The 72089-nt window shown below is 40.7% G+C and overlaps 2 protein-coding genes across 2 annotated transcripts; one reads left to right on the top strand and one right to left on the bottom strand.

The window, feature by feature from the left end:
• Window positions 1-2224: 2224 nt before the first annotated feature.
• Window positions 2225-42649, bottom strand: kctd16b (potassium channel tetramerization domain containing 16b). The gene is made up of 2 exons (XM_053648803.1): window positions 41800-42649; window positions 2225-4049 (listed from the first exon to the last, which is right to left on the bottom strand). The coding sequence occupies exons 1-2, from the start codon at window positions 42647-42649 to the stop codon at window positions 3586-3588; spliced, it is 1314 nt and encodes a 437-aa protein (XP_053504778.1). The 3' UTR covers window positions 2225-3585.
• A 10298-nt stretch (window positions 42650-52947) lies between these two features.
• yipf5 (Yip1 domain family, member 5) lies at window positions 52948-57523 on the top strand. The gene is made up of 6 exons (XM_053649392.1): window positions 52948-53034; window positions 53737-53853; window positions 54299-54471; window positions 55306-55451; window positions 55617-55798; window positions 56439-57523. The coding sequence occupies exons 2-6, from the start codon at window positions 53747-53749 to the stop codon at window positions 56599-56601; spliced, it is 771 nt and encodes a 256-aa protein (XP_053505367.1). The 5' UTR covers window positions 52948-53034; window positions 53737-53746; the 3' UTR covers window positions 56602-57523.
• Window positions 57524-72089: the final 14566 nt, after the last annotated feature.

The following is a 72089-nucleotide window of genomic DNA, read 5'->3' on the forward strand; positions in this document are numbered from 1 at the left end:
TTTTCATTCTCACTGTTATTTACATGTGACTATAGAGCTACTATTTTACAGTATTCACAGACAGCAGTAGATTTTGACAGTACAGGTTAATACGGTTATTGTTTATGACAGTATACTGAAGGAATAGAATCATAGTTGTGTTACTGTATTTGTGTTTCTCAGGTCTGCTCCTGGAGCAACCCGTCCTGCACATTCTGCCATTTTCTCTTGTCCAAGCCCGTTTGATTGGACTCATCAGCTGATTAACAACACTGGGTTGAACTGGATGAGTTAAAGAAGGGAAAAAACACTGAAATGTGCGGGGCTGGGGTACTGCAGGACCAGGATTGAGAAACGCTGCATTCGGCAATGTAATAATGACTGTGCTTTTAGATCGTGAGTGTTAACTCCAGTCTCAGGAACCTCAGGCTCTGCACATTTTTGCGAATTCCCCTGCTCGAACACTCCAGACTCATGAGCTAATTATCCAGACCTTTACGAGCTGATTCAGGTGTGTTGGAGCAGTAGAGGAGTGGAATTTAAGAAGCATTACAGTTTATTCATGTTTAAATGATTAATAGTGTGACATTAAACCGTCTTCCATTAAGACATTTATAAGTAGGGTTTTTTTAAGCGTGGTTCTGAGATTAGACTTCACAGATTTCATAAAAAGATTCGAATACAGCCTAGTCCTCATCCCCCCCCTCCCCCCCCACACTCTGTTTCTTTGGTACAGTCCATATCATTGTACAGCCCCACTTCCGAAAAAGTTGGGACAGTATGGAAAATGCCAGTACAATCAAAAAGGAGTGATTTGTAAATGCACTTTGACTTGTATTTAAACAAAAACATGTATAAAGACGAGGTGTTTGATGTTTTATCTAATCAACTGCGTCGTTTTTTGAAGATTTTGAACGTTTATTTTGAAATTGATGCATGCAACACGTTCCAAAATAGTTAGTACAGGGGCAATTTAGGACTGATAGCGGTGTGAGACGTTGAAATAAGAAGGTGATGTGGAACAGGTGAGGCGATCGTCTAATCAGAGTACATAAGGAGCCTCCAGAAAAGGCCGAGTCCTTCAAGAGCAAGGACGGGTCGAGGCTCGCCGATCTGATACAGATGCATCAGAGAATAATCCAACACTCTGAGAAGAACGTTCCCCAAAGACAAATCGGTAGGATTTTGGGCGTTTCACCTTCTACAGCGCACAATATAATTAAAAGATTCCAGGAATCCCCGTACAGTTACACAGCTGAAGAAATGCATAACGTATTAATGGGGAAAATTCCACCTGCTAAACCTAACCAACTGGTGTCTTCACTCAGCGTCCAAACGATTAATAAGTGCTATTAAAAGAAAAGGTGATGGCACACCTTTTTTGGAGTGTGTTGCCATCACCATGTCCTCAGATTTGACACGAGTGTATATTTTCAAAAATAAATAAAATTCACAAAGAAAAACATCAAATAATATGATGATAATATGTTTTCAGCATAGTACAGGGTGAACTGAACGTTCCATACGGTCCCAACTTTTTCAGGATTGGGGTTGTAATTCTTTGTAATATAAATCCAAAAATCCTTGCAACATTATTATAAATAATATTATTTACGTACATATAACTAGCACTGGAATGAACATGAAAATTTACCACTGTGAAATTCATACAACTCAGTATCTGACTTTTTTGTTTTTTAATAATGATGTTAAATGGCTGTAACGCCGCAGTGACAGTGTATAGTGTATAGTGTATAGTGTATAGTGTATATCTAAAAAAACTTTAGGTTAGAGAAACTGCTAGTGCTAGACTATTTTTAAAGGACTTGTGTATGGCCTTCTTTTCTGAAGCTTGGAAAAGTATTTGATTATGAATGTTGAATTATATACTGTACTGTACAGCGATGAAAAGACTAAACACTGAGTTAGACCAGGCTGAAAGGATTCCCTGGGAATCCTGTAAAATCTGCATTGTTGAGTTTTGTATGTCTGATTTTTCGTTTTGTTTGTAATCAGTACTGTCATTTGTCGATATGAATGAAATGTTTCTAAAAGGCTTTTTTTTTTTTTACCTCTAGCAAGTTTAAAATGAGGAAAAAAACATTGGTAAAATGCACATTTTTTTAAACACTCCACATTAAAAAAAGAGCATTGTTAACGTGACACATAATTCTATATGAAATTCATATTCAGATACTTTTGTCAGCTTCCAAGCTCCATGTTCAGGAGTGTAGATCGACTGGATTTTCACCTGGTTTGTTGGTTCCACCTATTGTATAACGTAAAGGGTATGACTAAAATGTAGAGCATAATTTATTATTATTATTTATACTGTTCTCTATTAAACGTTAGTGTCTGAGGAAACTTATTGCTCTTGAAAGAAGTATCCGAGCTGTTACGCATCATCTCGTATCAATAAACACTGAATATCAGATCAATATTCCAGTTAAACTTCGTGGAGTTGAGTTTAAAATGATTTACATAACCAAATAAAGTATGACTGTGTCATAACGCTCTCTCACTGTAAGAATCATCAGTAACCGATTTGGCCAAATAAATGAATGAAGATTTCTGTTATGATGCTATTCCTAATAATAAATAGAAATTCTACACTCATATTTGCATAAGATGTAATCACATTTTCACTTAAATATTTAATTAAGCTCTTTTTATATATTTAAAAATAAATCACTGAATAAATAAAATTAGGTTTCAATTCATATTTATATATAACAGTCATATGTTTGCTCATATATTATATTTAATTTTTGCGATTATTGATCTTACTTGTATATATATTGAATCAATAGGATCTGTTGCCTATAGTCGCTCCTCGATGTTTAATAACATCTAATGTTTATTAATCACACCATCAGGTACAGATGCAGTCTGTGTTTTGTCATCAATGTAACTATGTGTGTGTTTCTGAACTTAAACATGCTTTTGTGCTTCTACGGTGAAAACCATCACACTTTCTGTTTTAAAATCTCAGGTTTGGATCAATGGAGTTCAGGCTGCGGTTTCAATTCATTTTAGAAGAACCTGGTGTAGAGTTTCCACCCTGACTGTGTGCAACCCCTTATATGCCATGACTAAATCGATGCGGAGGCGTTATAAGGGTAACGGATTGGACGCCAACTACGGTTTGGAAAAACCGATAGAAGGAAACATTTATTCCTGTGTGCTTCTCAAAGTGCTGAAATAAAACCTGGCTCTCATGCTCAACAATACGTTGGCTATTTTTAGCAAGGACACAATAGAGACGGTATGAATTATTTATGATTCGGGTTGCACATTCAGTGTCCGACCTCTGGACCACCTGAACGCAACCACCAACGTTGTAAGGTCAAAAACAGACACGTTTGTGCTCATCTGTACAAGCTGACGGACCAAAAAAAAATCGAATCAAATCCAAAAATTGTGCTTTTCTAACGGAACCCATCTGTGCTACGGAAACGTGAGCGCTGAGCAATCCGGAGTGGAATCGGCCGTCACAGAGAAGACACGCAGGTCTGAGGCAGTAGTGAAGAATTTGTGCGTCAGCACAACTCACAGCTTTGTACTCCTCTTTCCAAAGTGGTCCAAATTTCTAACGTTCCTGGTCCCTCAAAGCCGGTACTTGCGCAGAAGGTCAGCCTGCCACATGTACTTGCGCTCCGGGAACTGCTCCGGGATCTTAATCTTGCGGAAGTCCTGGATGCACTTCTCCAGCTCCTCTTCCACGCTCATTTTCTCTTTGGCCGGACGTTTCTTGCTGCCACTCGTGTCCCGTGAGCTTGAAGTAAGAGTGCGAAGGAGATCGCTCTTACGCCGCTGCTCAGATTGCTGCTGCTGCAGTAGCTGACCTCCTGGCCTTTCTTTCTTGGACGGCCGGTCGAGTGTTTGGACGTGTGCTTGTCGGCTGACCGGCCCACGAATGACCGTACCCTGGGGGGAACTGGCTTCTGATTGGCTCTCGGAGCTGGAGGTGGAGAGCTCGTTGAAGGACGTGCCGCTCTCACCCTCGCCTTCACCTTTGTGGCCCTTGCAGCAGCAGTCACAAGGCGGCGAGGACCAGCGTGACGATCCACCTGAAACGGCACAATAAGACGGAATATGAATCACAAGCAACATCATATAATCCTGAAGGAACGCAACGTTATAGAAATAAAAATTGTAGAAATACGTCTATTAGTCAATGTTGCTCATGAAGGACACATTTCTCATAACGTCAAATGATACAGCATTATGGGTAATTTACAATGCATTTAACAGGTAAGTATGATGTAATGACGAGTAGTTTCTAGTACATACAGTGCATATCAAATTTAAACGATGTACGTAGCTGCCAATATGAAAACTAAATGAATCGACGTCACAACGCGGGACTTGTTCCCGATTTAAACCTTTTCACGCGTAAATTAATGCTGAAAGTGTTTCTCATTTTAGAAAAAGGAAAACGGTCGGTCCACGTCCACGAATACTGTGCATCAATAAGGCATCAGTAAAAAAGAGGTAAAAACATACCTGGGGGAAAAAATCAGAAAATAGAAAGGGGAAAATTCTGGAACAGAAACCAGGATAATGGTTTGTTATTTTAAAAAAATAAAATAAAAGTGACTTGGAGATTTATATTTTCTTATATTTCCAGCCATAAATGTGGACACTACGCGTGTAAGGGTTTCCAGGTAATAATGTAGTAACTAGTTTAGGTAACTAATGTGAATGATCTGTTATAGAGCAGTTCTGGTTTATCGGTTCTCATTAACATTTTAGGTGGTGATGAAGAGTCCGTCAGAAACCGATATCGATTTGAAAGACCTTTACCCATCAGTCCCGTTCTGCCTCTGGAAAATGTGTAGCGTGACCGCATTAAAGCACTTTATTACAAGTAGTTAAATTACAGAGTAGAAAATTGTAAATGCAGCTGTTTTATTTCACACTTCAACTGATGTTATTGTTCAGTTGAGGTTATTGTTTTATAAGTGGGGTCTGTGAAGCATACACAAGGGAGCTGTTTTTTTTCTGTTGTTGTTGTTGTTGAAATCACAACCTGCTATTATTAAAGTTCTTATTATTCAAAACTTCAACAAATCGAACACATAACTTCAATTCGAATCTAATAAAAATGTTCTCTGAATGGAAGTTTCCTGAATAAACAGCTTTCTGGCCCATTAGAGACCCAAAATGTTTTTGTTCACGTTTAAAATAATGACCCTAATATTTAAGGAGTTGGGTTCTGTTCAGGGAGTGATGAGGTCTGTGGAATTTATTTTACACGGGTGGCCGTGTTCAGTATTGAATCTATTTGTGATGTCACACTCCACAGTAGTGGTTAATGGCTCGTATGAAAGCCGACACTCAGGACTTGCAGTTTTTCATAATTATGTCTTTTTTAACCCATCCTACTAGGTTTAAATGTTATACTTTTATTGCTGCAGTTGTATACAGTGTTTTACTATCAAGAAAAGCTTTAGCTGTGCTGCTCGTTTTATCTCTGTTCCAGTGTTGTTGTGGAGACGTGTGAATTGTTTGGCCAGCAGGGGGTTCACACCCCTCCCCTCTCCCATCGCCCTGCTCGTACCCCTCCCCTCTCCCCGCTCGCACCCCTCCCCTCTCCCATTGCCCCGCTCGCACCCCTCCCCTCTTCCATCACCCTGCTCACCAGCATCTAAACGCCGAGTCATGATACTCTACATACAGAAACCAAACAGCGTCCAGACTCATCTCATAACAGACTTGTGGCGATAAAATACTGATTGAAAATGTCCGATAAGTCGATTTCCATTCCTCTGTCGGACAGGAACGCCGCTGTACTGTGAGAAAGGGTTAAAGGGGTACTGTCTGTTTGGTGTCGGTTGGTCATGGTTGTATCTTCTGCTATACTGCTCCATTCAACTAAAGTTCATAGCTTGTCATTTCTGACCTCTCTGGATGGTCTCCTCATCCCCGAGTTCGGGGAGTGACATCGAATCAAGATGGCCGCTCACAGCGTCAGCATTAAACACAGCAGCACTTCTTACCTTTTAAATGAGTCACACTGTATTTACACGTGTTAGCGTTAGTTCAATCAGCATACAGACGTGTTCTCTTGTTAAATCTGTAGCACTACTCTACGTACAGTTCACTGTTCTGAGGTAAATATACATCATGCAGCACTGTTAGCTGGATAGCTGCTAACTATGTGGGGTTTTTTCTCCATTCTGTCGCTCGAACATACGGAGGTCGAAAATGACATCATTCAGAGCTCCGAATTCGCGTTTCTGAGCTGAATCGAATGCAGCCTATTAACAAAGTGCAAATGAGAGTGTGTGTAAATTAGGAGCTCCTCTGACTGACTGTCCACGCTATGGATTTACAGGAGCTGAACACTAATGCCACAAAGTGCTCGTGTCCTCACAACAGAAGTTTCTAGTAACTTAGGAATAGAAAAGGAAAATGTTTTACCAGCTCGGTCCAGTTAATCTCTCTCATTAGTTTGTTATAGCTGCTCTGACACCATCTGAGGTGGAATAACGATTTCCAGCCTAATTCACCCTGCACGGTGCTCCTAATGAATCCGATTACACGGGCTGGGTTTGCTGAGAGCCGTCACTAAAGCGTCGTCTTTTTGTGTTTTAGCCTCCATCTGCACTGATCTGCATTATTTCACCACACTGATTCATGTCAGATTTTTAATTATGCGACTTCAGGTCATTTGCATGAATTATGCAAATGCTACTCGAGATGTCATAAATGATTCACACCATGTACGCCCGCTCTTTGTTGGACCCATTAGTCGTCTATATGGATGTTTAAGAACTTAATCGCAGCCATGCAGACTTAATTAAACATAATATAAAAAGGTAATGGGGTGGGTACTGTGTCCACATGTGGAGGATATTTTTGGAAACCACCTGGTTTGTGTGTGTGTGTGTGTGTGTGTGTCCTTTGCCCATAGCACTCTAGACGGTCTTACTGCAGTCTTCAGAACACGAACAGAAGCATCAGGAGTGCTGTATCAGTATCACACTCACACTTTCTCTTGAACTCTTCAAAAAAAAAAAATCATCTTTTTAAAGAGTTAGTCATTGAAATTTAGTTACCGCACGCTTCAACAAACGATTTCAAAACACAGCTGCTAAAGTTCTAACTAGAACCAAAAGAAGGGAACACCATCCCAAACCTCACCCCAGACCTTATGCTTGATTTCCCAGAGTTCTGATCTAAACTCGCTCCGGTGCTTCGGCTCGGAAAAACACGGAGGCTAAGAGCAAGCTCATATTAGCATGGCTCGTCTCAGAAACTGATAAATATATTAATAAGATTTACATGAATTATTTCTGCACCATTAGCGAGGAGAAGCGAGATACTGTACGAGACATATAAGTCAACTGTCTTATTCATCTTTGCTCATGAAACCGCTCTTATCGCATAAATAAAACTGGGCTGAAATCAGTGCAATTACGTTACAAAGTTGTTAAAATAAAGTTGCGAAGGGAATTCTGGTTATGGTCGTCTGTGTGCGTCCGGTGTGTTTGAGTCCAGGTGGATGCTGGCTGAGTTTCCACCTGAGAATTCGGAGTTATCTGATCGTCCCATCGCATTTTTCCGTGTTGGAGGTCGGGTTGTACAACAGATTGCAGAATTAAATCCCTACACTGGCTACAGAATTGCCTTTAAACGTTCTCCTTCTCATCTAGATGGATTAGAACAAACACACCTGTCAGGTAAACTGCAGAACTATGAGTCTAAACACTCACGCATGAAGAAGCGAACCTTAGCTTTTATTAAAAGTCTGAGATGGAAGCTGCGGTCACAGAGCCTCAGAAGTGCCCTGATATTAGATGCTTTTAAATCCAGACTGATGACCTTTCTGTTCTGAACAAGCTTACAGTTAAACCTGTCATTTTTATGTCTCATGGACAGTGTTGCACTTTAAATCCATTGCATTTTGATCTTTTTCTCATCTCATTTGGCTGCTTTCTTAAATACCGTTATTTACGGATGCACATGCGGGTATTTATTTAGACAGCAGACAAACAAAGCAAGAAAAGACAAAACAGGAATCATACTTGTAGTGACACAAGAGCTGAGGGAAAAAACGTGGCACCGAACGCAAACGGCCAAATCACAGCCGAAACCAGCGCCGATGTTTTACCAATTTTTTATTCCATATAGTTCACATGAAGTTTTAGATTTAATTAAAAAACGTTCAATTATATTTATTTTTGTTAATGTTTTATTTGCCTTCTGTACAAAGTGTGCTATAGAAATACATTTTGCTTTTTATCTCCTACTCCATCACTCACTTTCAGTAAGCGCTTTATCCGGGTCAAGGTGGCGGCGGATCAGGAGTCTATCCCGGGAATATCGGGCATGATCCGGAATACACCCTGAACGGGACACCAGTCCATCTCCCTTTCACCTCTCCTAATTCTGCTTACGAATTCTAGCGTGACTGCTTTTTAAAGATTTAGCTCTGTTTAAGGACCGATGAGGAATAACTTCATGAGATTAGATTAGTGTGCCGTTCAGCACATTCTTATTTACAGTACATTAAACTTTACTGAGACTCATGAGACACAAATTCCATCTGCTAAATAGAACAACAAAACAAATGTGTAGTGATAAAAAGAAAAACAGTAGACTCGCACGACAATTAGGGTTTCATAACCTCAATTAACTCATAACTCATAACCTTCCTTCCTTCGAGTTAAACAGGAAGTAGAGACCCTTCAACATCACCATAATAAGGAATAAACTCATTGTTCACTTTTTACAGGAGTCTTCAGGGTCTGGAATTAATTTGTGTCGTTCAATATGAAAATGTTTGATCAGTGAGAGAGAACTTCATAGCCGGTCACGTAAACAATAATAGATTTTGGCATAATGAGCTAAACTGCTGTCTGAACTGCATGATCAGGGTTCGCCAAATCAATCCTGACGAATATATTTGAAAAAACATTCGGCATGGAGAATAATCTGTGCAATGTATGTCTAAGAAGTCACATTTTAGCTTAAGTGTTAAAGTTAGAATGAATATTTTGATGTGTGTGCGTGAAACACCGTTAAATTCAGTCCAAACGGGAAGGAAGACGTTAAAGATAAACCATTTCAGACAATTGACCTTGCTGTGACCTTAGGATCAGCTTTAAAATCTAATCGATTCATCTGCCGGTCACGGTGATGACTCTATAGAAATCCTATAAACATTCAACCGCTCGCTCTTTGGATATCTCTCTAACAAGAATCTCTCGATGGATGCATGAATGGACAAGCTGAAAACACCTAATGACCGAGGCATAATGATAAATAAATAAATAACTACAACCCGTGACTACAAAGTCAACATATATAGACAGTTAGTCATATTTAAAGCTTGGCATACTAATGAAATGATGATTTTCAATTAATAAATTCAGTTAATTTCACAATAAATAAATGATTAAATATATATTGGGAAAAATATGCAGGCAGGTGATCCTCCGTGGCGACCCTGAGCAGATGAAAGAGGAATAATGAATAAATAATGATAAAAATAAAAGGTTTTGTTATTTATTCATTTCTGTCATACATTCATAGTTTTTTTTGCTGTTTATTTTATTTCAAGTACAGATAAAATTTGACATCAAATTAAAACCTCCAACAACAACAACAACAACAACAACAACAACAACCCTGTTTCGTATTTGTTCAAAGGAAATTCTGAGATAAATGATGAGTTTTTACTTTTCCATACATTTCTGGCTTCCCCAGAGTACATCCTGGTGTGTAAATTTATCTATTAATAAATTTGAGAATTTTAGGAGGAAATTATCCTATCGTGCATTACAATGTCTCTGTTTAAATGAGTAGAATTCTGTTAGAAAATGTTTCAATTAAAATCCCTAATATAACTAATAAGGGATACAAGTATTAGTAATGAGGTTCACCAATCTGTGAAAAACTGCGCCTACATTTGTGGAACAATTTCAGAATAATGTTCCTCGACCTAAAATTGCGAAGACTGTGAATATCTCATCATCATCTACAGTACATAATATCATCAAAAGATTCTGAGAATCTGGAGAAATCTCTGTGCGTAAGGGACGAGGGTGAAAATCAATACTGCACGCCCGTGATCTTCGGGCCCTCAGGTGGCACTGCGTTGAAAACGGGCCTGATTCTGTAATGGAAATCACTGCATGGGCTCAGAAACACCTCCAGAACTCATCGTCTGTCAACACGGTTCGCCGTGCCGTCCAGAAAATGATCCAAAAACGCCGCCGTCTTCTCTGGGCCAAAGCTCATTTAAAATGGACTGAGGCAGAAAAACTGGAAAACTGTTCTGTGGTCAGACGAATCCAAATGTGAAATTCTTTTTGGAAACCGTGGATGCCATGTCCTCTAAACTGAAGAGGACTAAAGAGGAGAGGGACATTCCGGCTTTTTATCAGCGCTCAGTTCAAAACCCTGCGTCTCTGATGGTATGGCGGTGCATTAGTGCCCATTGAATGGGCAGCTTGCACATCTGGAAAGGCGTCATCAATGCTGAAAGGTGTGTACAGGTTTTAGAGCAACATCTGCTTCCATCCAGATTCCATCCCATCTTTACTTCTGAGACTCCGCCTCTCTAAGATCCTCTTTTTATACCCAGTAATGTTACTGACCTGTTGCCAACTAACCGAATTAGTTGCAAAATGTTCCACCAGCTGTTTCTTTTTCACTAACACTTACTTTTCCAGCCTTTTGTTGCACCATCCCAACTTTTTTGAGACGTGTTGCGGCCATCGAAAAATGAAAATGAAAATGAAAATGAAAAGGGTAATTAAATTAATTACCCTTTTCATTTTCCTTAAAACGTTACATTTCCTCAGTTTAAACATTTGATGTGTTTTCTATGTTCTATTCTGAATAACATACGGATTTATGAGATTTGCGAATCATTGCATTCTGTTTTTATTTACATTTTACATTGCATTCTTTTTTAAATAAAATATATATTGGGGTTGTAGATAAAGCTGAAAAGAAACAAACCCATTAAAAAAACACTTATGTCTGGGATGTTGAGATGTTTTCGGGAAACACTTCGAAGACTTTCCCGCTTTCCCAGTCAGTAATGCCAGAGTGCCATTTATCTGTTGTTTTCCTCCGCGTATCCAGTCTAGCGCACTACTCCACGTCTTCCACGTGATCTCGCTCTACTGACTGCCAGCTCACTCCTGGAGTGAGACTGATCTTCAAAGTCAAATCCTCAAAATGACTGCAGCAGTGCCAAATGCGCGTTCCCGCCGTCTCACAGAATATAGGTTAGCGGAATTTACTGTATATATTGCCTAGTGGTGTGTTAATGGGATTGTTGTGCGCATACATCAGTTGAAAAGTGGACCGTCACCGCTTTATGTAAGGAATAAACGCTGTTTTACGAACAGTATCCACGGCAGAGTGATGCGGTACGGCGAAGCGACCCGTTCTTCTGATAACCGTCACACTTCTGATATTTTACTCTCAGATGACACTTGTGAATTATTAGTGAAATACATGAATAGCCCACAAACAGAAAGAGCTCCAGTAACTGTTTATAACACGTTATTATTTCCTTTCTGGAAATATTCTGTTTTTATTGCTTAAACAGAAGCCCTAAAGCAGTGCTTTTCAAAGTGGGGGCCGCCAGGGGGCGCCCGGGGGGCCTCAACAATTTGGTGTGAAAAATAAATTCTCACTCTCAGACAACCACACACACACACACACACACACACAATCAATTCCTAATGTAATGTAATGTAAAGATGTAAGATGTAATTATTAATAAAAAAAGGGGGATATATTCAGAAGTCTGTATTTTTAATGTGTTTTAAAGACAAGGGGGGGCCTCAGTCAAATGTTAATGCCATTTGAGGGGCCTTGCCCTGGAAAGGTTTGGGAACCCCTGCCCTAAAACACCAGGGTCTATATACAGATAGAAGAGCTTGCAATTCTCAGACACTTCCAATATTTTCGGAATGATAAGCTTCCGGTAAATGCTTGTAGAACTGCTGTAATATAGAATCAGAATAAATGCTTGTCACGTGCCACTTTGACTGGCAATTGTTCATGAAGGTGAACGTTATTTAAAAAGACAAAACAACAGATTACGGATTCCTTACTGAAAGACTTTACACGTGTGCCACGTCTGTGAGTAATACACGGTGCACTGAATGGATTTTTACAGGTTATGTGAGTAATGAGAATTCTTAACTCTTGTGATTTGTGAGCCACAGAATGAAGAACCTTTCTCTTTTTTTGGTGATGTCAGCTAAAATTCAATTAGTGAAGGAGATTTTGGAGATTTTTAGTTATTGCGCGACTGTGGTTCCTCTTGTTCCTACTGAGCATGGTGCCATTCTCCACGCTTAGCTGAAGCAAGACTGACTTTACTGCTGTGCCATATGCCAGCCTTCACGGAGCCCTGCTGTGTGTCTCTCTGTCGTGAAGCTGTCTTGATTAGGCTTATCTATTTTACCGCCATGAAACAGGAACCACATTTTGTGGTTGTGTCTTTGTCTATAGCCTTATGGTTCTGGAAAAATTCAATACATAAAAAGACATGGGTGCAATTAATGTCTCCGATGCTGATTTAAAGTCTGTCTCATAAATATGTATGGATCGTTTTGCATCCGCAATGTAATATGTTTGTACAGTTGGGAGATATTTATTCTACTCTGTCTTTGCATCATTAAACCCATTGTGTACCATTTGCTGCAATGTATATTTGAAAAATTCATTTAAATAGAAACAAGCCATTTTTAAATGCGGAACAAACACAATTATTGATCGATCTTCTGCCTTCCTTGTTGCTTTTCTGACAACCAACAAACATATCGCATTTCTGGCCCGACTTCTTTATTTAACCAGCCATGACCAACAAACGATCCCCACTCTGAAAAGTGTGTATTCAGATTTGTTGGTGAGTGGGTTAGCACAGAGCTTTTTTTATTCTCCTTCCTCTATTTTTTTTTTTTTTTTTTTTTTTTTTAAAAAGCCTTTTCTTGAAAATGTAGCAGGAACCACTGAGAAATCATTTCATAGTTCCCCAGGGACTCATTAAAACTGAAAAACAAGAATCCAAAACTTTCACACGCATGCTCCAAGACAGGCTTCAAAATACACAAGCAAAATGCTAATTTTTATAGGTTTTATTATCATTTTTAAAAAAAAAAGAAAAAGTTTTTATAAGTATCAAGTCTCAGCAATAGGTTGTTTTTAAAAAACGGATTTCTACAATTATAGATCGAGTGCATTGCAATTAAGAAGTTAATATCGCATCTAATTTTTATTGGGAATGTCTGCATACATTTGCATTCTTTGTCCTCATTTACGTCTCTAAAGAGGAGAAGAAGTTTTAGGCAAGACTGTTGAGAGCTGGAATATAATGGGCTCCATTTAAAATAAATAAAAATGAATTTAAAAAATGCAATTACAGTCAGAGAAATCGAACGGCCGTCACATGCTCGTGCCTGCGAGCAGCAGTTACTGCTTTGCACAACCAGATTCTGTAGCTTTCCCTAACCCAACATGTTACCGTTTCAATAGATATGGCATTTTTAAAAATTAATTATTTATAGTGTCAAAAAACAACATGTAAAATGTATAAACTCAAGTCATTTCTTACTGAAATATACTTTATTAGAGGCTCTTTTTTTAGCGAGAGAGAGAGAGCGTGAGTCTCTGCTTTCTAAAAATATAACCCCTATAATAAGAAAAGACTTGTGAATATTTGCTCTGTAAGACACAGACATTCTTGGAAACACTATTATTGGCACCGATATATCTGCTGCATTTCTGTCTGGACTGGAACACAGTATGCGGTAGGTCATTTAGTACAACATACTCTGGCTCTCCTGGACTGAGCCGACGTTCAGAATTTCACACAAAGTGGCAGGCTTTCACTGCTCAGTATCTGGCTTTTTCAGGCTCACCTTATTTCACGTGTCATGATCTGGTGGGTAAAATCTTCAGCCATCCTTTGCAATCAAGCCGTACTCTTATCAAATCATTCATTTAATCATCATCTTTAGTCATGCTGATCGGGGTCACAGAGGGAATCCTGCGTGTGAGGGAGGAGAATTCACCTGTGATGAGAAGCCAGGGCAGCGCGCACTCACACAGTCACACCTTAGTGTAGACAATACATCTGTTGGCTTGTTTTGGGGAGGTGGGAGGACACTGGAGAACCCAGAGGAAACCCACATGGACACTCAGAGCTCAGGATCGAACCGCAGGCTCTGGAGCCGCGAGTCGGTAATGCTACCAGCTATACCACCAGGCCTTCCCAACAAAAAACTCTGCAAAATCGTACTTTCCAATACATTCTTGCAATTTATACACTGGTTTCTGTCTCAAGATGCAGTTCAAAACATAAGTCGAGATCTTACACGATTACAGTTTCACATCTTCTACTATTCTCACCTCACGTCCTCATTTTCTCTTAGATATTTTGCGTTTGTAAGCATATCCGTGTGTATATCATCTTAATTCCGGTCTATACGCACTCTGACCTGGTGTTCATAAAATAAAATGAATCCATCAGGTTTAACGGTGTGAGATCATCTCTTCTGGAGTTTTATACGTTTCTTTCCATTTGCAAACTCAAGCGGTTATGCAAGACTTCCCTCAATCAAATCTCTGTTCAGAAACTAAGTGCTTCTAACAGATGTTGCCATATCATAAATACGTGATGTTGCTCATGTGGTAAGACAAATGGTTTTAGACAAATGTCACGGTTTATGCTTTATTTTAGCCAGACTGAGATTTATGGCTTGTAGCTGAAACCTTTCTTTTACTCTTGAAGCAAATGTTCTACCTGAAATATTAAGCACGCTGGCATTCTGGAGCTTCTTAATCTCCAGTAATTGGGGAACAGAGAGGGTGAAGGAGCACCCCATAAGTAGTAACAGAAAGTAAAAAACATCCATTTGATGTCCAGACACACCTTTTTGATTGTAATTTACTTAAATGAATGCATAGCTCTGGGCGGTCCTCCCACTCAACCACCTGGGACAGGACGACTCCCAGCTCGTCGTCTGTATCCGAGGTTTCTCCCCATCATCATCATCATCATCATCATCATCATCTGGGGGAGTTTTTTTCCCTCCCCACTGTCACCTAAGGCTTGCTCGTTAGTAAGGTGACCAGATTTTTAAAAATGAAAACGGGGGACATTTCCCAGTTCAGTGGTCAAAATATCATTTGAAATCTCACTTGCTCTTATCTATGAATTAAAAATCGGGGACAAAACATTTGTATGTTTTTGTCTTTTTATTGTTGTGGGTTTCTAATTCAATTAGTTGAATTAAATTACTGTACTTCTGATGAATTTTTTTCAACAATGCACACAGCACATTAAGAGGCATTGAAGTTAACAGAACCGATAAACAACAAGGAACTACATCCGCTGATTTTATAGCATCTTACACACGGAATAGAAGGAATAACGGGGTTAGGGTCTGAAAACGTACAAAACAGAACGCTCAGCACCACGTTGTGATCAGTTCACTTCACTAGTTGACTTTTGCCCATTTAAACAAGTAATAATTGTAAACGAAGGAAACCTAGTCTGCATATTTCTCACACGAAGGTCTTTTCCTCAGGATTGCTCTGTCTTTGGCCAGTTTCTCCATGAACTCCTGGCAGGAGAAGATGAAAGTTGTCCTCACAATAAGCGTGGCTTTGACAGTAAAAACAGTGAATATATTTCCTGATGCTGTCCATGAATCATTCCTCTGAGAGACATGGCAACTTCCGGGCAAACACATGGCAACTGATGATAATTTAGACAGGTTAGTATCCAGGATGTCACTGTCTTAAAAGAAGCTGGACGCTGTGCTCCGTCTCTGACAAAGTGGTGTTTCATTTTTTCCCCATTTTTCAAGTGATTCCCCCTTTAAGAGCTCTTGCAGGCTAGTGACCTCATCAAACAGTGCATCCTCATGGATGGACACATTAGAGCATTTCTCCTGCAGTGTGTTCTCTGCCTTCTGCATTTCTGCACGTTGAATTTGCAGGTCTTTGAGATCGTCCGTGTGCGTGGTCCATGCTGTTATGTAGGTCACTGCAGTTGTGAAGGATGATTTTCCATGTTTTGAGAAAAGACTCTTTAGAAATTGCTCTGTTTTCCACAAGCTCTTGGAGTAGTCCTCTCACCACAACAGGAATGAAGTTTTCATCGCATCTTTTCATCATCGCATCTTGCTGTCAGTTTTTCCTCAAAGTTCCTGCAGCAGACTCACAACGCTACGGTCCGTCAAGCATCTTAATTGTTTCATGGAATACAGTTAAGCTCCCGTGTACAACGGCCAGCCAGAGTTCAGTCAGCGGATCTTCGAAGATTGTTCATAGGTACACAAGAAAAAGATTTGAAAAGCTCATATATTTGCAGAACTCTTTCTACTGCAGGGTGCACGGACCGCCAGCGAACATTACTGTGACCAGGTATGTCATGGTGCTCCTGACCAACAAACTCACTACGAGCTCTTTAGTCCTTCAACTCTGACTGTGAAAAAATTAAAATGTCCAAAAATCTGTGAGAGCAGGTGCTCAACATCAAGAGGAATCATACCCAAAGCTGTTCTGGCTGTGTTATGAATGATGTGGGCAGGGCAACCTAAGCCGATTACATCCGTCTGTAGAGCATTTAAAACTTTTGTATGGATATCGGCCCTACCAAACCTATTCAGTTGTCCAAAGTTGGTGTGTGTGTTGTCTGTACAGAATGCTACCGCTTTGTTTTCAAGGTGAAATTTTGAATAACCACCAATACCCCAGCTGCAAGTTCCTCTGCTCTTCCCCTTTTCAGGTCAATAAAATCCAGCAGTTTTGTTTCCACAGATATGCTGCCATCATACATCTGATATATCAGCTTTACGTGTTCAAGGTTGGACACATCAATGGACTGGGACACATACTCAACCTGTTCCTGGTCCTGTTTTACCAGAGAAGTTGCCCCGGGTGCAAACACGTTACTCACAATGACTTCACATTTTGTCCTAGCACATGTGAACTTTGGCTCGTAGAGCTTCCGTGTCAGCGGTGCTGTGCAGACCATTGATCTGTAACTGTGACAGTGATGCATAGTGAGGTATGCAAAAACACCGTCCTTCACAGCTAAATCCTATTCTCGTTGGGAGGGCTCTACCTTCTTGAAGAATGTGGTGACTGAAGGAACAGCAGAGAGACTCTACGCTTTTTTTCGTCTGCTGATGCGCTACCACTGCCGTTCTCCCTCCACTGGCAACTGAACGCGAGGAATTGCAAATGGTGCAATGAACCGTTGTATCATCCTGACCTGGGCCAAGAACTGGAAATTCTCTCATCATGTTGTCATTAAAACGGCAGTTCCGTTTCTTGGAAAGGGCCACGGTTCTTCCTCTACCTGCTCGTCATCGAAATATCTGCAACGATCTTCTTACTCTCTTCTGAACACGCGTCTCCTCTTTATCTTTTCTCCTCACATGTCGTTTTCTTTATTTCACACCTTCATTCTCCTTCCTTAACCTGACACGTTCAAAATAAAGGAGTTAACGTAACATTTCCTTCAGCATTCACTATGGACTAGATCAGGGCCCGTGGGGGTGGAGGTGAGGGTCAATTTTTACCATATTTAACATTTTGTAATTGTATTTAATATTTTCATTTGAACAAACTGTGAACATACTGTATACAGTCATTACGATCAGTCATTAAAACTTTTAAACTGTCTTTTTATGTTTGTGCTTTTGGAAATGGACCGTCACCATCCCTGATTAGGCGTATTATTTGACATTTTAGGCTCATTTGGAGCACAAATGTCCTTTAAGCAAATGTTATAGCTGCACGTGTAATTGTTTAGATGAATATTATTTTTATTTGTTCAGATCTTTGTGTACCTTCACCCACGTGGTAGACGTGTGTGGGAATTCTGCGTTGTGACGACGGAACTTGCGGGACAGTTTACAATTGTGTGCAAAACAATCCCGCACCCTGTTCAGGCCGTGTTATGTAGTACATTCGAATAGTATTACTTTAATTTAACGTGACTAGTTAGTACCTTGAACCTGATAACGTTGTCTCTTTTGATATTTGATGATAACTCGACTGATGATAACTCGATGATGCTGTCTCATGCTCGCGACCAAGTAATCGGTGTAGCTCACAGCCCCCTCTGTTGGTGAATATAATCACTACATGATTGCTCTGGTACTCCGCAGGCTATGCTGATCAGGCTTTTTGCCATGGATTTGCAGGTTGTTTTGAATGTGCTGTAAAACGGGGACATCTCCGGGGACAGACCATCAAAAGCCAGGACTGGTCACCCTATCATTAGGGATCTAAATCTGCACCTAGATTTATGCAATGCTGCTTTGTGACAATGTCTATTGTTTTCACTACAAATGAAACTGAAATTAATCTGTAAATGAACATGAAAGAAAAGATCCAGACAGAAACCACTTCATCAATATTCTTAAAATAGAAATAGGAATATCAGCGTGCATTAATAATTTAATGAACTTTGACGCTGCTATATTGCTAATGTTCAGCCGAGTGGAACATTCCCCATGAGCAAGAGGAAAACATGAATGTGAGCATGATTTGTGTCTTTTAAGATTCTCAGCTTTGTTTCTGTTGGTGCAAAAACCAGGACACTCTAAACGTAAGACCATGCGAGAGAGCTAAATGCTTGATTTATTTGCTACCCGATCGTAGCATTATAAAAGCTCCATCTGTATGAAAATAGGACACCAGACACAAACACATTATACTACGTTCAGTGAGCATTCGCAGACGCTGTAACGGTCATCCCTCTCAAAACATTTTCTCACACTACCATTAGGAATGTCCAACCGAATAATAAAACACTTTAAGCTTATTATATGATGGATATAAATCCAAACACTTTCATTTCAAGAGTTTACAGTGGATATAAAAAGTCTACACACCCCTGTTAAAATGGCAGGTTTTTGAACCAAGATAAATCGTGTCAGATCTTTTTCCACCCTCAATATGAAATTACAATGCATGAAAATCCATCCATCCATCCACCTTCTATACCGCTTATCCTTTTCAGGGTCACGGGGAGCATGGGGCACAAGGCGGGGTTCACCCTGGACAGGGTGCCAATCCATCACAGGACACAATCACATACACACTCACACACCCATTCATACACTACGGACACTTTGGACACACCAATCAGCCTACCATGCATGTGTTTGGACTGGGGGAGGAAACGAGTACTCAGAGGAAACCCCCGCAGCACGGGGAGAACATGCAAACTCTGCCCACACAGGGCCACGGTGGGAATCGAACCCCCTTTTCTCTGCTTTTCTCTGGAGGTGTGAGGCGAACGTGCTAGCCACTAAGCCACCGCGCGCCCTGCATAAAGATCTAAGTGAAAAACAATCAGAAACAAATTCAAAATGTACAATAACCTGGTTGTATAGGTGTGCACATCCTTTTATAACTGGGGCTGTGGCTGTGTTCTGAATGAACCAATCACATTTAATCTCATGTTCAAATGTAATTATCATACAGCTGTCATCAATTAAATTTATTCCGATTAACCCCAAATTAAGATCAGCTGTTTCTGTAGGTTTTCTTCACCTATTCTTCGTTTTATCTGACTGCTAAAGCCATGGACCGCAAAGAGCTCACAAAGCATGTACAGGGTCTCACTGTCGAACGATATCGATCAGGAGAGGGATAGAAAAGAATTTCCAAAACAGTAAATGTACCATGGAGCACCGTGAATGCTGTCATCAAAAAGGGGGGCACAACAGTGACATCAACAAGAACAGGACGTCCCTCCAAATTTATAAAAAGGACAAGTCAAAAACTTACCAGGGAGGCTGCAGAGAGACCTACGGCAACATTAAAGATGCTGCCAGAACATCTGACAAGTACTGAGTACTCTCTCATATTCTTCACAGGTCTGGGCGATGGGGTAGGGCGGCTAGACGGAAGCCCTTTCTAAAAAAAAAAAACACCCAAGCTAAACTAAATCACCCCAAACCATGTGGCAAAATGTGTTTAAAAATGTGGAAAAAAATCACATCACCAATAGAACACCATCCCCATGGTGAAGCGCGGTGGTGGCAGCATCACGCTTTAGAGCTGCTTTTCTTCAGCAGAACTGGGGCTTTTATCAAGGTGGAGGGAATCACGAATTGGTGTCTGCTAGTAAACTGAAGATGAAAAAGATTTTCACCTTTCAGCACAACAGTGACCCAAAGCATACATCCAAATCAACAAAGGAACGGCTTCACCAAAAGAAGATCGATGTTTTTGAATGGGCTAGCCCGAGCTCAGACCTGAGTCCAACTCAAAATCTGTGGAGTGACCTGAAGAGGGCTGTGCACGGGAGACGCCTTCACGACCTGACTGATCTGGAATGTTTTTTGAAAGAAAGCGTGGGAAGATATCGCCAAGTCAAGATGTGCCACGCTGATGGACTCTTCTCAAAAAGCCCGAGGTGTAATCAAATCTAAAGGTGCTTCAGCAAAGTATTAGTTTAGGGGTACAACTAGGTTATTGTAAGTTTGATATTTTTCCTTTTTCTGCCATAAAAAAGTTTCTGATTATTAAAGGTGGGAAAACATCTAAGATGATTTATCCAAGTGTCATTCCTGTACTTCACAAAAACCTGCCATTTAACAGGGGTGTGTAGACTTTTTATATCCACTGTATAGGTGTTTGCTTCTAAATTCTACTTCAAGTGTTACTTTTGCCTTCAAAGCATCTAGCTTAAACTAAAAGTCCAGAATGCATGAGCATGGCATCGTACTGTTTCTGACAGTGTGATAACCTCAAGTGTCAGTAAACTGGCAGTATCGATGAGTCTCACATTCACTGCTTGAGATTGGGTTTTCAGTCACACTAGACATATGAACTGTCTGATTCCACTCACGGCATGACCCAGCGCCCAGAGATGTGCAAATGCAGAAGACTGAACCTATAGATCAAAGTGAAGGTATGGTTATTAGTGGCAGATGGATGAGGGCATAAAGGGTGTGACATTGATGGAGAAGCTGATAATGCCCCTAATCACACACTCACGCTATTATCTCCCTGAGTCACACAGGTAGGGTCTTTCTAAAGGACATCTATAAATAGTTGAAAATAATAGAGCTACAGTTCCCTCCACTAATATTGGCACCCTTGGTAAATATGAGCACAGAAGGCTGTGAAAAATTGCCTTTATTGTTTAACCTTTTGTTCTTTTGTTTAAAAAATTCACAAAACTATTCTGCTCTCATGGAGATCAAACAATTACAAACACAACACAGGTTTACCAAAAAATATCTTTGTTAAATATAGGTGTGCAACAAATATTGGCACCCTTTTAGTCAGTACTTTGTGCTACCTCCCTTTACCAAGATAACAGCTCTGAGTCTTCTCCTATAACGCCTGATGAGGTTGGAGAATACATGTTGAGGGATCTGAGAGCCTTCCTCCATACAGAACCTCTCCAGATCCTTCACATTTGGAGGTCCACGCTGGTGGACTCTCCTCTTCAGTTCACCCCACAGGATTTCTATGGGGTTCAGGTCAGGGGACTGGGAGGGTCATGGCAGGACCTTGATTTTGTGGTCAGTAAACCATTTTTGTGTTGATGTTGATGTTTTGGATCATCGTCCTGCTGGAAGATCCAACCACGGCCCATTTGAAGCTTTCTGGCAGAGACAGTCAGGGTTTTCATTTAATATCTGTTGATATTTGATGGAGTCCATGATGCCATGTATCCTAACAAAATGTCCAGGTCCTCTGGCAGAAAAACAGCCCAAAACATTAAAGATCCACCTCCATATTTAACCGTGGGCATGAGGTACTTTTCCATACGGCTACCTCTCTGTGTGCTCCAAAACCACCTCTGGTGTTTATTACCAAAGAGCTCTATTCTGGTTTCATCTGACCATAGAACCCGATCCCATTTGAAGTTCCAGTAGTGTCGGCACACTGAAGACGCTCGAGTTTGTTCTTGGATGAGAGTAGAGGCTTTTTTCTTGAACCCCTTCCAAACAGCTTGTGATGATGTAGGTGACTTCAGATTGTAGTTTTGGAGACTTTCTGACCCCAAGACACAACTAACTTCTGCAGCTCTCCAGCTGTGATCCTTGGAGATGTTTTAATCCACTCGAACCGTCCTCTTCACAGTGCGTTGAAACAGGAAGTCATGGTTGAACAATTTCCTGTTCCTAGTCACCCAGGTGTAGTAAAAAAAATTAAATATCAATGGTAATATACTTCAAATCTATTTTTCTCATATGAATTCATAGGGGTGCCAATTATTGTTGCAAACCTATATTAATAAAGATTTTTTTTGATAAACCTGTGTTGTGTTTGTAATTGTTTGATATCCATGAGAGCAGAGTATTTTTGTGACTTTTGCTGGCTGGGAAGCGGGGGGTGTGCCAGACCCAGACCTCAGACAGGCCACCCAACCAGCTCGTCCAGCTAGGACTATCAGACCTGCAGATCTCTTGTTTGAGGTGCTTGATTTGCCCATTAGACTGGGGATGGTACTCTGATATATACCCTGTTTAGAGTGAGTCCACTTAACTGTACTTGGAGCTTGGTGTTTTACTAGGTAAGTGTAAAGAACAGAGCCTAGCAGCACTGAGAGGGGATTTAACATTTTACATGCTCAATATTCTTATGAGAATGAGGAATGGGTTCTCGGCACCCTCTAGACAGTGTCTCCGTTACTCAAGGGTTGCCTCGATGGCAAGGAGCTCTCTGTCTGCCTTTTTATAATTTCTTTCCACTGAGTTCAGTTTTTTAGGAGCAGGAAAGAAATGGATAGCACGTCCACCTCTGTGACACACGGGAGTGAGGGGACTGGGTTTTATAGGGTGGCTTAATGTCTTTCCTTTTAGTAGAGGCTGCCATTGATCTAAAGCTCTGGATAAATCCATAAAAGTTGGGCTGGTAGAACTAGGGCCTAGACTACAGAAAGAGTGTTGACCAGTCCATAACTCATCACTAGGTATGTGTAGAGTCTTTGCACTGTCTGGAATTCATCTTCTTCTCAGATTCATTTTTCAGGCCCAACTTGGTAAAGAACTGGACCCCACAATACTGTACATGCTCTAAAGCCAAGAGAACAAGCTGCAAGTGGTACCTATACTTGATAGTGACTATATTAAGACCCCTATAGTCTATGTGACCTTCTTTCTTCTCTTAACAGGGAAGTGGTAGTGGTAGCTTCATCTTTCTTCCTTTGAGGGAAGCGGTAGGTCAGCAGTTAAGATGTTGGACTACTGCAGAAGGTCATGAGTTCAAATCCCAGCACTGCCAAGCTGCCACTGCTGGGCCCTTGAGCAAGGCCTTCACCCTCAAATACTCAGTTGTATAAATGAGATAAATGTAAGTCACTCTGGATAAGGGCATCTGCCAAATGCCATAAAATGTCAAAGTAAAACAAGGTTAGAAGTTGTTACCACTGACAGCAAACACAACCTTCAGGCCATCCAGCCTTCACATCATTGATTTCTCCATAGTGTACCTCGACACACCTGTGGCTGCAGCAGACAAGTAGCAGACTGCTAGCAATCTTTCCTCACTGCATGTGAGCACAACATTAGGGAGAGACAGATGGACGGAGGAAAGGAAAAACGGGTAACAGCAGTGTGTGATGGTGAAAAGGAGGGGGCAGCAAATGAAGAAGAGTGGGTGGCAATAAATAATGATAGACAGCAGGAGAGGAGGACGACAGTCAGTGCCAAATGAGGCCATGGTCGCATGTATAATTGCCTCTATTAGCGCCATCACTCTAGCATTCGAGTGCTGCTCCCTTTTGCTCTGCACCTCATGAAAAAAAATCTCAGAATAGTTTTGAATAAAAAAAAAATGCTGAGTGTAAAACGGTTAAAAAAAAAAAAAAACAGCCAAAAGCTGGTCTTTTTTCATCCACAATAGATCATCTTTTGGAGTTTGTGAAGTGAGGAACATGACATCAGGGTTAAGGTTAGCGTTAAGTCCAATAAGAGAGGGTCAGGCAGATTTTTGTTGTGTTTAGGTGATCCTAGCCTCCTCCTCCACAATTACTACAAAAAGCCTCTTCAAACACTGTTTCCTTACAAAGGAAAATAAGGTTGTGTTCATGACCACATGTCAGTGGAGTAGAGGTCCTTGCAGCAAATGATTAAATGACCAACTGACTGATTTAACATGAACACCTTATCTAAGCACGGAAAGTGTTATCGTGCTTAACTTTAGTGCTTAACTAAAGGCTGAGAGCGATATTTTTACAGAACAAAATGAGAAACACTTGGAAACCATACGAGCTTACACCATATACTGTATATCGAGTAAGCAACAAGGTGGGTCAAAAAACCATGGCGAGTTACCAAATATAAGCTTCTTCCTCCTAACTATAATCTCCGACCCTAATGGTGGTTTGGGACTATTTAAGACCAATATTCTCTTCTAAACATACCTATTTAAATGCCTCAGGTGTATGTAAACGTATCTATAAACAGTCATAGATAATAAGTGGATTAAATGCTGAGATATAAATGTAAATGAGCACAATACAGAGCACAATCAAGTTGCTATGATATTGGTGGTCCTAGAACATCGAATGAAACACTGAATGAAAGTTCTACATCACTTCAAGTTCATAAGTCAGTAATCACTGCAGTGCTTTAATACAGGCCATACATTCATACTGGGTATAAATAGAGTGAATCCACCCACCCAGGAATATTTGTGGTCTTCGTGGCAGCAGTCCTCCTCCACTCTGTTATCAGATCCCTTTTAGCAAGGACAGGTGGTGCCAACATTTAAAAATACTCCTGGCTACCAACCACTCATCAAGAGAATACTCTTCTAGATATGTGATAGGTATTTTATAGGAATTCGAAATGGTACACGGCATCAAGTTGAAGGCAACACTAATCATGTTCGACATACTTTTGGATTCACACTGACAAAAATCTTCGTTTACACTTCATTCAATCAGCAAAAAAGGAGGTGGAAAGCAGTCTGGCAGTTCCTAACAAGAGAACTGATATAAAGTGCTAGAACCTCCAGAGCTGGAACGTTAACATCATCAGGAGATAGTCTAGTAGCGGAACTAGTATCAGGAACGCCATCACAATATACTGTAGAACTGAGTCGTGTGATATAAAAGCTGAAAACTCTGAGCCCTGGGGGTTCGTGGAACCATCTCGGAAACCTTTTAGAAGATCTAACATGTGTTCTAAACACAATTGTCTGTCCTCTGTAATGGAAACGAGTCTGAGACTGCGATTGCTTTCAGTTCTTGATGGTCTGTACACAGCTGAAACGTTCCGGTCAGATTTAGGCTCTACTAAACATGACAAGCTCTATGGACTACATCTGATGTCCTACCAAGCCCTGGTGACTTGGATGAATCTGTAAAAACGGGACATTACACTGTGTCTGTATTTGATGTATAGTCTTTATATCTACTTGCGTAATTCAGCGAGCTCAACATTACCTGCACTCTTTAATCCCCAATGATACAATAAAGAAATGTTGCTTTTCATTCATGAGAACATGTTTTCATTAATCTTCTACAGTACAAACCAAAGCCTTCAGCACGCTCCACGGCACAGCTAGCTGACAGGATTAGTTGTTCTGTAATTACCTCTGCTGAATTACGTGCTGAATGTGAAATTATGCTCTTGCTGAACTTCAGAGTGATGAGACGTTTGCCAGGTGTCAGGAACACAGCGGGGGTGGAAGACATTTCCTGTCAGCTGATTCCAGATTTGACAAACACAGTGCTGAAATCTCGTATCAACCGTGTTTGTGTTTTTCAAAAACATTATTCAATGTATTTACAAATTCTGGATATAAGAAGCAATTATACTTACAATTGGTCCTTTGGCAGACTCTCTTACCCAGAATGTGTTGAATTCAATTCAATTCCATATCACTTCAATTCAGTTTTATTTGTATAACGCGTTTAACAGCTTTACAGAAATATATACATTCAGGATATAGATGTTAAATGTGTGAATTTATCACTAATGAGCAGCCAGAGGAGACGGTGGTGATGAAAAACTCCCTGAGACGATATGAGGAAGAAACCTTGAGAGGAACCTTGAGAGGAACCCGTCCTCAACTGGGTGTGATTATAAATAAATACACCTGTGTATTTATAAATGTGATAATACTACATGCTCAAGTAGTGCAGTTGTGTTGAATGCACAGTGGTGGAATTTGTTTAGCGTTAGAGATGGTAGGATTCCACTGTTTCTTTTCTGATACGGATACTGAAGCCTTTAGTATCAGCCAACACCGAGACCCATCCGATATTGTTCTCTTTAAAAACTACTCAGCTTTCGAAATGATTCTTTTTTTTTGACTGAAGCACTTGACAGTTACACTCTTTTACACAAAAAATACTTATTGTAAATATAATCAATATAATAAAGTGTAAATATAATATAAAAGAAAGAACAGACTTAAAAATTTTGTAATAAAAGAAAGAACAGTCGAGCCTCTTTATATTTAAACATTTCCAGTTCCAAAAATAGAATTTCTTTTCCAAATCAATTCTAATCTTTGCCATTTGTTTCGGGATCTGATATCCGACCCTCCACTGTTTGCTGGTATTGGGTCGATAGTGACACTGGCTATTGGGTCGGTGCCATCTCTGTTTAGTATGGTTACTAAACAAGTCTTTACGTGATCGATTATAGACGTTCATCCATTCGATAAAAAGTAGCTTGTTGTTCCATTTGCTTAATAAAATTTGTCAGTTCAGTATTTAGGGCAGAGATAATCTTGAAGAAAAGTTAAGCAGATTCATCCCAAGAAAAAAAAAATGCACTGGCAATCGAGAGTACTGCTTTACTGTTTAAGGTAATAGAAATCTGTCTCCAGTCAGCAAAAATGCTATTTTACATGCATTTAAATGGAGGAGATAAGGAATTTGCTCTCTGCTTTAAGGCCTGGTACGCACATCTGGGGGCTTAACGAAAGGAGACTTTCAAGTGTGAATCGACTCCACTGTCTACTTTTATTGGGACAAATTCACACATTAAAAGCATGAGAGAGAGAGAGAGAGAGAGAGAGTGAGAGTGAGTGAGTGAGTGAGAGAGAGAGAGAGAGAGAGAGAGCGAGAGAGAGAGAGAGAGCGCGAGAATGCAGTATAGATTTTCTGAAGCGATGTGTTTTTGACTGCTGTTTACAGACAGTTTCATCATTCTAGATTTCTTTGAGGTCACGATCTCACCTGTTAGTTGGTTTGCCTGGTCCAAGTATGAGTCAGAAAGATTAATTTTCTGTTCAATCTAATTCTCTTTTATACCGCAAAAATGTAATCAGACCAGAATACGTACTACCAAAGCTCTACATACAACATTCACTTAAAAACGAAGCTTCACAACCTGCTTTACAAGCAGTTTCCATACTCACCCTGCCTCAACCCACCCCACCTGACCTGACCCCACCCCACCTCACCCCACCTGACCTCACCCACCTGACCTGACCCCACCCCACCTCACCCCACCTGACCTCACCCCAACCTGACCCCACCCCACCCCACCCCACCTCACCTCACCCCACCTCACCTCACCCCATCTGACCCAACCCCAACCCACCTCATCCCCCCAACCCTCACCCCACCTGACCTCACTGTTGTTTTTTTCTAAATATTGATTCAAAATGTATCATGCTGTGTATTCTTGAAAATATCTTGAAATGCTGAAAACAGTTCCCAGAAATATTTTTTGAAAGCATTTCTAATCATCATTTATTTATTTATTTATTTATTTATCCATTTATTCATTGAAATCAACCAAACAATTTAATAATAAATTAAATTGTTTGGTTGATTTCAATGATTTCTTAGCACAGTTACATAATTTGTTTGCACCGTATTTCGCCATATTTCTGACCAATAAATAGACATTTGCTCTACCCCGGCCCTTCTCACATAGCCTTTAGCAAATGTTGCTCTTTTCTCAGCTTAAATTTGTGAACCGAACCGAAAGTTCACTCTATTCGTCAGACGGACTGGTAAGTGAGAAACTGTCCAAACGATAACTGCTTCCAAGTAAAAGCTATTCAAAATAATTGAAATGTTTAAGAAGTAGAAATTTACAAACACAGAATATAATTCATGTGGTGACCGACACAACAGCAGTGCCTCAGCCCCTGGCATGTGGTGCACTAACAGTCAAATACAGACGAATTTCTTGTATAAAGGAATTACACTTCAGAAGTATGTTCATAGCAAGTATGAGATGCTGTATATTTTTATAATGGTAGTGTTGTGCCTTTAGGGAGCTTCTTGCTAAAGTGTCCTCTGGTTGAGGCGTTCCAGTTCGGCCAAATATGGATAATAGAGGGTTTATGTGAGCAATCTAGGTATGTTGTTTTTTTTGTTGTTGCTTTTTTTTTTTTTTAAACATCAAGACATTTCAGCCTTATGTGCTCCGGAAGCCACATTAATGCAGTACAGTCTCCTAAAGCGTGTCTGGATGTAAGATTCTGTACAATTGCCCAGCGTCTGAGGCATTCAACCATGTCCACACAATCATGTCCTATTTATGCAATATGCAAATTATAATCCTCTGTGTCATTATTTCTGCTATTTTCATTATAACAGCCTTTCAGTTTATTTGGGCAGGTTTGCAAGAACTACAGAGACAAAGAAAGCAAAAGCCTGTCAGATAAGGAATGTTCACGTTGACGCGGTGTGATTGAACACGCTTCCTGCCTCAGGCTTCCACAAGATACGATACGCTTTTGATTCATACGCCAACAATCCTATGCACATCAGTGTAAAATATTACACTTTTTTCTCATTGCTTGATCATATTCGATTATGATTGTTGCAGTGATTCATTTCAAAAACTCAAGTGCATCAATTTACAGTGGTGCTTGAAAGTTTGTGAACCCTTTAGAATTTTCTATATATCCGCATTTATATTACCTCAAACGTCATAAAATTTTCACACAAATCCTAAAAGCAGAGACAAAGAGAACCCAATTAAACAAATGAGAGAATAAATATTCTACTTGGACATTTATTTATTTATACTTATGTGAAAATCTGATCATGTTCTAGGTCGAATTTATGCAGATATATAGAAAATTCTAAAGGGAGAATTTCAAGACTTTCAAGCACCACTGTAAATCACTGGATCGTCACACCCCTAATATTTCCCTTACATGAAGCTTCATTCATTCACTTGTGTTGAGAAGAAACTTCAAAGTTACAAAGATTGAGCAAGCCCGCACGGTCAGTCCACCTCTCCGCCTGTACAGCAGATCACAGCAAAGCTAGGTCAGTTATTTCATGTACTGCACACAAAGTGCCACAATTTCCCTTTCGACTGCAATCAACAATAGGAAGAGAAACATTCATAAGTACACTGTACTCTCTGAAACTGAAACTTGGCTGAGCTTTAAAGCTGCAAAATCACACTGGGGGGTGTGATTCACCATAGACTTTCAAATGTGATTAGACTAAGAATGCCATTTAAACAGGGAAGCGGCTCTCCCCTAATGGTGTGTGGGCTGAGGGGCTGAGAAGACGAACAGTTTAGCTTAAAAAATTTCCACCAGAATTTCTAGAAACGGATCATTGGTGGGCCATCAAAAGTATTTTCGATTATGCATGTTTGTTACACTGTTAGCTTATGCAAAACAAGAACCTGTGCTGCTCATTACAGAGGGACAATTCATTGAAAATGGCTATTCAAATTGTCAAGACATTAAATAAAAAATGTATGTCTTGAATTCCTTATCTGGGGTGTGAGAGCTGGTTTATTATCTTTGGCCGCATCACATTTCTTGATAAGTTCTTTTAGGTGGACTATCGGTACCAAATGTAAAGATTTATGCACCTGGATTCGGGTAGAATTAGGACACATCTGGCCCAAATCACCTTGAGTGTTCTAAAGGTGTACAGGTGTTCCTAATAAAGTGGACGGTCAGTGAATGTTATATGAACTTTTTCATATTATCGTTTCCATAACTCAGTCGAATGAATTCTTTCTGGCATATTTTGAAGTGAAACAACTTTTATTTATTAACAGATATTTGTATTTCCTCAACAGTCCTGCACTTTTGATCACTCTGTGAGCATTTCCTCCATTTCACAGTGGCTTTTATGTTATACATTTCAAGCAAAGCGCAATTCGGAGGCAATCCCATTAGCCCAACTGGCTCTCAGTGTGGTTTCTGAACTCATTTCATATTTCCTCATATTTGGGCTTCTCCCTCTGTAATCCAAAGACTTTAAAATGATACCAAACTGGAATAAAATGGTAGAGAATGTCATTTTAAAGACTTTATAAAGAATTTGAAGGGCCCTTACTCACATCTGTCCTAGGTAATGTCAGTCCAGTTGTCCCATTTTAAATATATGTGCTTTCCCTGAAGAAAAAAAAAGCTACGCGTGTGGCCACTGTTAATGTAATATGGCTCATTTACTCTTTGCTATTTATAACAACATTTCAGTAACACTCTATGGAAACTCTCCTGCTAATAGCTGCTAATATTAGCATTTTACCTGATCTTAATGACTTGGAAAGTCTAAGTTAAATTTATCTAGAGCTAGATCATTCACATGGAATACTGCCACTGTTTCCATTCAGATCAGAAATGAGCAACTTGTATTTCTTTCAGAGATCCTGAGTCTGGACCCGACGTATTGATCTAGTCAGCTAACAGATATCGAAAACCCAGCGTGAAGCGCCTTCTCATTAAATAACTCTTCTGTGAAGTTTGTGTGGAGGGTTCAGTGCCTCGCTTCATTTTGCTCTCTCCATCACCTCTTAGTAAATTAAGGCAGAGAATACAACAGATGGTTAATGATAATTCCCATAATGTTCTGTAGCACCACTGAGACTCCTGTATTTGTATGGTTATTTGAGCAGGGGTATGGGTATTTGATGAGGGGTGGAGGTATTTGATGAGGGGTGGCGGTATTTGATGAGGGGTGGAGGTATTTGATGAGGGGTGGCGGTATTTGATGAGGGGTGGAGGTATTTGATGAGGAGTGGAGGTATTTGATGAGGGGTGGGGGTATTTGATGAGGGGTGGGGGTATTTGTTGAGAGGTTTGGGTATTTGATGAGGGGTGTAGGTATTTGATGAGGGGTGTAGGTATTTGATGAGGGGTGGGGGTATTTGTTGAGAGGTATGGGTATTTGTTGAGAGGTATGGGTATTTGATGAGGGGTGGAGGTATTTGATGAGGGGTGGAGGTATTTGATGAGGGGTGGGGGTATTTGTTGAGAGGTTTGGGTATTTGATGAGGGGTGTAGGTATTTGATGAGGGGTGGGGGTATTTGTTGAGAGGTATGGGTATTTGTTGAGGGGTATGGGTATTTGATGAGGGGTGGAGGTATTTGATGAGGGGTGGAGGTATTTGATGAGGGGTGGGGGTATTTGTTGAGAGGTTTGGGTATTTGATGAGGGGTGTAGGTATTTGATGAGGGGTGGGGGTATTTGTTGAGAGGTATGGGTATTTGATGAGGGGTGGGGGTATTTGATGAGGGGTGTAGGTATTTGTTGAGGGGTGGAGGTATTTCATGACGGGTGGCAGTATTTGATGAGGGGTGGAGGTATTTGATGAGGGGTGGAGGTAATTGATGAGGGGTGGGGGTATTTGATGAGGGGTGGGGGTATTTGATGAGGGACATGTGTATTTGAGGAATTGGTTATACCTATTATGTCTATACTGAGTGACTGCATCTACTACATCTACCTGAGGGAAATGTAGAGTTTATATTCTAGGTGGAGGATAATGTGAGGGGCCTGAGGATAATTTTCAGACCTTTTCATAAACACCCTTAAGACGGGGATGTTGTCTGATTTGCATAATTTTCATAACTCTTTATGTGACCACTGATTTCAGACAGGCAGGTTGCTCTACAATGCCACAAAACAGTAAGCTCTCAAAACACCATGATAAAACAAATACAGCCATTTCTATTTTTCTTTTTTTTTACACCAGAGTTCTATACACAAAACATAGTCTCTGCCAGACCTCGCTACCCCCGTTCCACCACGTCAGGTTCTTGTCAATATGTACACAGAGGTACCTGAAAGAGCTTACCTACCTAATTACCTGACATAACTGGTGAGTGGTTGCCAGTGATTCGTGGTCTAACACATCATCTCTGTTTCTGTGTGTCGAGGACAAGAAAGAAAAATGCACATGGCAACGGGTCAGACAGGATCCGGTTCACTCTGACCCTGAGTGGTACCACTTCTTTCTCATCTTCTTGAATAATTTTGGGACAGGGAAGAACTGCAGGGCATGAAATACCAAGCTGAAATCTACAAGCACCAGTCCGGCATGATCCTTGCAGTTTTCATGAGGTTTAGTGATTATGAGGACGGTTCTCTGTATTTGGAATCACATTATGCATGTGGTTAACTTGCTTAAGTACATACAACTTAACTTTAAGCCTCTATGATTGCCAGATTTCTTTGGAGTGAATGTGTGGGAGTGGGGGCTTTTCACTGAGTGTAGACCACCACCTAGATAATTCAAACCCAAAAGAATCTGTGAATAGAAAATGTAGACTGGTTTCACATGACACAGAACCACAGTTAAATGCATAACTAGCTTTCTGTTTCACTCCTCGTAACCATCAGGGGCGGTGATCATCACATATACAACAACATCATGAGTAACCAACACACACTGGGACCAAGTGAAACAGCGTTTGTTTGGCGGTGTACTCAATTTACTGGGAGCAGCGATGTTAACCTTGTAGGTCAACATGCCATCAGTGCAGACTTCCTGGAGCAGCATGTGTCTAAGTAATGCCCATGAGGATGCGATGCACTTTGTAGAGTGGCATATCACAGTAGGTACTGTCTATAGGCAATGGTGACGATGACCACCTAGTGGGCCAGTCTCTGTTTAGACAAAAGAATCCTACATGACTTTCTAGTGTAGCAGATGAACAACTGGTCTGAGGATCACATGGCCACTGTCTGGTTTAAATAATACAGTAGAGTGCATACTAGGTACAGCAAGAAATTCTGCAAGGTCACTTGGTAAAAAAACAAAACTGTGAATTGACCTTGGGCAGAAACCTGGGTTCAAGATCAAGGTTATCTGTCCACCAAGGCATGGAAGGCAAGCTTATTAGCAGAGGATGCAGTTCTCACACTGTTTTTTACTAAAAGTGATTGTTGGGGGGAAAAAGGCAGTTGTCACCGGCACTTTTTTCAGATTGGTACCTTGCATAAGCTCATAAGGAGGCGCTTTAAGGGTCTTGAGCACAAAGGGGAGATCCCACACCTGGCTCTTGGGGAACTGTGGCAGATGGAGGCTAACGCTTGTGTAGATGGGACTTGTCTAGCAGAAAATGTTGTCTTTTGGCTCAGGCATCACATCGGGTAAGGTCAATGGTGGAAACGTCAGGAGGATGACAAATGAAGACATTCTCAACAAATCACTACCTGTCTGTTTATGTCCGCTGGCGTCATTTGAGTCGCAATTTTCACCTTGGGAAAGTCGACGGGAAATCCACGTGACAGAAGAATAAAATCGAGCGTAACCTCACAGAGACCAAATGGATTTGGAGACCACCAGCTCTGCTGATTCAACCCTGCCAGTGTAAAGTTGTGCAGAGATAAGTTTGTATACCTACAGCACAGTGTCTCCATGAACTCTCTACCATCATCCAGCCACACGGAGTCAGCTACAGAAGAAGATGGAGGCAAGTTACGATGGTTGAGTGTGTAATCTTTCACAACTTTGAAGTTATGGAGTTATGAAACCACACAAATGTGTTGGTCAGTGGAGCTGTGGTCCATTCTAAAGCGAACATGACTTTCACCTACTCCCTACGAAGGCTCCACCGTTCAAACTGAGAACTCCCGAACGGTCCCTGACTACAGAACACGATCATAATGAGCACTTGGAAACAAAGATTAGCATCTCACGTTAATAACAAACAGATGGACAAACAACAAAAACGTTGTAATTCTGTAAATTAACCGAGGCAAATGAATATAAATGCACAAGCTACAAACTACAAATTGTCCCTGAGGCAATGAAAACCTACGTCACAGACATTATTTGCTGAAACACTACTTTCAGCTGTTTTATTCATTCATGTTAAAATTTATGATTGCTAAATAGAATGTTTCATACTTGGACTCATTTCAGTATAAAAACAAAGAAAAGAATGAGAAAAGAACGGGCGCAGCAGCTGTTCCCCTTTCTGAAGAGCACTTTAAACAATTTCCTTCAGTTCTTTGGAACGACCCTACAAATTGTTGCCGAGGGAGATCGGCCTTTGAAGCATACAGCGTATGCTTTATCACTTCAGATCTGTCACTTCAAGATGGTTGTTAAGAAAGCACAGAAAGAAATCCTTTAAAAAGCGAAGAAAACATTCCTGAACGAGCGAAACATTTCTGCAGGGTTTACAAACCTCTTTGGAAGCTCTGATTTTATTTGTACTTGCGCGTGTATGTTGATGAATGCCAATCGCTCGTAAGTTACCAAGCGTGTGCATGGCACAGCTGATTTGCATGTAATTTCGCCCACAAAAGTCCATGAAAGGTCACATGCACAGACAAGAAAATGAAATGAAATGAATGATCAGAATCAAGGCTGAAAAACTAAAGTGGAAGTTATTTTGACTCACTTCTACACTAATAATAATAATAATAATAATAAGTGAGTGCTAAATCCTCCATCTTCTGAGGACAGACCGGCTTGTACTTTTTATATTCTTTAATTAATGCCAATAAAATAAAAGGACTAGTTTTCACTGAATGTTCCGGATGGAGCTCGGAGGCCCGGAGCGAGTGAACTAGCACGAGGACGTGTTTCTGATCGAGACGCCGAAGCTCTTCTGTAAGTCGCTCTGGATAAGGACGTCTGCTAAATGCCGTAAACCTCCATAAAAATAAACAATTTAAACTCCACAGTCATTTCAAACTTTATGTCCATGCAGATTATATGATTTGAAGTCAGTCAGGTCGAGGTTTACATTAATTAGCCTTCTTAGGCGTAAATTTACATGCACTCAGGCACCCGAGTAGGATATGAATGTTTTGCTGAATTTACAGGATTTTCATGAATACCTTTTGTGTGTGTGTGTGTGTGTGTGTGTGCTTGTACTAACGATTTACGCATAAATATGTTCGTATCCAGCTCAATAAATGAGGCCCATTGTCATCATCCGAATGGAAATCTGAGTCTTAAATAAAGATGATCAGAGCTCATGCTTTTTGTGTATCTCAGTACTGCATTTTTGTTCAGTTTTGTTTTTTGAGTAGGCGGGAGGAAGCACCGAGGTTAAACAACATGGTATAATCATGTTTTCCCACACATACCGGAACAAATCCTACCTCTGTGTGAGCTAAGATTGCCAACCAGATATTTGAAAAGGCAGCTACAGAAAAACAATAATACTTGAGAAGCATGTACGTAATTATTTTGGTTCCACTCACATTCCAGAACTTTTGCTGGAAATCTACCTGAACTTTCTCATCTCTGGTGTGACTTGGCGCTTGTCCTTGCTTGTGTACTGCACGTGTGGCCATGCTTCTGAGTGTTCGTCCTGTGTGAGGAATACGTCGCAGCACAGCGGCGTTCATGTGGACGAACATTTGATGGACCAGCACGACTGCATGGACCAGTGAAATGTTCAGGACTGGACTTGTTCACTGGGAGCTTTCCCATTGTAGCTCTTTCTCCTTCTTTTAACCCACTGATGCATTCTTACATTTCATTGCTGCAGGTTCTTTCAGGTATCAGCTCAATTTTGTGATCTGTTTGAACATATTCTTCATTCAATTACAGCACATGCATGTTTGAACAGTAGGAAAAATGGCAATAAGAGGAAAAGGACAATCACATTAACTCAAAGCCAGTTCAAAGTTTCATGCTGCTGTGACTGTAGCCCTAAATATGTACGGGTCACACCAACTCTACCAACTCTTCCTGTGCAATATACTGTAATATTCAGATTTATTCCTATATCCAACCCAATATACCTTCCCCTACTTAAGGACAAATAAGCACGCTGATCCGTTTTATGGCTTAACTACCTGCCTAATACCTACAACAACGTACACGGTGTTCGCATGTACTGTATATCTGAGATTATTTCTCTACAGAATGAAAAAAGACATAATACACTCTTCTCGTCTGTCAAATCCGACGATAAAGAGATCGTTCCTTTGGATCTTGAGTAACCAGGCGCGAGCGAGCGAGCGGTGCCTACTGCGGTGCTTTCACATGTGCAGCGCTGTGGTGTGTTTTCCTCATGGGTGCGTTTTTTATGCAAGTGAAAACACGGCACTCACATACTAGTGTGGACCAAAATAACCTCTCCAAGACCGTCTGAGCGAGCTGTTCTCGGTCTGATTCAAATCAAACTCTGGCATGGTTAGATTTGAGTCAGATTCAACCCTGAATCAATCCACCTGCAGGAAGTGAACTAAACGTGACGTGTTTTGGGTTACAGCTGACATTTTCTTGAAGACGTGAGCTCTTAAACTGAGCCAAACGGCAGAGCTGTAGCACTGCAGAAACGCGATGTGTTCTGCAGATTTGGACTGACAACATAACATAGAAAATGTTTTAAAACAAGTTTACTGAGCGTCAGCTGCATGTTTTTCATGCTCAGGTGAATTTTGTGATCTCTACTCACACTTGGTGAAGGTTTGTTTACTTTTCCCAAGGATACGTTTGCTTTTTGCTTTGTTTGAGAAAACAAAACAAACTAAACAGCAAATGAACCAAAATGATCCAATTTTACTTGGATTCAGACTCGAGAACGGGACTACTAGGAGTGAACGTGCGACTCCGTAGTAACACTATGGCCGGCTCATAGGCTTAGAAGTGAAATAAAATAAAACAATGAGCCACTAAGCTCAGGAAGGCCATTCGTTCTCGGACTGAATCTCATTTAGGCTTTTTTTTTTTTTCGCTACTTAATGTCATGCAAGCCAATTAGGTAAAGCCGTGTTTGAGCAGGAGCAGCTGTGTGCTTTCTGTCTGACTTCACAAGCCACAGAAAACAATTTGGCTCTGTGACACAGTTCAAAGAGAAACTGAGATGTTCGCAGATGGAAAGAGGGCTCAAACATGAAAAGACTGAACACTGAAAGAAAGGCACAGAGAAAATAATAACAGCACAGAAGATAACAAAGCTGGAGGTGATTATACAGCATGTCTCAAAAGTCCAGCATCATAAGAGAGAGAAAAAAAAACCCAAAACAAAATAGCAAAAGAAAAGCTTTAATTTAGAGAAGCTGTTTAACATCTTCTCATCTTCTCTTTCACTTCCATTTCCTATGAGTAGAATTATCTGGATTCAGTCTTCTTTGCTTATATCGTGGTCTGTAAATAATATTAAAACATACATTAACCCTATGATGCAGGGCTTATGGGGCATGCTGTATTATTGACACAATTATTAGCACCCTTTAGGGATATATGGATATTTTTTATATATGGATATTATTTTTTTAACACACAGCAAAGATCAACTCCATCGGCGTGTTCATTTTGAATATCATTACTATTCATTTTGAATATTCTGAATAGCGTTTCATTTCAAATGCTGTCCCATGCTGATGAATCAGTCAGACTGTTCTATCCGAACCACATTCCAGACACATCATGACAACAACCAAATGATTAAAGAGGAGCTTTGCGAAGCACTGTCAGCCTATAACTTTACTTAATTGGCTAAAATGAGATTCAGGGATGATGGATTTTGATAACTGTAGGCCTTGTTTGCCAAAGGACACAGCCGTCTGCAAAGTGTCTTGCATATTAACTCCACAGACCTCCGCTTAGCGTGTGAAACAGGCAGTCCACACAATTATCCCTCCACCTCCAAGGCATGCAGATCACTGCTAAAGCTGACACAATTAAGAAAGGGTTCTCATGGCCTAATTGGAGAAGTGACTTTTTTATTCTGGAAAATTTCATGGCTCAAAGCTCTGACCATAATATGGCTGTTGGACTTATTTTTCACCAACTTAATAAGCCATTTGATCCTAACCTTCACTTTAAATTTGACTTAGTAATAGCAAGAGGTCAAAACTCACTAAACTGGATCTCAGAAGGCATGATAACTTCATTCTTAACAGAATAAAACCTAATGAGATTATGAAAAAACAATCAAGAGCTTGGTTTATTTATTTATTTATTTATTTATTTATAAAGATTCCTAGAAATTCATCCACTCTTTCATCTACATGTGCCGTGCACTCTGAGGCGGAACGCGAGTGCGTAAACACAGCATGATATTTATTTTGGGAAATCCAAGAATCGCCATCAATTTCCATGGGATGGGTCAGACAAAATAGGGATAATCCCTTTTCAAAAGAGCGTGGAATACAAGTGGGGGTCAAAACCAAGAAACACAGAACACGGAAACTAGAGAACACAGCTCGGGAATAAATCCATTCAAAATATAGGATAAGACTTTGCAGCGGGACAAAGACACAGGAGGGTATAAACAGACTAATCAAGGACTAAACGCAGAACACCTGGACACCTACGACAGGACAGGGGCGGAGACAAGACTAAAATCATAACAAAATAACAATAACATGATCAGACACAATCACATGACATGAACTCAAAACAAAGTACGGATTAAATATACCTGTAGCGCTTGCCGCTCTGGGACACACATCATATATTCGAACCAACGTCCCTCGTGATGTATAAACATTATTACAGATGAGCAGCTTTCTGTAAGAGATATTCTTCACCTGAAGAGGCAGCTGCTTATTCTTGGCGTTTTGTTGAATGCTCGCTGGAGAACTCCATTTACAAAAATATACCTAGCTCTGGAATCTTGCTGATTTTACTGGAATTACTTAATGATGATGATTCACTACATTTCTGCTTAGATGTCAGTATATGAGTGCAGTAACGGTGTGTATGTAAGTTTTATAATTGCTGAACCTGTTTCCGCTGTCAGAACTGTACATCAAACTATTTATCGTGGCGCGGTTCCAAGCACCGCTTACACATTATTTAGTTCTGGGTTCATGTCATGTGATTATTATTCCCGTTCTATAATCACGTCTCCGGCCCACTTCTGACACGCGCTGATTACCCTAATGTGTTCACCTGTTCTGTGTAAAGCCTGTAATTAGTTTGTCGATGTATACCTGCTGTTTCTGTTCTTTCTTGTGAAGTCTTGTCACGTTGCTAAGTCTTGTTTTCTCTTCTTGTCGATTCCATTTTTCCGACTTCTTTAATGATGTTGCCTTCCAGGTTTTTGACCCCAGCAACGGATATCGACTATACTTTTATTTATTTTTTGATTGCCCCAAATAAAACACACTCAGAGTATACACGCTCGCGTTCTGCCTTTAAGCACACATTACACTATTGATCTACGGCTCTTGATCTGACATGAGCAGTAGTTCTCCGTGAGAAATAGAAATTATTGTACGTAGTGGGACATACATGCACTTACATAACCTGGAACCAGCTTTGAACCAAACATTCTCACTGACATTAGCATTTACTTTTATGAAGATTTCTGGAAATTAAAAAAGAAAAGAAAAAAAGACTGATTCAATCTCTAAACAATTAACTTTTTTTTTTTTTTTTTTTTTAGGTTTCGTGCTTTTGAGATGGATTTTATGTTATTTTGTATTTCCAATGATGGTGGCATTGACATGGAGTGACATTTTCTATTATTCTAACACAGCTCTTGTTATGAAAAATCTTGTTTTGGTTTAGAGGACAACTCTGTCCATTTATTTTCTTTACAGGTAAACTATCGCTGTACTGTCTCTCGGTCTCCTGGGCCTCCTTATTAGATTTTCTTTCTCACTTTTCACTGCCTTAATTGTCTTACACTTATAGCAACTTTAAAAAGTGGCAAATGATCTGTGCCTGTGATGGAAGAGACTGAAACGACTGAAATGACTTTCTGTATTGAGGAAACAGACTGGTTACCATTTTCATCCTAAAGGGAAGTACATGGAGCTGATAATGACATAAAGAGTAAGAAAAATGGCATTGTAGCTGGAAGGTAGGAAATGATTGCCTTGACATTGGAGAAGGAAACGACACACTTTTACGATTTTGGCTTGACACGAGACTGCAAGTGCTCAGAATGTCAAACACAATGATGGATTGTCAATCGTTCGAACCATACAACAAACCGGTAAATAGATTTGCACGCTGGGGAGTGAATCTCGCACAGACCCGTAAACACAAGAGAGGATGAATGGCAACAGTTTTGATGGAAAAGAGCAGTGAGGCAGCACTGACTCCAACAAGTCTGGGTTTAAAATACACCTATTACTGATAATCACTATTCCAGAAATGTGGGGATCTGCAGGATTAATAGAAGGTCTACTATAGCTGAATTAAATGCTCAGGGTGCACTATACTGCATCAGGAGATTAGTAGGATATGCCAGATCTAAAACATTTAGGATTATAAATGTCTTATGCAGGACTTTGTAGTCAATCTAAACCCTAACATTAGCTTAAGACTGAGGTCCTGTCCGATCACAGATCAGCCAAACAGCAACGAACTGCAACAGTCCGATCTAAAGGATATCACAGCATTTATTAGTTTCTTAGTGTCATGTCTTGTTTTGCCTATTTATCAAATGACAATAAGCAATTTTATTGACGTTAAAATAGTCGGAGTTAAAACAGTAACCTTACTGAAGAACATCAACATCAGTATTCATCATTTCTGTATTTTTCTTTTATCAGCATTTAACACACTTTCCCAACCCTGGTCCACTATCGATTAGCCCTGATCCAATCTGACGTGAGATTCTGGTTTTGATGGACGATGCTGACAGATTTATTGGTTTCATGGCCTGCACCAAGGCCTCGTCATGAAATAAAAGAATAGCGAAACAAATTCGGAAAACACTTAACGTCATCGTATGACACGTAATTATCGACATCGTATTTAATGATTTATTAGTTAATGAATTAACTGTTACGTAATTTATATAATAATGTAAATCATTCGTTTATTTCATCTTAACGCCATGAGCTAGTACAACGAGCTTATTGTTGTAGCGTTTCTGTATACATTTATTATTCATCGCTAATAAGCTAATATAATTCACATTTGTGTTCGTATAAGGCACTGGCAGCGTTGGAGGTAGCAGTTTTTACAAAGTCTGTGCTATGAAATGTGAAAACCTCAGGCGGATGATGAGTGTTCCTCCACTTTACCCTGTGGTAGAGCCACAACGGACACAGCATCGCATTAGCGACTCACGGAGCAGAGTGGATGGGGTGTTTTGCACCATAAAATATTATGAGAGCCATTACAAAAGCCATCATCTTTTACCACTTCAGCATGATAATGACTGAGATAAAGATCAGGACAGAGAGGCCTTCTTTCAGATGAAGGGTTCCACTTTGCACATAATATCTTTATGTAATTTATTCAGAACATAGACTGAGATACAGGAATTCTTTTCCTCTATGAGTAATACTGAGTATGCCAACTGGGGCGTCCAAAGAGTTGAGCTGAGCGCGTGTCAGATTTACTTTGAAAATGAAATATTGTGATAAACAGCCTATTGTTCCTCAAGAAATGTCATTTAGAGTAATATTTTCCGTATCGCCAACTCAAAGAGCTGCAACGTTCGATTCGGAGAAGTTTCTTGGTATGATATCATGTATAGAGTCTCTGATATTCATTTGTGTGGAATCACTATATAACCAATAATTCAAACTGTGATGACAAGCATAGGCAGGGTCTGAGAGAGAGAGAGAGAGAGAGAGAGAGAGAGAGAGAGAGAGATCAACACAATTTTCCATGATAGGAAATGCATTACACATCAGGTGTGTCTCCGGTGGTACCTGAGACAGGTAGGAAGTTTGAGGAAATGTATTTTTTTTTTTTTTTTATCCACTAAGCAGCAGTAATTTTAACTTACGGTAAAAAACGTATTCGGTGTAGCTGGACCACATCTTGTCGTCGGCGTGCTGGCTGAGCACGGAGGCGGTGAGGGACGAGTTGCACGCCACCATGTGGAAGCCGCACTCGGAGAGCACGTCGAAGGCGCGCTCGAGCTGCTTGAACTTGAGGTAGAAGCGCGACGTGTAGCGCTCGGGAGTTCGGTCCGGGTCGCGGCTCTCGTTCAGCGTCTCACCGAACACCTCTTTGGCCAGCGCAATGCGGCCGCACACCATGATCCGGGGCACGCGCCTGAACTTGGTGTCCGCTTGGCCTTGGCTCTCGCGGCCCGCCGTGCACGAGCCGCGGTAGCCCACCGTGAGGAAGCCGCTCTTCCGATCGGCGGGCACGAGGGACGGCGGCGGGCACGCGCGCTGGTCGCTTCCCAGCGAACCATCCTCGTAGTCGCTGTGAGCGCAATCGTCCGGACTGGGCTTCACCTCCTCGGGCGTTAACAACTTCACCAGGTCCGGCAGCTGGAAGTACTCCGCCTCTTTCCTCAGGCGAGCTTTTTCAGGGAAATGCTCAGGTAGCACCACCTGTCTGTCCCGCAGGAAGTCCAGCACGTAGCGGAACAGGAAGCCGTCACGGTCGATGAAATACCGACCCTTGGGGTCTCGCGCGAGATCGGGCACCGCGCTGCTTTTTGGCGAGAATATTTTGCCCAGTAGGGACCCGGGCTGGCTCACGAGCGTGGCGTGGCGCGTGTAGTACACCTGACCCCCCACGTTGAGCTCGAGAACGTCTGGAAAGCAGTTCAGGGCGCACGATGGCTCTTTGGTCGCGGGCTGAGTCCTACAGTTCCCGGTCAAAGACATAGTTTCAGTCATCAGGGATGGACTAATAATAATAATAATAATAATAATAATAATAATAATAATAATGAAAAGTTTCTTCCAACAAGATGTCACATGAACTCAATCTTCATCATGATAATCAAGAAGCATTTGCAGTTATGTGCAGTTGACTCAAATCTGACTCCTCCCTGAAATGTTTAGTTTTAAAGAAGATGTCTGCTCTTCCGATCAGAACACGGTGAAGGTAAAATGGGAAGAAAGAAAACCCTCCATATATCTGAGTAAAAACCCCTATATGATCATGGGATGTGGTTTCACGAGAGCTTCAGCAGAGCTTCAGGGACGTCGGAGCACAAAATTAGAAAGATATTGCGCCTCTGTGTCTGATTTTCCAAACAGCAGGCTCACTCGCTCGTGCACTCAACGAAACAGGCAACATCTGTGCTGTTTATAAGTAAAGGTAAAAACAACAACAATAAGTCCAGTAAAATATCAAATATAACTCCACCAAACGACTGATGAAACTTTGGAGCCGAACCCCGATGGAGCGGTGTGTACTCACGGTGTGTCCGGAGGAGCCAGAGCCAGCATCACTCCTGCTCTGTTCGACATCACGCTTCTCGTGTGGATTAGCTGATCTTCTCCAACGCCTTCTCTCTCTCTCTCTCTCTCTCTCTCTCTCTCTCTTCCTCCGACGTGCATACGTACGTGCCCGCGCACACCGTGTAGAAGCGCGAGAGCGCGCATGGAGCTCCCTTTTCCCGCTCAGGGTGGTGCCAGTCTAAAAAAAAAAATAGAAAAGAAGAAAAGGAAAGGGGGAAAAAGCCTCAGCTGATGTTGCCTCAGCGGTTTAGGAGGGAGGAAAAAAACATAATGGCTTATGAAGAATTACATCATCTTAAAGGAGTAGGCGCGCGGACCGGATGTAATCTGACACGCACGAGCCTGGCTCTTTAATCTTTACTTGCTTTGAATATTTGTCTTTTTTTTTTTTTGGTGTTCTGGTAAATCCACTGGACTTCTTATTTAGGACATGCATACTCACACACGTTTAGCTTCCGGAATATTCTGGACTTGCTGTTTGCACGTTTCACATTTGTTAATGATTTCTTTTCGCACGCATTTTTAAAAAATTTTTTTGGCTCTGTGTAATGTTGAATTTTGGAAAGTTGTCTAACCCTCAGCAGCAGCAGGAGCAAGCAAACAAACCTCTTTCCATTTCAGCACCACGGACAGAGACAGACACTTTAACACCCGCTAGAGCTTATTGACCTTTATAAAAATATCCTCATGAGCACTACACCCTGCAGATTATTATTCCATCTTCATCTTCTGCGTACCACTTCCTCCAAACGTGCATTAATGTGTAAGTAGGCCCGGTGGCGATTCATCCATACGGACAGGTTCATTTATATCATCATTAATCCTCATTCACAACTCCACAGATTTTTAATTCAGTTGAAATATTAATTAGCTTTTCTGATTGGTTTGTTGATTCGCTCGCCTTTCTAGGTACTCACTGCCCTATTTAGCTCCATAGAGTTATTATTGCACCTAGTGGTCATACATGAAAACTACAACAAGCGCGAATAAATAGAGACCCATTGGGGTAGGAATCACGCTGCCCCATGCTGACTCCATAAACATTTTCAGTGTAGGAGGAGGAGCGGACAGGGCAGTTAATGACAGGATTGATTTGGTTTTGTGGTAATTTGAGGTAGTTTAATATACTCTGAGGCCAACAATATCTTGTTTTATAGCAAATAATCACCACGGTGACCTTTCCCCATGCAGTGCTGCAGAAATGTGTCTCCCTTTTCCAATGCCCGACATTTTTGACTAGTTTCAGGACTTTTCTGTGGTTTGTGAGATAAAATGTGGTTTGGCTGGAAATCTTTACTAAAACCTGACAACTCAGTTGAACAAATTACTCACTGGCCACTTTATTAGGAACACATGTCCACCTGCTTATTCATGCAGTCGTCCAATCAGCCAATCATGTGGCCGCAGTTTTTATGTAATGCATGTGCATGGTGTGGAAAAAACCCCAAAACATCCATTGAGTGGCAGTTCTGTAGGAGGAAACACCATGTTGTTGAGAGAGGGTCAGAGGAGAAGGGGCCTGACTGATCGGAGCTGACAGGAAGACTACGCTAACTCAAATAATTTCAATCCAATTAAATTTTATTTATATAACGGACAATGGACATTGTCACAGAGCAACTTTACAGCTACCCATATCATAGATTTAGATTTATAACTAATAAAGAAGCCAGAGGTGACGGTGGTGAGGAGAAACTCCCTGAGATGATATGAGACAGAACCCTTGAGAGGAACCAGACTCCAAAAGGAACCCATCCTCACCTCGTGTCACCGGATAGAGCGATTATACATCATTACTCTTCTATAACTGTGTACTATAGACTAATGCAGTGCTGGGTTTGTTGGAAAGATGTTCAGTATCAGAGTCATCATTTTTTTTTATTTCAGTAGAGTTTTAGCTTTAGGTCAATAATATCTGGGTGACTGTCTATCATATCCACTGTATAATGAATGAGACTTGAGCATAGAAATAGCCAGTCTTTACAAGCGTGTTGAGCAGAAAGGCATCTCAGAACGCTACAACACATCAGTCGGATGGGCTACAACTGCAGAAGACCACATCAGGTTTTCACAGCTGGTTTTCTTCATAATAAATATCCAAGTGTTCCAGTGAGTGTATAAAATATATTTGGATACATATAACTACAGTACCCTTCACTAATATTGGCACCCTTGGTAAATGTGAGCAAAGAGGGCTGTGAAAATTTTTTTATTGTTTAACCTTTTGATCTTTTTTTTTAAAAAAAATCACAAAAATACTCTGCTCTCATGGAGATCAAACAATTACAAACACAACACGGGTTTATCCAAAAAATATCTTTGTTCAATATAGGTGTGCAACAATTATTGGCACCCTTTGTCAATACTTTGTGCTACCTCCCTTTGCCAAGATAACAGCTCTGAGTCTTCTCCTATAACGCCTGATGAGGTTGGAGAATACATGGCGAGGGATCTGAGAGCGTTCCTCCATACAGAACCTCTCCAGATCCTTCACATTTCGAGGTCCACGCTGGTGGACTCTCCTCTTCAGTTCACCCCACAGGTTTTCTATGGGTTCAGGTCAGGGGACTGGGATGGTCAGGGCAGGACCTTGATTTTGCGGTCAGTAAACCATTTTTGTGTTGATTTTGATGTATGTGTGTGTGTGTGTGCCACATTTATTGGCACCCCTATGAATATTTATATATATATATATTTATATATATATATATATATATATATATATATATATATATATATATATATATATATATATATATATAAACCTGTGTTGTGTTTGCAATTGTTTGATGTCCATGAGAGAGTTTTTGTCAGTGGTGCCTCTGCAAAATTAAAGTTGGATCCTCCACCTAATATAACTGGACCAGTGTCTAATCTACACTCATTCATGCTGGCAGGATTTTGTATCATCATATTTTCCAGCCCTGCATCACTGGTGCTGTTCCTGAACACGCACACATGCACACACACGCACACACACACACACACACACACACACACACAGATCCACAAGGCTCCCACGAGAGTGTCAGCCTGTGCACAAAACACTGTTGTGCATTAAGGGGTATAGCTGAGGCTTGTCCAAATGAAGTTTCTCTGCAGCTGACTAAGCCTCCTTCTCTCTCTCTCTCTCTCTCTCTCTCTCTCTCTCTCTCTCTCACTCTCACGCTCTCTCTCTATCTATCTTTCTTTCTTTCTTTTTATTTAATAGCCCAGAGGTACATTATTGCATGCTTTGTTAATGCTGGAGCGATGCACCATTTTTATGAGAAATGGGTAATAAGAGCATGCATCCCCCTAACTGCTGTTCCTTTATGAGCCATTAAGGACTAATAACAATCACAGCAGCACATGGTGTATACAGCAGGGTCAGACACCATGTTACAGAGCATTCAGCATTCAGATCTGCCAGACTGTGCTGTGTATTAACACAAAGAATAACACAATATGTTTCAAAAGTGGTAAAAGAATTAAAAGTCATGTATTACATCATACTTGTTCCCAGTACATGCTTTTCTACACCACAGAAAGTTTCTGGTTAATTAAACACAGCTAATGTGAAAGTTAAGCCAAAATCCTATTCATTATTTGCTCATCATGTGGCTCACAGCGTGATGTAGCTGAGATTATTTTATTTCCAGAGAGGTTTCAAATCTACTGCCTCACCATCACCAAGCCTTCTAAAACATGCAGTCCCTGCCTGGGACTTCCAGCCACTGCATGAATATTTTCCAACCTGTCTATCAGAAATCCGGAACTATCAGAAATCCTTTGAATTTTTGGGGTTATTCCAGAACTTTCTCTCCAGTCGCATGCAAGGACTGAGCTGCCCTCGTTATCTCCGCTCACAGCATAAACAACCTTCGTTTCAATGAAGTCGCTCTGAAGGTTTGAAACTTTTTGTTTTGATATCAGTGATGATTCTTCAGGACTGTTGCAGGGAGGAAACGTTGCCAAGCACCGTCTCGACTCGAGCACGGGGAGGTGCCATGTTCAATCTGACCTCCACGGGGATTTACTGCCATTAGCTCCAGCCTTGTTTTTGTTTTCTTCTCGCAGTCATTTAGTTCCTGATCCTGGAAAACCCACCGCAATACTTTTCAGCTGTAGCTGTGGGATTTCAGCAGCAGCCTTTCATTCAAACAAAGGGAAGAATGAATCAGAATATACCAAGAAAGTGTGAGGGGGAAAAAAAATCCTCCTCTTATGCCTATAATTTATAATTACATGCTTCTGTTTCATTTTGTATGCTGACGGATTTGCTGTCTGGAACACAAATGTGTTAACCACCGAACACTAAACAATAATCACTGTCACAATAATCACTTCCAGAGCATTTATGATTTTCTAGAATGTACTTACAGTCTTTTCCTTTTTTTTTTTTTTCCATTTTTAATCTTTAATACTGGGCATGTAGTAGCTATTTTTAGAGTCTAATATATTCCATAACAGAACCTTTTTATGGCGCTGTATATTGAGAATTGCATGCTAGGATCTCTGAATCCCATTTTCCCTTTTCGTCTGACCGGGTTCTTTTGAGCAAAGTTGAAAATAAATAATTTGCACAAAGAGGCTGCTGGAAGCCTCCATGTTGCATGGGCTGGGTGTATAATTGAGTCAGAGTATGAGGCGCTAAGGGCTTCTGCTCCTGCCAGCTGTGATTCCATTAGAAGCTGCCATGCCTCTGTGGAACACTGTCCTCATGATTTCTCATTTTTCACACACACACACACACACACACACACACACACACGGCTCTGACTGGCACTCCTCCACTGTGGGCGTGTGGTTTAGTGCCATATTCTGCAGCGTGGGTTTTTCATTTCCAGGAGTGTAGGCGTGCTGCTCCTCTTAGAGACTGCTTTTGCCATTTGGCACAAAATGAGAGATAATTGTTTGGTTGGCATACACACACGCACACACACACACACACACACACACACACACAACACACATCTTTCCTCATCAGCAAAATGTCACTCATCAGAACATTTTCCTATCAGGTTAGAGTCACATGTTTTGTACAAATAAATCTGAATGTATAAACACAAAAACACACAAGTGCAAAAATAAAACTGGACACATAAACACACACAGAACACTGTATCTGCATTTAAATCCATGGTGCAGGGGCTTAAACATACAACCTGCGGGCCGGAACCAGTCCCTCCAGGATTTTGCGATCGCAGACATTAATGTAAAATCAAGGAAACTCCGTAATATTCAGAAGAACTTGCAAATTTTCAAAATGATCGCAGATTGTCCGCAGATTCGGGCCGAGACGCGTCGTGTGACGTCGTTACAACGTGCATTTAGCCAAAGCCCTCGTCGATTCACGTGCGTCGAACACGAGTACAGTGAAAAGTTCTCGTTTACCAACAGACATCACTGTGAAAGACCGCGCCAAACTATTTAGTGCGATTGCAAGTCAAGTAGTTTCCCACCAAAAAAAACACAAAAAAACTCTGAAATTCTGTATGGACTGGCCAGAACCGACCCAGTAAAGGGTGTAATTCGGTCCATCGAATGAGTCTAGAATCAGTGCTCTACAGTGTTCTACAGAAATAGAGTCTCTGTTCATCCACTAGGGGGCGAAATAGCGCGGTAACTCAGCTACTGACAAAATGTGCTAATGATGAAATTCTTCATTAGCACGCTAAAATGTTTTATTTTTAAATTTTTTTTTAGAATGAATTGCAGTGTGTTGTTGTGTGCATAAAATACAGAATGTACCGTTCGGATAAATGCAGATAGAACACATTTAAGAGGAGTTATTGATGTGTTGTTGGTCACTAAACTGATTTTTTGTTAGTCCGGCCCACTCTATAGTGCACTGTGTGTAATATGGCCTGTTACCTAAAATGAGAATAAAACTCCTGCCATGGCATCTAATGAATTTATTGCCTAAAACAAATACATCAAAACATGATGCTATGCTTACATGAAAGGTGGCAACAAAAACAAACACTTTTCCCTCCCAAATGTTTATTTGATTTTAAATGTAAGGCAATCCGTGTCAGTGAACAAAACTCTTTAAATGAACTAATCTAAACTATAACCCGATGAGGGAACGGTGTGTAATACAACAACACCAGATTAAACCAAACACTTTTTTTCTCTGGAAGGTCATTTTATTTTTCCTGCATAGAGACTTCATCAGCCTGGATTCAGCTAGCACTTTGTTATTTAGTTAAGCAGATAAAGAGCTCGAGCTGTGTTTATACAGAACTTGGCATGAACTGAGTGCATGGATTAGTAAAGGGTATTTTCAGAACGAATTCATGACCATATGCCAAACTGATTTGTCTTTTCTTGTCACTGACAGATCAGATGTGCGTGGCTAATGCTTCATGCACTCTGACTGCAAGATCGATATGCATTTACTTTATTTTAAATGTATATGGATTTCATATATTTTATATACAGTATAATGATCATACGTACATATGGCCATAACGACATGTATACATATTTGTTATATCACACTCATGATAAGATACTGTTTAAAATGTACTCATGCTTTAGTTCTCACACACAACAAGCCTCCATACAAACACACTTACAGGCGGATGAGCGCGCTTTTTCTTTAAATCCGTCCTCATTCTCCTTGTACAGACACAATCTCTCTGCAAAAGGTTTTTTTTTTATAAATCAGAAACAGATCTGTGCCACTGCTGTCATCCCCTTTGTGTTGTTACCTACCGCTTTGCTTTCTGTGCCTTCGTGCCTGCCGTGTGAAATGTCCCATATGTATGCATGTTCTACAGGAACATATTAAAGGCCCTTACCTTAATTACAGTGTGTTCTGTCATGTGTTGAATAAAAACAACAGGAATATATCAACCTCAGGGTATTACTTTACTACCATGCTGTGCATTACACTGCACACCACACCACACTTTTATTATTGATTGGATCCATTTAACACCGGGATGTTTTCTTCATGCACACGGCGAAAAAATTCAGTCTTGTCTAATATTTCTCACTATGAGATTATTACATAAGAAATATAAGACCACCGATAAATCTATTCATTGAACTCATTTCAAGCTATTGTGAGGGATAAGTTTTGCTTCTTCCTAGAAATAAACACTTGAAAAAAACCAAATCAGCTGCCAACAGAAGACAATTTCATGCTTGAAATGACACAAAAATAAATAAAAGGACTAATAATCTTATATTAGCTTAAAAACCAATCTAAAAAATTAGACACATTTGTTGAATTTGCCTATATTCAAGATATTTTTACTTGCAAAGACATGAGAATAAGCAAGCCTCAAACTTTACATTGGAAAATTCTTCAGTGTGGAAAATAAAACCTATTAGAGTCTTATTTATGTCTTACACTGACTCACTCACTTTCAGTAAGTGCTTTATCCTGGTCTGGGTCACGGATCCGGAGCCTATCCCTGGACTCGGTGTGAAGCCGGAATAGACCCTGGATGTGACGCCGCCCTAAGACGACGTATGCTGTATTACTGTATGTCTAAATAAAAGTGTGAAATCATCTATGAGCACAGTAGTGTACAACAGCTCCTAACAGTAACGGAAAAGTAGAATCGAATTAATGAAGCACAAAGCACCAGGAGATAAAAGTGCTGACCACCGAGATCTACTCTGAGCACACTGGACACACTGCACCTGAAAATGCCAGGCTTAGAGAAGAAAGAAGAACCCTGCATCTGCTGTTGGGTGGCGCAGCTGAAGTGCACTGACCGTGTGTGCTTCTCCTTCTGAATTGTATGTACAATTGAGTTTAATGTGGCCACAAGATACTAAATTGAGGTTATGAAACAGAGTAGTCCATGCTGTCCATTTGGTATTTTGAGTTCTCATTACTTTGTGCTCTCCTCGAAAGAACACAGGAAACATATCCATTAGGGATGTAACCAAATACGAATACATTATTTAGAATGAACAGATGATGTGTAAACAGATACCGATATGGAGATGAATAGAAAGTGGAGTACTGGGGTTTTGTTTGTTTGTTTGTTTGTTTGGGAGGTTTTTTTTTTTTTTGAGCAGAATTCGCAGGGTTCTGGTTGAGACTAGAGGTGTGCATCACGATTCTGATTATAAAAAGAAAAAAGAAAAAAAGCCACCCGAACAGGATGTTTTTACTTTGATATGACCCTGATCCAGAGGTCGGATATGAAGCTTGCATGACAAGCAAAGAGCACATTCATTAACACGCATACAATACGGTGTTCATTCATTCATTCTTAGTAACTGCCTGGTCAAGGTCATTGTGGTTTAAATTACACTACTCGTGTCGTGGAAAATCACCTTATCCTAAATAAAAATCTCTGAGTCATGGCAAAAAAAAATCAGAAAAAAGAATCATAAAAGCCGAGATGTCTGCAGATCATCTGACATTTACAATCAATGCTCGGGTTTTTATACACTGCTAAAACAATGATCTCATTGGGTGGGGTTTCCCTTTTTCTTCTTTGGATTATATTTCTTACAATTCCTCACAATTATGTTTCTTTCTTTTCTTTTATGTTTCTTAAGTTCAATCAGCTTACTTTATTCAATTTTTTTATTTCAACAGACTTCTAAAGACTCCATCAACATCAGAAGATACCGATTAAAACAGAGTATGATTTTTCTGAGAAATGACAGAGTAGGCTTAAAAGAGAAGATTTTTAACTGCAGTGTATGTGTTCATTGATCTCACCAAAATGATCTTAGTTTCTCTGATTAACATACTGCTTTCTCTTTTAATACCTTATATATTGGTCACACATGATCGGATTTTACTTTTGATTACTTAACCTTTACATACTGATTCATTCAATGATTTCTCTTTTTTTTTTTTTAACATATACCATTTACTTTAACAATATACTATACTAGTTTGCCAGCAGGATTACAAAATTGTCTTTTGAGTCATGTAGATGAAATCATGGAGCTAGAATTCACACACCATTCACGCTGACACTCCTGACACGTCTTCATCTTTCCAGTGTTTTCCAGTGTTTTATGGGTAGAGTGGTAAGGGCTTATATGTAATTTAAAAAGAAAAAAAGTCAGGTTTATGCCACGCCCATTCCGGGTTTAGAAATTGTAATACGGACACAGATACAGATACAGATACAGTTCCTCTCAAGATTTCTTCCTCATGTCAGTTTTTTTTTTTCTTTGCCATCGCCACCTCTGGCTTGCTCGCTGGGGACAAATTTAAATCTTTATCGGATTTTGGTAAATCTGCCTCGTCATGATGTCCATTGTTAAAAGCACTAGGCCTATATATAAATAAATGGACTTGAATTGAATACAGGTATTGTGTTACACACCTGATGTCCTCAAATTACTGGATAAACTGACCTTCTAGGTACTATAGTTATAGCTCATTATAAGTAGGGGTAGTTCATGATTTATCATAAAAAAATATACTCTGATTAAGCATTGTCTCATGTGAGCTGCAGAATGATATCTAACTCAGCGAGAATTATTGGGATGTTTAGTTCACTTCATTTCGGGACTGTAGATGATTCACATGATTCATTTATACACATTATATAACTTCATTACGTTATTATTATATAATATGGTCTGAATTTGGTGTCTTAGAAAATGGAAAACATGTCTGTTGATCCCCCAGGATCTGAATTTCACCTCCTGAATTTAGATTTTGTTGTAAAGCGCTCACACCTGTAGAGGGCGCACGTCACCGTCAAACCGCCATTTTATTCCGGCGTCAGTTCCTTAAATCGCCGCTTGACCCGGAAGTGAATGATATCTACCTTGACACGTATGTAGCTAGCCGAGCTGGCTGTGTTTTTCAGTGCTGTGTACACCGACTGCTGAAGGTAAACATTTCACTCGGGGAGAGATGTTTGATGTTTGATGTTTGACTGTATATTTATTTGATTATAGTTTTGTAATAAGCTTTATTAAGCTCCTCTCGGAACTCGCTGTTGTTGTGACTGTGAAGCAATAACTGTAACGTTGTTTTTTCCCCCTCAACGTTTAATCTCAGCGCCGTACATTCCTGATGCAGTTAGCTTAGCTAAAAGATATAATAGGCTGTGGTTGATTTATACACTGACATTATATTTACATTTACATTTATTCATTTAGCAGACGCTTTTGTCCAAAGCGAATTACAAATGAGGAAATACAAGCAGCATTAGCGAGTTGTTTTCCATAATCCTCACTCAGGATGTCGGAGGTGATAACTGCACAGCTTGTTATAATTCCTCCTTCCTGAACACCGTGACTCTTACAAAGTGCTGACACTGGAGACTCCTTTCATATATGATAAACAAATGCAGGCTGTGGCAAATAAAGACAAAGTGCAAGTGTGTGTATGATGTACAGAAACGGTTCTGTTATAAGATGCAGCCTATTGTAAAGATTTACTGAAGGAAAGGAGGGGTAATGGAGACCTGGCAACCATGGTAAACTACAAGTTCTCTGCATCATACACCAAGATGCCTGAATCTGTATTGTGTGTGTGTGTGTGTGTGTGTGTGTGTGTGTGTGTGTGTGTGTGTTTTCCCTTAAACCAGGCCACTCACCATGTCTGGGTTTGAGAGCTTCAACACAGACTTCTACCAGTCTCCTTACAACGTAGACGACCAGAGCCAGGGCAGTTACAGCTACAGCAATGCAGAAGATCCATACAAGTAAATCTCAAAATATATTTATTAATAATAAAGGAACATATTATTGTTTATAAGAGTATTTAGAGACAATTTAACAGTATAAATCTAATCAAACTATGTACAGTTAATTACAAGGCAAACAGGTGTGATTGGGAGGAGTTTGTTTGTTTGTTTGTTTGTTTGTTTGTTCTTCTGTATGGTGACGGGATTGGGATACTTGCCCTCAGGGTTCTGATGCATTGTACGGTTCCGGAGTTTCTGGTAGCACTGTTTACATTCGTCAGAAATGTTTGTCTTGCGTAACCCGATCAAAACGAGTGGCACTGTACAGTAATTAAGACTGAATCTTTTCAAAGACAGGAGGAGAGGTCAGTCAGGGTGCGTTTAAGATCAGTGTTGGAAAGCAGCGTGCGTCCGTTACTGTAAATCTCTGATTGTGTCTCCTGATGACGTGTTCTTCACCCAGGCAGTACGGTCAGTACGATTACTCACAGCCGATGGGATACAGCGCGCCGCCGATGATGCAGCCTCAGCAGCCTTACACGGGACAGATCTATCAGCCCACGCCTGCGTTCACACCCGCCACCTCGCAGTCCATGTACGGCAGCAGCTTTGAGGATGAGCCACCACTGCTGGAGGGTAACACACACACACACTCACACACACACACACTCACACACACACACTCACACACACACACTCACACACACACACACACACACACACACACCCACATTACTCTACTCTGGAAAGGACAAAGGGAAAGCTGACGTAGAGCAATTCTTGGCCAAGAATTGGGGGAAATGAGGTAATAGATGCAGTAGGGTTTTTAGATGGAAAAGCACGTTTTGTGTCACTGCTGCGTTCTGACTTGCCTTTACTTAGAGTTAACTGAATTAATATTAACCTGTAATATGCACATGACCAAACGTTTGTGAACCATCACACCTATACGTGGTTCTTCCCCAAACTGTTTCCACAAAGTTTAAAGCACACGGTTGTATAGAACGTCTCTGTACGCTGTAGCGTTACCATTTCCATAAGAACTAAGAATCCCAAGCACTGTTCCAGCACGACACAAAGCGCACAAAAAGTGCGAGCTCCATGAAGACACGGTGTGTGAAGGTTGGAAGAAGGTAGAAGAACTCGAGTGTCCTGTACAGAACCCTGACCTCAACCCCACTGACTCATCACCTTTGGGATGAACTGGAACTGGAGTCTCCTCACATCAACATCAACATCAGCTCCTGACCTCGACCTCACTAACGCTCTTGTAGCTGAATGAACACGAATCCCCACAGCCACGCCCCAAAATCTAGTGCAAAGCCTTCACAGAAGAGTGCAGCGCATTATAACAGGAAATGGGTGTGATGTTCCAGTGTCCACAAACTTTTGAGCCTGTAGTGTAGAATATCGATACCCTTTGAGTGATTGTAGGTTATATTTACTGATATGAATATGAACTCCTTGCAGAGCTGGGAATCAATTTCGACCACATCTGGCAGAAGACGCTGACGGTGCTGCACCCCATGAAGGCAGCAGATGGCAGCATAATGAATGAAACGGATCTGACCGGTCCCATGGTGTTCTGCCTGGCCTTCGGGGCTACGCTTCTGCTCGTAAGTATTGGCTCAGCCCTCGAGTCTTACACTGGGACGAGAGTGAGGGTAATACGTTTCACAGTCTGGTCCAGATAGGTTATTTGAGTCACAAAGTTTATTATTAGCTCTAGTATCATTTTTGTGCTTGGCCTTAAAATGGTGTCTGTGTTTTTATGTGTATAGACGGGTAAGATCCAGTTCGGCTACGTGTACGGGATTAGTGCCATTGGCTGCCTGGGCATGTACTGCCTCCTGAACCTCATGAGCATGACAGGCGTTTCGTTCGGCTGCGTAGCCAGCGTCCTGGGGTACTGTCTGCTACCCATGATTCTCCTCTCCAGCTTCGGCGTGGTCTTCTCCTTACAGTGAGTAGCCTCGTGTCTTTGATACGGTGTCTGGCTTCTCTAGCGAACAGCACGAACAGCTCCCCTATCAAACCCGGCGTCTGTATCCTGATCGAGCGTGTGTCACGTTCTCATCTCGTAAATCTAGCCCTGCAGGAGGTGGACTGATGGTCTGCGCTAGGGCTGGATCATACGACGATTATCATAGCGATGTTGTGATTAATTACGTCATGATACTAAACACACCAGCTGGGTTTACGTGCGAAGATTTTTTCGGCAAGCCGTATAAATTCATCACGATTGCAGAATCCTAATGGGCTCGTGATAAGGATCCTAAACTAGACGCTCTGTAAACAATCTTCTGTATATAATAAAAAATTATTATTATTATTATTATATACAAATCTCAGCTTAGAGTAAATTACAGATCAGAAACACTCGTCTTTAATAAAGTGTTTATTTAGACTCTGAAAGAGGATGATGAATACAAAGATTTAGCTTTTTTTATTATTATTTATTTACCAAAAGGGTTTCAGAAACCTTTCATCAGCAGCGTGTGCTTAAAGCGATCAGTTAGTAAAATGTTGATATGAAAAGAGAGAGAGCTGCTGTGGAGGAATTTTTCAGAATGACTAATCGGCCGTCCTCATGTGGATTTCAGAGGTTTGCTGGGAATCGTTTTAACGGCCGCCATCATCGGCTGGTGCAGCTTTTCCGCCTCGAAGATCTTCATCTCGGCTCTCGCGATGGACGGCCAGCAGCTGCTCGTGGCTTACCCCTGCGCTCTGCTCTACGGGGTTTTTGCCCTCATCTCCGTATTCTGAACTTTCTCTACAGGAAACACAACACACCACCACACACACACACACACACACACACACACACACACACACACACACACACACACACACACTTACTCGTTCTCAACAGCCGCTTTGAAACACAGTGCTCAGACCAAGCCACGCTCCGGCTAAGCCGTGAACATCCTCAGCATTTAGCACATTCCCTCTTTAACATCTTTCTTTCTGTCAGCCCTGTTTATTCCAGCATCCCTCTTTACTCCATATCTTTAGTTTTATCATTTCAGATTTATTAGATTTTTTTTTCTTCTTGTTTAGACTAATGAAACTAAATAAAATGGCTCTCCAAAGGCTGAAAATGGACCAGAGGCATGTATAGTGAATTATTATGTGTAATCAAACCGCATTTCTGTCTCCTTCAGCGCAATTGTGTCACTGTAGAACCCTTTATTTTCTTTTCTTTTTTTTGAAAATAAACAGTCACTGAAATGGACAGAGCCCCGGAAACCTGATCGTTGAAATGTCTTGTAGTCCAGAACAAGTCACAGCTCTTATTCTGGCACAAATATGAACCTCTTGTGGGTTTTTTTTTTTATTTAATTTTTTTTGTATTTGCTCATTTTTGCTGAGACATTGCCATAAGGTCTTTGGTTTCTTTTGCTATTTGAAAGGCAGGTAATAACTCTGCACAAGCGTACACTGCACTTCAGTACAAGCGTCTGGTTTTGCTCTTTGTTCGACTTTGTACAGTAAATGTCAGGGAGCCGAGGTCACACGGCCGAGCCGCCCACGATATTTATACACCATGTCATTTGTTTTCTTTTGTACGTCTAGGAGAGTCCAATGGTTTTTATCTCTTCTGTGAAAAGTCAGTTAGACAATGGTTGAGTGTTACACTTGTGTTGTTTCACACGCCATGTTTCCAAAATAAATGGGTTGAAGATGTTGTGATGTCAGAAGGCTCTTTTGTTTGTTTGTTTATTTATTTATTTATTTAGTTTTTTCCCCCTTCTGCTTCTCTTATATAGCCCTCGAAATCACAACGGTTTAGATCCTCTGGTTTAAGGACCCATAGATGAGGCTAAAGATGCTCAACAAGACCAGATTTCTTTCCTGGCTAGCGCTATGCAATAAATGCTTAAATAATAAACAGAGTTTTGTGGAATATTAAGAAATGTAAGAATGAAATTTTATATCAACGTCAAGTCTGCAGTCAGTTTTGCTTCCTGCTTTAATCCTGTGCAGGGTTGTATTGGACCCAGAGCCGTTTTCCGGGAACGTTGAAGGAATCTCGGTCCATCAGTGAGCATATCACACTTCCGCACACGATTCACCTGATGACCAGAGACCCTGTAGCTGTAAAGTGTGTGAATGTGTACACACAATCTTAATGTTAAATAAATGAAATGAACCGATGAAGTGCTTGTGATCGCCTCTCTGCTGAGTAACGGAGCTGAACGCATAGCTTCATTAGTTATAAGGACTGCTTCCCAGAACGAGGACTAAATCTGAAGAGATACGTGAAGAACGGAACCGTGCACTGGCTTTGCTGACATCAGGATCCTCTAGAGCTGAGCTTAATAATCATTTTAATTTTCATCTGCACCTGGCCTAAAGATTAAAGCACAGTTTAGTGCCAAACAAACCTGATTCAATTAACTAAATGCTTTCATCTACTGATTTAACTGGCTCTACTAGAACACTAAACTCTTCTTTAGCTGAGGCGTAGCACGATTTGGCACAGACAGATGTTTTAAACAGCATGTGTTCCATGTGGCCTCCGAACAGGACTTGCTCAAGAGTTAGTACAGAAGCATTTTCTTATATTTTATCCATAAAGTGTTTTGAGTAGTTTATGCCCCAACTTGTACAAGCGAGCGCTCCCTTGTCGAGCCAGTTTACCGAGAAATGTTCTTTCTAGAAGAATATTTTGATCATTAAATTGTTTGTATGTTTAAGCACCTTAACAAACATAATCCATGTGAATTTCAGGGCCTGGGAATATCAGCACAACACAACTATTCAAATATGGGCAACATTAAGCAACTAGGAAATGAAGTAAAGTTTAAGACGGTTAACTTATTGCAAGAAATATTAGATTTATGATTATATCGCGGTGGTATAAGATATATGACCCCCTAAAGGAATTTATAATCCATTAAAATCGATTTGTTTTCGACAATTCGATTGAAAGATTGAATTGGGAAAAGTGCTCTCTTCTTCCACTAGGGGGCGAAACTGAGCAATAAACTCCCTTATGTGTTATAAAATAACTTATTTGGCGGTTTCATAGGAATGGGGGTTCTTTAAAAGAACTTTTAATTCTTGTATTGTAAACAAATACACACACACACACACAAACAACTATCATTTGGAAAGGGTGTGTGTGTGTGTGTTGATATGTGGGCCGCACCTTAAATGAGCTTCACACCCTTGATCTCCAGTAAAGGTGTTTGCTTATATTGTGCCAGTGTGACATTAACACGTTGTTCTGTCACTCCCCTGATTATTTCACCCTGATTAGCAGATTACATGGAGCTTATTCCACACCTGCTAACTCTCTCACCAGGTTCTCACCAGGTTCTTCAGCGTTGAAACTCATTAGATGGCAGTGTTGAGTCGAGATCTCCATCTGGCTCGGTTTGGGTTTGTCGTGTTGGACAGCAGTTGTATAACGCAGGCCCGTCTGGTCTGTGCTCTCTAATTGACGGTTTTCCAGAGAGAAACCGTCCAAGAGCTGTCTGACTCTTCACTGACAGACGGAGAGATTGTTATAACAAAGTTATAGTATGTGCGAATGGTGATGGTACGACTTAGATATGAATTATTATACAACCCCGATTCCAAAAAAAGTTGGGACGCCAGGTAAAATGTAAATAAAAACAGAACGCAACGATTTGCAGATCTCATAAACCCCGTATGTTATTCACAGTAGAACGTAGAAAACATATCAAATGTTTAAACTGAGGAAATGCACCGTTTTAAGCAAAAATAAGGAGGTAATTTTGAATTCCACGGCCGCAACACGTCTCAAAACAGTTAGGACGGGGCAACAAGAGGCTGGAAAAGTACGTGTTAGTAAAAAGAAACAGCTGGAGGTTAATTGTGAACAGGTCAGTAAGATGATCGAGGATAAAAAAAGAGGATCTTAGAGAGGCGGAGTCTTTCAGAAGTAAAGATGGGAAGCGGTTCACCAATCTGTGAAAAATGTCTGCGAATTGTGGACAATTTCAGAATAATATTCCTCAATGTAAATATTATCTACAGTACATAATATCATCAAAAGAGTCTGAGAATCTGGAGAAATCTCTGTGCGTAAGGGACGAGGGTGAAAATCAATACTGCACGCCCGTGATCTTCGGGCCCTCAGGCGGCACTGCGTTGAAAACAGGCCTGATTCTGTAATGGAAATCACTGCATGGGCTCAGAAACACCTCCAGAACTCATCGTCCTTGAACACGGTTCACCGTGCCGTCCAGAAACGCTGGGTAAAGCTCTATCATGCAAAGAAGAAGCCATATGTGAACATGATCCAGAAACGCTGCTGTCTTCTCCGGTCCAAAGCTCATTTAAAATGGACCGAGGCAACGTGGAAAACTGCTCTGCGATCAGATGAAGCGAAAATTTTAATTCTTTTTGTAAACCACAACACTGCATCCTCTAAACTAAAGAGGAGAGGGACCATCCGGCTTCTTATCAGCGCTCAGTTCAAAACCCTGCGTCTCTGATGGTATGGCGGTGCATTAGTGCCTACTGAATGGGCAGCTTGCACATCTGGAAAGGCGTCATCAATGCTGAAAGGTGTGTACAGGTTTTAGAGCAACATCTGCTTCCATCCAGATTCCATCCCATCTTTAACCGTTCAAAGATAGTGACGGCTCGTCCATGACGGCGTTTATGATGTTAATCTTCATAAAGTCCACAACGCCATACATTTTAAATTCTGTTGAAATACTAATAAAAACCCGACACATGTAAATCATATAAATGTTCCTTTGATTTACTCGTCTCTCTCGAAGTTGTACAATAAACGATCATGCAATCATTTAGTTTAATAGTTATTATTTATTATCGTGCCCAGTATTTACAACGGGAACTGCAACAAGTGCTAATAAATAGAGGTGCGTTTGGGAAGGAATCAGGACATACTGTGGTAGTTTAAAAATACTCCACAGACATGGAGATCTTGTTTTCTAGCAAATAATCAGAATGAAATCTTATCAGGGTCCACAGATGAAGGCACTTTGTACTGTACGTGCAGACAGTGTGTGTATGATGTACAGATCCATTCCTGCTGTAACGTATGTTGTAAGAGTTGGGAGAAGGGACGGGGATTATGGAGTGGATAACGTTCATGAATCAGAAATGCGTGTGCACCATGTTGACCTTGTTTCCTCATGCAAAGGCGAGATGGTTCACTTTTTCCAATGCCCCAGTTTTTTACATCAAGTTTCATGTCTTTTGTGTGGTTTTAGAGGTGGAAATTTTGTCGAAACCTGGCAAAAACATCCGCTGTGTGGAACACAACTGAACAAAGGGTAACAGGTCTAAAACCACTAAAAATGTAGTGCTGGATGACGGTAGGCCTGTGATGTCGACTCTCAACTCCTGATTACAGGGTTACTTAAAATCCATTAGATTGCAGCATAAAGTTTCCCGATTGGTTAGTATAACTGGTGACATTTATTAATCGCTGATTTCTGAGTACCGGACAATCACAGAAACATTTTTCCTTATGGCATCTCTGTTAGCAATCTGATAGGATGTAATTATGTAAGTTTTATGTTGGGATACTATAAATGACTAGTAGAAATTACTATAATACTTTCTGGAAAAAGGGAATATTTTTTGTAAGAACCATCTTCGGTCCATGAAGGGCTTTTTAATCCAATCCAATCCAATCCGATGTCTGTGAGTGAAGCGGTCCAAAAATAATGAGCATGATTAGCTCAGTGTTGAAGAAACATGACAATGATATTCAGTAGCATGGAGCATTACACATGAATATTCAGCATTGTAACTGCTGCTGGAGCACTGATTGTGTCTGAATTTCATTTAGGTTAATTGTTGAACTTGTTGTGTGAACGGATCGTTCCATTCAGAACTCAGTGATCCACGACTGCAGAGGTAGTGACAGCCAAGTAGGTAAGTTACTGATTTAGTTACTAACTTTAGACCAACTTTGCCGTGATGATATACCAAATATTTCCAGGAGGTTGTAATACTACAGTTTATTTTTATTATTATTATTTTTTTTTATTATTATTATTTATTTATTTTATTTTATTTATTTTTTTTTGCATATGCACTATATGGCCAAAAATTCAAGTTCAGGTGTGCACACCTGATCACTACACCCATATGTTCTTGTTGAACATCTCATTCCAGATTGATTCCCCCTGTGTTTGCGGTTATAATGCTCCACTCTTCTGAGAAGGCGTTCCACTATAAGTCCGTCTCCCTTCCGGAATCTTCATCATTTCCTTTCTTTCAGAGCTCCATTCCAGTAAAATTGCCAACCTGTCTGACACCATGAGCCGATGACCCTACCCACCATGTACTATCTAGCACCTTTTCACCCCAGCTTGTGTAGGCAGAGCGCCCCCGAGTGACCAACGATGATGAACTACGTAGTGCAGCAGAGAGACCAGACCTCCTCAAGGAGTATTACACTTTGTCATAACATTTAGAAACAGACAGGAAACAGAAAAGAACGTCTAGTGTGTCTCGTCTGTAAGATATAACCCAAAGTGTTCTTACACCATTCAGATCGTACATACACCACCAGCACATGAACGCAGCACCAGGCTTGGCTGTCAGGTGGTCAGTAAAATGCAAAACACATTAGTAAGGTTAACCTGTCAGTGGAGAGGCCCTTGACACTATTAGCGTGTACTTCAGACCGCTCTGCCTCAGAAGATCATGTAGATCAGTCTGTTCATGGTCAAATTTGCTTCTATACACGGTCAGGCTTCACAATGGTTAGTTGTTTTTAATTGCATAATTAAAAACTGCATGAAAGCTGCTCTTTATTCTAAAGGGTCTTTATGTTTTTGTACTCTCACTCATAGTGTCTGGCGTGTGAAATGGATGTCTGTTACACCTTGTGTACAGTGAAGGAGTTTAGTAAGGTGCTATCGCGCATGATGGACATTGATATTTCATTATAGAGACTATTATTTTCAGGCTTAGGGTCATTGTCCTATTGGAAAGTGAAGCTCCGCCCCCAGTCTCACGTCTCTCAGAGAATGGAGCAGGATTGTCCTGTATTTGGCTCCATCCATCTCACCCTCATCCCTGACCGGTTTCCCTGCTGTTGAACAGTATGATGCTACCACCACCATGCTTCACACTGGGGATGTTGTTTTCACGATGTTGGGTTTCCACCAGTGGTTGTCCTGTGAACAGCTTCTACCATCTGAGCAGTGGATGTCCTCAGATCTTTCAGAGTTCGCCGTGTTCCCTTGGTTGTTTGTTTGTTACGTGCTAGAGGACGTGTTGAAATGGTTTTTAAAAGGACAGGAGATGGGCATGATTCATCAATGCTGTGGCTTTTTTAATAACCCTTTAAAAATCCCATTGGTAGTGCTTTAAAAAAAATCCTCCTGAGTATGAGATGAGTCACATACATCCTGACATGTGGTAGGTATCAGCATTAAGAAACCGATGTTTGAGGTTTCTCCTTGGCTCTTTTGGGACTTCCTGGATGAGTCACTGTGCTCTTGGAGGAATTTTGGAAGGCTGGATATTTCTGGGAAGGTTCACTACTGTGCTGAGTTTTTCCCTTTGGAGATTCTCTGGAGTCCCGGAGCCTTTGAAATAGCTTTGTAACCCTTCCCAAACGGATGTATTTCAATCACCTTCTTCCTCATCATTTCTGGAATTTCTTTCAGCTTTGCCAGTGTGTTACTGCGTAAGACCTTTTAACCAACTTCCTGCTGTTGAGAAAGTTCTATGTAAGTGTTGATGTGATGGAACAGGGTTTGCAGTAATCAGGTCTGGTTGTGTCTCGTCCAGCTGAACCCCGTTATCAATGCACTTTCATAGATTTGGGGAATTAGTAACTACGGGGGCAAATACATTTTCACACAGGCCCAGTTAGTATTGGATAACGTTTTTTGCTTCAGTAAATAACATTATCATTTAAAAACTGTATTTTGTGTTTACTCAGATCGCCTTTGTTTTCATCTTAGAATTTGTTTTCATTTGTGAAACTATTTAGTACGAGATCTACACAAAAACTGAAGAGATCAGGATGGGGGTTAATACTTTTTCACCGCACTGTAAGTGCACTCCAAGTGACCTGACAAGCAAACCTTAGAAATGAATAATAATCACCAAACAGTGACTCACAGAGGATCGCTATCACTTTTCCCTTGAAGCCAAAGTGAATTGTTAATAAAGATTAATGTTTGCATTATTTCACTGGAAAATAACAGCACATGTGAGTTCATCCTCAGTCACAACTGAGTCAGTGCCTAGTTAAAATGACTCAGATAGAAACTGATCAACAGATTAGCTTAGTTTGTTAAATTGAACTGTAATGTGTGGTTTTAGATTATGACAGCATGTGGCCTTTATGAGAAATGTATAACAAAGTTAATAAAGAGGGAAATAATGGCAGGCAATACAACTCCAGAAGAGTAAGTGTGTTTTTTACCCTCATATCCACTCATATTAGATTTCCACATTACTCTCTTGTTATTCTCATACCTTCCTAGTATATATTCATCTTCTTATTTATTTATTTATTTATTTAATTAATTAATTATAGCTGCTTGTCCGATGTGAATAGAGTTGCAGTTTAAGTTATAATGTGCTGTCGTCAGACAGGATATAACTCCTAATAAGCACAATTACCTAAAGAAGCCTAACGAAATTTCAGCTAGCAGAAAGTGGAGCACGTTACATTAAAGGTGATACGCAACACGAAGACCATCGTCCACTTCTCAGCATCATCTGAAGAGAAGTGTTCATGCTGCAGAAGATGTCATCGCTTTTACACTGAGCAGACATGAAGCTCATTCCAACATGGAAAAGTCAAGAATCCCAAAGCAGTACGCTCTTTCCCCTATGGATATGCTTCCTTCCGAGGCAGCCAGATCAGTTCCGAGGTACATCTGAGTACTCGTCAGGGAGAGGGATGGAGAGCGATTTACGTAACAGTAAAATGAGAGCCCACGAGTAGATGTTTCCAGAACCTGAAGAAAATCAGACGGTTGAACTGATCCCTCGGGATCTCCATGGTTTGACTTGTGAATAAATATAACGATGAAGTATTTATTCGCATTTAAAAAGAAAAGCATGTCCCGTTCTTCAGTTAAGAATGTTGTCTGTTTACTTAGCTGAAGACAATGCTCGGTGGTTAAAGCTTGTGGTCAGAAGTATCTAGACTACCTGCTTCTGACGTCGTACCAGTCCCACTGTGCTGCCATGAGATAGTTTAGTATTCTCGGAAGTCCTTCAACCCTGAACCCTATGGACCCTATGGACATCCAAAAAGCTGTACACCGACCTTATCTGTGTGTGTGTAAAGAGACTAATTCGTATGTACAAAATAAATGTCCAGTAAAGAGTCTCGTCCATTCTTATTATATATGAATGAGTATTAAGGGTCCAGAAAGGATGAAAGGAACGAAGCGGGTAGGTAAAAACTTTTTTTCATTTTTTTTTTCTCTCTCTAACACTAAGGGTTCCAAAGTAGAGACACATTTAGAACTAAACCTTATGCAATTATACTATGGACAGAATGTACCAGATGCTAATTGATTCTCTACAAAGTTGGCTACCAGCTGCCAGTGTACACAGGCAGACTGGTCTAACTGGTAGACCGTGTTTGCCAGCTGATAAGTACTGGTAAACAGAAACATTTTCAAGTTGAGCGCTACCAGAACACATTACAACTATGAAAATTCAAAACACCAGCAATACTGTACTTCACTTCCGTCAAGCGCAATGACCATAAAACCCGACTGACTGTCATTAGAGTCGGTGCACCGTATTATAGACACATTCGCATCCATGCAGTTATCCACTCAGACAATCGTGTGGCAACAGCACAGTGGTTAATATCATACAGGTCCAAGTCAAGAGCTTCAGTGTTCTGCTGATCTCCCGGGATTATCACACACAACAGTCTCTAGAGTTTACACAGAATGGTGCAAAAAACAAAAAACGTCCAGCGAGCGTCGGTTCTGCAGATGGAAACGCCGTGTTGATGGGAGCGGGTCAGAAAGACCTGCTGGCGGACATGTGGAGACTGAAAAAAGACCCGGGGATGTTTTTATAATCTTCATCATTCTGTGTAAACTCCAGAGTCAAGCCTACACCCATGGCACTGAGATCCCCCAGAGTTTATCTTTCATTCTGATGTTTATTTTTATGTGTACGTTTATCTGTTTTTAATTTCATTCTTGTATGATTTTTTTTATTATTATTATTATACCCAGTGCATGTGTAAATATTTCATCGTTCCTCTTACCTCTTTTCAAACCCAGCTTTGGCCTGTAATCCACCCGATCATGCCAAGTGAGGTCGATGGGCATGTGTCAGTAATCATCTCGGAGCCTAATTTCTGGAGAAAGCTCTGGGTCACGCGCTTATCGGTTTTTCTAATGAGGAATTAATGGTGACTCTCAACTCCAGCCTGTTTGCATCTCTGCTAATATTTGGTCTGGGCCGTGGCCTCGGTCTGTCTCTACTGAACCGCGTGTTAGCGGCTTAGCTTAAATGAGTGAAATGTATTAAATTGAACGTGGCTTTCGGAGCAGCTGTGTCCATAAGAGAACGGGGAAGAGAACATGGACTCGGCTGCATTCTAATACACAATTAACACAGTCTGTTCTTAATACTCTCTAATTAAGACATCAAATTGCAGAGACAAATAAACATGAATTCTATTAAGGGGTAGTACAAAGGAAATGACGAATGTTTGGGGGAGAGATTATTGTGTAACATGGTATGGAAATCTTTGTGCTGTCATAATAATGCTATGTAATTCTCTGGATGTTCGACGGTTAAACATTTACAATATTCAGATATATTTCTAGATAATTGTGGTGCTCAGCTGACGAACGTTCAGGTGTGTGTACAGTATAAGTAACTTCATTTTCAGTACAAAGTTTCTTTTACTGGTTTAGGGGTTTTTGTCTTTAGAAACCTCAAATCAACACAGAAACCGCTCTGTCTAGCATGCTAAAGGACTCTTCAGGTTATCTCTCGGTGTGAGGCCGCCATAAGGGATTCCTTTCCTTGTCTATATTGTTTATGTTGCTAATAAAAGGTCAGTGGAACATCGTCTACATAGCTAAGTAACTGAACAGAACGTGAAGGTTAATGCCTTGTCTTAATTAATTAATGGTTGTCTTTTTTTTCAAAGCATTGAACAATAAGCCTCGGCATCAACTGAAGGAACCCATGACTAATACCCAGCTGCTGGTTAACATATTCAACTGAATGAGCCTGAAGGTGAGACGGAGAGACGTGGTGCATCTAAACCGGCCATAAAGAAGTCGATCTTGTCCTCTGGCCTGTCTGTGCCTCGTTTATCTCGTTTTCCCCCGAGTCCCACCTCCCCACTCCCACCTCCCCACCCCCCACCAGCAAAATCACTGTAATCAGGCTGTAATTCTAACCACAGTGTAAAGGCATATATAAGGATTAAACTTCTCCTTAACCCTTATACACTGTACTTAACCTCTGTAGCAACACTACAACTTCCACTATAGCTAAAAGTCATTCGGTTGTATGTTGTAATGTCTTTAATGTAGCGATGTCTTTCTCACATGTACTGTATGCCCACGTGATTATGATTCATTTATTGCAGAAACTGACTTTTCTCATGCCCTGTGGTCCAGATGCCTTAGCGAACACTGGCAAGCACAGACTTTAGTAAGGGCTATGCTATGCCTCCTCCTCATACTACCACTCTTTCAAAAACCCCTCTCATGCAGTGTGTAGTACAGCAAACAGCACCAATATTTCCAGTAAGTAAAAATACCCAGATGATGTAATACTCAGTGTACATCAGTGTGTGTGGTGTACAGCACAAACTAATAAATTGGCCTTGTTGTTATATATAGTTTCGGAGGGGACTGTATGTAGGACCTTTACCAAGCGAATGGCTTTAAACAGCTAGTCGTTTAATTTAATTGCTTTAAATCACAGTTATCACAATATATATGCAAATTAGCTTAAGTTTGTTGTATGCATTGTGTAGAATATTGTTTATGGTATTTTTATTTATTTGTTCTGTTTTTTGGGCAGTGGAAATTTTTAACTCTTTTGTTCACATGGATAAGAACGTACATGTCTTGCGTGGTTTGAACCCATATTGGTTGCAGTGGGGGATTTTTTTTTTTTTTTTTTTTTTGCATAAATCACCTCACCTCAAGCTTCTCATATCTGTGGTTTGAGTGAGAGCAAACAAGCTGTTTTTTTCTGTCTGCTTCCACCTCTCAGTTGGTTGGTATGAAAAGTACACTGAGAAACTTTCCTTTGTTGGTGTGAAGGTTTTTTAGATGTCAATCTGCCTGAGCTGGCAAGTGAAAAACAGCCAGAAACAGATGTTATGATAATAATGTCTTATCAAGATTGAAACGAAACTGTACCGACGCTTACGGATTTGTTTTGCAAGGGATTTACAGGCAGCACAAATTTAAGGCTGTTATAGGAACCATCGCTGAAGATGAACACCATCTGATCAGAAACTGGCACAAGAGGTATTTAATATGAACGAAAAGAGGGGCACACTCAGCACACCAACACACAGCTCACACACAGATATAGAGATGATCACAGCTGGACATTAGTGTTGGAGTAAGTGCGAGTGCTATATACATGCTAAAGTCAAGATCATTTTTTACTATCAGCATGCTACATGCACAATACAGACAATACAGGAGGTCCAATATACCATGCTACCATGCTACATAAAGTGTGATTAGTACGTCAAGTGTTAAACAGATTAACACGGTGATTTTCAGACACCGTCCTGTGATGGACTGGCACCCTGTCCAGGGTGTACCCCGCCATGTGCCCCATGCTCCCTGGGATAGGCTCCAGGTTCCCCGTGACCCTGAAAAGGAGTAAGCGGTTGAAGATGGATGGATGGATGGATGGATGGATGGATTTTCAGACACCGTCAACAGGCAGGTTGAGGACATGGTAGAGAAAATAATACAATAATTATACGCTGTGCAGAGCAAACTGATGATCCTGATAAATTCACCCAGCAGCGTATCCAAATAACATTTGGGTTAAATAAGTGATTAGTCGTCAGTACCAACACATTTTCTCCTAAGTCTCCTATCTTTCATCAAAAACCAACATATTCAGTAACTTTTATTTCTGGTAACTGTAATTTCTGGTGGATCTGAAGCCTATCGTGGGAACACTGCTGTCATCACACATACATTCATACATTCGTTCACACCTATGTACAGTACAATTCTGTGAGGTGGGAGGTACCTGGAGAACGCTCACGTGGACATGAGATCAAACCCCAGAGAGCTGGGAGCTGGAGCTGTGTGCCATTTACAGTGTGACATAATTCTTCACCAATACAACTCAAAAGAGTTCGTTCTCGTTTACTGGTAGTAAAGTGGTAAGTGCCAATGACCCGTAATGCACTCAGTACAATAGTAGGCTAATTGAGGTTTTTTTTGAATAGTTGGGAATAGTTGTGGAGTGTGAGGGATGGATAAAGGCTCCTGAGTTCCAGCACAGAGCTGACAAGGTGTCTTGATCTAGGCATACAGTATACTGTATGTATGTCAGTGTGTATTTCTGGCTATCAAACATGAGGAGATAACCGCTGTAATGTGTGTCTGATGTCCCACAGGCTGGGAGCAAGTCAGCGGGTGGGAAGAACAGGATACTGGGAACCGTCTATAGGCTCATGCGTATGAAAACGTGACAAAACATCAGTTTTTAAATTCTTAGAACCAGTTCTGTATGGGGAAATCTGGTGGTCATGGTGAAATGAAATCTAGTGAAGAGAAGAGCCCACCTTTCTTGGTGAGGTGGTGAGGTATTGAGTCCAACATTTGCATTTCAGATTACCATACATGTAGAGGACAAAGGGATGGTGGGTTCCTTCTGACCAAAGCCTCAACTCTCACCATGGAAAGTTTCATGGCAAGGATCTCTTGTTTGCCAACATCAAAGTTTCTCTTAACTAGTGTAAGCTTCTTGCAGGAAAGGCAACAGATGGCATTTAGTAGAGCTGCTTGCTGTTGAGACTCCCACCTCTGAGACATCCACCTCCACCATGGAAGGGCAATTGGCGACCAAGAGAGCCTACATGGAGCATCTTTAAGAGCAAAGTGAAAGGGGATGCAAGCATGTTTAAAGTTTGAATGAAGTGGTAATAGAAGTTAGCAAATCCCAAGAATCACTACAAACAATCTGAGAGGACAAGACAATACTTTTGCATGTCTCTGAGAAACTTGATGACAAAAGACTGACACACAGACAGGGATTAGTCAAGCCATATGGCATTAGGAGATACGTACAGTGCCTTGTTATTGAGAAGGCCATTTTCTACTCATCTCGCTCCTGTATCCACACAAGATATTAATCATTCTAGAAGCCCTCTCTTTGGAGCTAGTCAACTGACCAATTGGGACCAATTGGAAGTTAATAGTCCATTGTTTTCCATGAAAAAGAAACTGTGGAGAACAGTGGATGGTCAGATGCACCCATCTTAGAGCCTCGGTGATATGTTCCTCCGTTGGAGCTGTCTCCTTCATAGACCAGGGACAGACTCAGAAGTATGGTGATGTAGCCCCTGGTAGTAGTTCTATGGCACAACACAAAGGGTCATGTGATGGTAACTCTGTGGCTTTGACTTTGCTGAAAACCTCCATGCTGACCAGATACCATGTGATAAACCTATGAGCAACTTCCTCGTATGTGATACCTGAGAAGTAGGCAGTATCTGAGCTCCAGCTTACAGTATGTGCAATAAATGATGCTGATATGCTTTTTAGAGGTGAAAGGCAAATGGCCTCAAATTGGGCTGTTTTTCTTCTGGCGTCAATGTTTCTCATCCAACTTTTCTATCGCCTCATTTGCAAAGCAAATTATCCAACTGGAAATGACCTCTGGCCAAGCATTAGGGATTTGTCATGGCAGGCCAATTCAGTTTGAAGGGCTTCCCAGAGGCCATGAGGAAACGTGATAAGTGCTTGTTTGTTCCACCCACTGATGGCAGCAGGCATCCAAAACTAAAAAACATATCAGTACATTTTATTCTCCATACTCCCTACCCTCTGTGGTACGACTGAACATGGAAACGACTGTCTTGTTGGATTGTGCCTCCGATCCCAAATTGGGGTCCCCTGGATCTGCAATTACCTGCATGTAGTGAGCCCATAAACACCTTTATGAATGAAATACGATGAGCACTGCAACAAAACCCCTCTGCATTCTGTGGCATCGCATCGCGGAGTGAGATATCGTTGTATGAGACATACAGAAACTCAAAAGCAGCAGTGGAAAGCATAGGCTTGGATAGTGCGAGATGAGCTCATGGTGGGGAGAAAGGTCTCACACTGTACTGAGTTTGTTAGGACACAGTGAAGAAGGTGAGCAGCTCGAGGCATATTTTTGCACCCTCCCCTACCTTTCCATGGTTTTATTCAACTACTTGCTTTTATTCATATTTATTTATAAATAAAGCTGTGTTTGGTTTGATTTAGATTTTATTTAAAAAAACATTCCTTCCAACTGCCAGAGAGTAATTTTTTCCCCTTGGACATGTGCGTTTTTCTCAGAGTGAAAACTGTTAATACAGATAAGTCATTAAATGGTGTCCTTGCTCATTAAAATACGGACTTATTCCATTTTGTATATTGAATCTACAGAATACATGGAATACACAGTTTTTCCTGGTATTGAATGCACTTCCCAGTCCCATGCAAAATACCAACATGGTTGTTTTTTTTCCCCTGTTTTTTTTAAGGTACAGGTCCAAAATATTGCCTTCCTGTAATCATCAACTCATGACTGGAATAAAAAACAATGAGCATAAAATCCTGTTGAGTAATAGAAGAGGAGATTATATGCAATTTGGGGCTTGCATTAACAAATATACAGAAGAATAAAGATCTGCCTCACCGTGTTTTTCGGTTTGTTGTGAACGAAGTGTAATCCTTTTTGCCTTTCGGCTTCAAAATGTTGGACAGTAGTGCCATGATTTGTGTAAGTGTAAAGTGTAAGTAAAACTGATCCAGGCATGAGGGAATGGGAGTGCAAGTTGTGAATAATGCAAATACAGTTATAATTGGTCAGAAAATGTGTGTAGGACTCATTTGGTCTCCAGAGTGGGCTGGTTTTGCATTTGATAGAGTAACTATATTACTGTAAACACTGCAGACTAAATAACCCCCTCCTCCATCTTTGCCACTGACTGATACTTCTTTCTGCCTGCTACAACCCACGGAGCTTGCAGAACTCCTATTACAGTTTCTCAGTAAGAATGAAAATGTCAACCTGACCGTGACAAATAT

This window comes from Ictalurus furcatus, chromosome 18 (genome assembly GCF_023375685.1).
Source record: "Ictalurus furcatus strain D&B chromosome 18, Billie_1.0, whole genome shotgun sequence".
NCBI lineage: Eukaryota > Metazoa > Chordata > Actinopteri > Siluriformes > Ictaluridae > Ictalurus > Ictalurus furcatus.

Bases quoted from the DNA above. Each gene is read 5' to 3' on its own strand.
- kctd16b (XM_053648803.1), bottom strand. From the start codon at position 42,649: ATGACTGAAACTATGTCTTTGACCGGGAACTGTAGGACTCAGCCCGCG. The intron at 4,050-41,799 runs GTAAGTTAAAAT...GTGCCGTTTCAG, and splicing joins CACCGAATACGTTTTTTACC to GTGGATCGTCACGCTGGTCC.
- yipf5 (XM_053649392.1), top strand. From the start codon at position 53,747: ATGTCTGGGTTTGAGAGCTTCAACACAGACTTCTACCAGTCTCCTTAC. The intron at 54,472-55,305 runs GTAACACACACA...AACTCCTTGCAG, and splicing joins TGAGCCACCACTGCTGGAGG to AGCTGGGAATCAATTTCGAC. The intron at 55,452-55,616 runs GTAAGTATTGGC...TTATGTGTATAG, and splicing joins TCGGGGCTACGCTTCTGCTC to ACGGGTAAGATCCAGTTCGG.